This window comes from Hippoglossus stenolepis, chromosome 6 (genome assembly GCF_022539355.2).
Source record: "Hippoglossus stenolepis isolate QCI-W04-F060 chromosome 6, HSTE1.2, whole genome shotgun sequence".
In the NCBI taxonomy this organism is placed as follows: Eukaryota; Metazoa; Chordata; class Actinopteri; order Pleuronectiformes; family Pleuronectidae; genus Hippoglossus; species Hippoglossus stenolepis.
In genome coordinates this window covers 6,186,012-6,236,756 of record NC_061488.1, presented here as the reverse complement: position 1 = coordinate 6,236,756, position 50,745 = coordinate 6,186,012, and the positions used below count along the sequence as shown (strand labels likewise).

General features: G+C 41.6%; 5 protein-coding genes across 8 annotated transcripts; 4 read left to right on the top strand and 1 right to left on the bottom strand.

Annotated features, from left to right (window-relative positions):
• The first annotated feature begins 1,917 nt into the window (after positions 1–1,917).
• Positions 1,918–24,644, top strand: frmd4bb (FERM domain containing 4Bb). Of its 3 annotated transcripts, XM_035160343.2 has the most exons (24): positions 1,918–2,134; positions 11,168–11,233; positions 11,883–11,977; positions 12,067–12,159; positions 12,471–12,555; positions 13,014–13,070; positions 13,162–13,184; positions 14,252–14,335; positions 14,458–14,523; positions 14,735–14,792; positions 14,872–14,958; positions 17,107–17,183; positions 17,342–17,480; positions 17,575–17,716; positions 17,926–18,059; positions 18,252–18,368; positions 19,288–19,516; positions 19,603–19,656; positions 19,779–19,926; positions 20,119–20,286; positions 20,487–21,271; positions 22,156–22,294; positions 22,648–22,767; positions 23,750–24,644. In XM_035160343.2, exons 2-23 carry the CDS (start codon positions 11,168–11,170, stop codon positions 22,763–22,765), a joined length of 2,964 nt encoding a protein of 987 aa, XP_035016234.2. In that variant the 5' UTR covers positions 1,918–2,134; the 3' UTR covers positions 22,766–22,767; positions 23,750–24,644. The 3 variants fall into 3 exon arrangements, with proteins under 3 accessions (XP_035016234.2, XP_035016237.1, XP_035016236.2); XM_035160346.2 differs by lacking the exon at positions 20,119–20,286; XM_035160345.2 differs by lacking the exon at positions 22,648–22,767.
• A 1,122-nt stretch (positions 24,645–25,766) lies between these two features.
• lmod3 (leiomodin 3 (fetal)) lies at positions 25,767–28,333 on the top strand. Its single transcript, XM_035158845.2, has 3 exons — positions 25,767–26,258; positions 26,381–27,994; positions 28,154–28,333. The coding sequence occupies exons 1-3, from the start codon at positions 25,971–25,973 to the stop codon at positions 28,199–28,201; spliced, it is 1,950 nt and encodes a 649-aa protein (XP_035014736.1). The 5' UTR covers positions 25,767–25,970; the 3' UTR covers positions 28,202–28,333.
• Positions 28,334–28,916: 583 nt separating this feature from the next.
• Positions 28,917–33,385, bottom strand: LOC118110783 (PRA1 family protein 3). The gene is made up of 3 exons (XM_035158846.2): positions 33,108–33,385; positions 31,824–32,041; positions 28,917–30,339 (listed from the first exon to the last, which is right to left on the bottom strand). The coding sequence occupies exons 1-3, from the start codon at positions 33,287–33,289 to the stop codon at positions 30,164–30,166; spliced, it is 576 nt and encodes a 191-aa protein (XP_035014737.1). The 5' UTR covers positions 33,290–33,385; the 3' UTR covers positions 28,917–30,163.
• Positions 33,386–34,577: 1,192 nt separating this feature from the next.
• Positions 34,578–40,666, top strand: LOC118111501 (NEDD8-activating enzyme E1 catalytic subunit). Of its 2 annotated transcripts, none has more exons than XM_035160156.2 (18): positions 34,578–34,684; positions 34,779–34,817; positions 35,810–35,933; positions 36,043–36,123; positions 36,228–36,310; positions 36,725–36,805; positions 36,895–36,938; positions 37,030–37,094; positions 37,207–37,362; positions 37,893–37,995; positions 38,121–38,231; positions 38,423–38,476; positions 39,091–39,127; positions 39,215–39,296; positions 39,391–39,491; positions 39,977–40,040; positions 40,129–40,183; positions 40,272–40,666. In XM_035160156.2, exons 1-18 carry the CDS (start codon positions 34,665–34,667, stop codon positions 40,358–40,360), a joined length of 1,389 nt encoding a protein of 462 aa, XP_035016047.1. In that variant the 5' UTR covers positions 34,578–34,664; the 3' UTR covers positions 40,361–40,666. The 2 variants fall into 2 exon arrangements, with proteins under 2 accessions (XP_035016047.1, XP_035016049.1); XM_035160158.2 differs by having other exon boundaries at positions 34,590–34,684; positions 34,779–34,841.
• Positions 40,667–42,322: 1,656 nt separating this feature from the next.
• Positions 42,323–50,420, top strand: LOC118111131 (chemokine-like protein TAFA-4). The gene is made up of 5 exons (XM_035159481.2): positions 42,323–42,650; positions 43,713–43,832; positions 45,038–45,193; positions 45,432–45,556; positions 47,308–50,420. Exons 2-5 carry the CDS (start codon positions 43,718–43,720, stop codon positions 47,317–47,319), a joined length of 408 nt encoding a protein of 135 aa, XP_035015372.1. The 5' UTR covers positions 42,323–42,650; positions 43,713–43,717; the 3' UTR covers positions 47,320–50,420.
• The last annotated feature ends 325 nt before the right edge of the window (positions 50,421–50,745 follow it).

Here is a 50,745-nt window from a genome sequence, read left to right as displayed (position 1 = left end):
TTTTGTTTACAAGAGCGTTGTCCTGTAAGGAGGAGACTCACTGGACAGATGGTTACGGGGGATCTTAATGAGATATTTATTCATGTCTGATGTCAGAAAATACAAGACTTTGTGGGGGGTGTGTGGGGTGTGGTGGGAGGGCCTCTTTCCGCTGATTGACAAGAGCATTCATTGTAGACCGTGTGAGGACATACAGTAGCAGCAGTGCAGACTATGATAACAAAAGGCAGAATCTCGGTTTATCTCAATGTTAAATTAACTCTGGGTTTATTTGTGTAATTGAATTTGACGTCTCCTGTTTCTTTGCGTCAGTCTGTTTCGGAAAAATTGAGTAAAAGAGTAAAGTCAGCGATGAATATTTCAGGAGCAGCGACACTCCTGAGTATCACCTGTGAAACACACACCGCTAATCTGGTTACTGTGTCTTTTGATTTGAACACCAAACGGGTATTTAAATTTGCTAAACATATATTTGCCCGCCAGCAATGTGTTAGCTTGAAATTATGTTGAATAAGCTGAAGGGCTTCAGTGTATGTTGTTCTACAGGTTGAGCTGTAAAGTCAGTGAAATATGTTGGTTTTGGCCAAAATGAAATACAGATATTTGAAGTGTCCTGTGACAGTTGAGTCCGACATGTTAAATACATCCGGCACAACAGCTCAGTTTGATGAGATATGCATCGTGTGTGGGAAAGAAAACCTTTGTGCAAATACAACACATCCGAACAAGCTCAACATACATAAAACCTGTTTCTCTTACAGGACGGCAATGGGATGTAAGAATTTGTTAAGATACCATAGAAACACAGTCTATTTCCCTCTGATACCAAACAGCTTAAAACTAAGATATTTGTTTATGCAAACATAAAATTGTTTATGTCAAAAAAGTGTTGTCTAACTTTGTTTCTGTGGATCTTCCAAAGAGTTGAGATTTATTATTATTATTTAAATGTATAATTTGTTACATTGTTGTATTTCACTTGTTCTTATGTACTGTTTCTAACTTCATTGTTATGCAAGCTTACCCTGAATTTATTAATATTATCCAGTGGTCAAGTTGATTATTTTCACATTTTACTTACTGGGATTTATTCCTTCTTATTTTCCATTAATAATAATAGCAATACTACTACTACTACTACTACTACTACTACTATTACTAGTACTACTACTACTACTACTACTACTACTACTACTACTAATAATAATAATAATAATAATAATAATAATAATAACAACAACAACAACAACAATAATAATAATAATAATAATAATAATAATAATAATAATAATAATAATAATAATAATAATAATACAAGTATTAGCATTGTGTGTACGTTGTGTTTGGTGTAATTTTAATGACATTGCAAAAAAAAGAAATCTGCCATAGCCTATTTAGCATTTTACTTTAATATGGGTCCCGGAAATGTGGCTGTTGTCATGGTGACAACTAATGAGAAATCTAAATACTATAACCTGATGTCATGTGATACAATGAGACTTCCATAAATTAAATATAGTGCTCATGAATGTTTTAAAAATATTTGGAGATGAATAAAAACAATATTGCATCCACAGATCACGATGTCTTTGCTTATAGCCAAATAAAATTACCTTATAAAACAATGTGTAGACACTATGTAATTAAAGATTGGTTTATAATTCTCGCTGCTGACACTTGAACAATTGGCACAACAACAATTTTTAAAGGAAAGTGAAGGATGCGGAACACAATCAGCCTTCAGGCACCACACTTGATTATTATGGGGTTTGAGTGTGAGGCTCGCCGGCCGGCAGCTGCTGGATGAGAGGGAGGGAGACAGGGAGGAGGCAGGGAGGGAGGGAGGGAGGGAGGAGGCAGGGAGAAGGGAGGGAGGGAGGGAGGGGATGCGGGGCTTGTTCACATAATAGCCGGCGGGTGAAGGCGTGGTGAGTGTGGCTGAATACGAGGCGAGTGAGTGTGTGTGTGTGTGTGTGTGTGTGTGTGAGTGAGAGAGAGAACCGGAGGATGAACATGGACAGCGGCTGCACGGCGGCTCCCCTCCCTGGCTAAAAGCAGTCGGGGAGAGAAAGCTGGAGCTCCACCTCATCACTGCCTTGAAGAAGGGATTGTTAAAGAATAAAGCAGAGCCAAGGTAAGAAGATAGATGATTAGGTGTGTGTGTGTATATGTGTGTGTATGTGTGTGTGTGTGTGTGTATGGGTGTGTGTGATGGAGCAGCTTCCACCCGCCTCACTGAGGAGCTGCGAGGAGACAAAGTAAAACCGCATGAGATCCGGAGACATCAGTGAGAAAATATCCCAGCAGCACGGGTTCGTCTCTCCGCGGCCACTCTCCTGCTTCTCCCACCGCAAAACACCAGCACCGTGGCTCCATCTGACACATCTGGAGCAGTCAGTGGGTTCAGGTGGAAACACCCATGGGCTGCACGGCGGCGGTCTGCTGCTGCTGCTGCTGCTGCTGTAGCTCACTCATTGTTCTCCCTGCACAGAGCCAACTGGCCCTGAGGTGGACAAGTCTCATTGCAGGAGGCACATGCTGATTGGGGAGGATTAAAGGAAAATGTGGAAATTATATTGTTTGATTGTGTGTTTGTGTTTAAAAAAAAAAAAAAAGTCAAATCCTGCTAAGCTGGGGACTGTGTGTGAATCTTGCTGTGATGCATTGATTGACTGGATGAATCATCGTTTTGACCCTTTCTCAGCACTGATGTGAATCATCCCCGTCCAAGACATTATTCATTTATCTCTGGACATGCTTATGGCTTTTTTATACATTATTTCCATTTCCTATAATTGTACGAGGTTGGTGACATTTGGGGACACAGGCTTAGCATATTTAATCAAGATTAACAAGGACTAGTTGCATATGTTGATTGGGACCAACTGGTGACATTTGGTGACCACAGCCGAGTACATTTAATCAAGACTATATATATCTGACATATCATTATCATTAGTATTATGATATATTGCTGTTTCCTTACTATATCTTTCACTTTGTAAAGCACTTTGGTCGACCAAGATGTGTGATATGTATATATACCAAGATATGTGCTTTATAAATAAAGTTGACATTGACAAGGACTAGTTAAGGCCTTAATATCCTCTTTGGTGCCTCCTCATCAACTCACATACATGCAGTGTTGTGTTCTGAACAAGGATGAGCTGTGTAAAGATTGACATTGACCTGCTGTCATCTGGTGAGTTGAGGGAAGAGACGTCTTGATGTATTTAAAGCACCAGACGTGGTAAACAGGAACTGTTGTTGCAGCGGTTTGCGTCTGGATGACACACACGTGCCCACTGTGAAACTTTGTCGCTCTTCCTCTTTGGAGCGGAGGATGTCCTGTGTCATCCATCAACACAGTCCACTCGTGACAAACTCTTTAAAGGTTGATTTAAGTCACATTTCTAGGTTTTAACGGGCTTAAACAGAATCAGAAAATAAAAACATAATTCGGTTTATATATGATTATCCTGAACACCCTGACTTGTTTGTCAGAGAGTCGGAGAAGTCAGAGATGCTCCTCTGTCTGTTTGAGTAATGTCTCAGGGCTCAGCTGGCAACCGTCCACTGAGGAATCAAAGCTTCCTGAGACTTTGGGAGAAATGTGCTGAAGACAGGGAGGGAACTGGCTATTTCTGGACAGTAATCTTGTATTCACACACTTACCACAGAGGGAATAAATCTGATAAATGTAATAAGGTGAAGGCTTCGAGCTGAGCAGCCTCACGTTAGCTGGCAGGTGGATTTGAGGCGAGAACTTTGTCCTACACGTCTGCGTTTTGTCCTGAAAATGAAAACCGGTTTCAGTCCACCAGCTGATCCTTGTTAAAATGATGCTTCATGTGAGGGTTAAGACAAATGAGTATGATCTGATTGGGTCTGAGTCAGCGTGGTCACGGTACCATGATTTCCACGCAGGCTGCAGACACTGCAGATTCTTGGGATTCTTCGCTCACATCGTGTAATTTGGTCATGTTCCACTTTCTGTTCACGTCCACGCCTCGGTGCCTCGTCCCTGAGCTCTGCAGAGAGTCACTCCAGGTAATTTTTTTGTAATGAAACTCTGCAGTTTGTGATTTCAGGACTGTCAGTGGGGAGAAACCTATGAACTGGTGGCAAAGTTCTCAAAATTGGAAGAGTTCACTTCTCACATACTAAAGTCTGTCTGTTTGAAAATGAGCCATTTAAATTTAGCTCTGCTGCTGCTGTTTGGTCTTTTAAACTATTTATAACCAAGTATCGTGTTTTTTAAGAAGAGAAAAGGTGGCGAGTTTACCTCTGGATCAATCCGTCTACTGAGACTGATCCAGAACACACATGAATCGAGGAGTTAACATGAGAATACAAACACGAACTTCTACTTTTAGATCACTCAGTTTAATTTGACATCTTTGGAAGGAAGCCGATGTAACACTGACAGTCATCTCTGATACAGCGGAAGATATGTGAACAGCGGAAGATATGTGAACCAGTACTGCTCAGATTACATGAAATACAGCACAGATATATTCAGTCATGATTTCTGGACAATTGTTGACCCTCTAATTTTAACTGTAGCATCACCAAATGTCTTTTTATGCTAGAAATATCAAATTATAATGGATGAATTGTGAAGAAATGTTCTATGTGAACGTTTATTTCATATTTTATTTTCTCCCTGTGTCTCCAAATTTAGAGTAGGTATGAATATGAGTGTGAATGGTTGCTAGTCTCTATATGTTAGATACCCTGGTGGCACAGTGTCAGCTGATGATCGGTATAGAAAATAATAACAACACATTATTATGATTCTTGCTGAGCACATATATATATATTTGTAAAACGATTTAGAAACGGGCTGTGACGACTCCTCGAGTGCTATCGTCAGGATAAACTTTGCACTTGTTGCACTGGTAAAACTTAAGCAACTGCAAAATCCTCAATACGGTGTTTGTTAATTTTGCATTGTCATGTGGCAAGAACATTAAGTTTTCTCTCGGGCGTTTTTAAATATTTAATCTCCTATATTAGACGAGTAAAAGTAAGAAATATGACCCATTGAAGCTTATTAAAATGTACTGAAAGTGTAGATATGATTGATTTTATTCAGGGATGTAGGGATTGAACGATTGTTCTGTCTGTTAACCGGGACGTCCACTGAGATGTCTCAACAACTATAACAATAGAATACTTATATCATAGAGTATAGAGATTATTCTTTAATAGAGAAACCTAATGTTAGCGTTTGGGCCATTTGAACATTTTGAATTTCTCCCAGAAAGTAAATACTCTTCGGCAGCGATGAAAATCTAACCACTGGACCTTCATTCGATTTTTATACCTTATCTTCTTTTTTCATTACACTCCCTCAAGGTCGGTTCTTACGACAGCAGCTGAACCTCCGAGCGTCAGTGTCCGTGCAGCTCTGGAGGAAACATGAGGCGGTAAATAGAGCTAAGGCTCCTCACTTGAATATGCATGGCCATTCTACCGCCATAGCATTACCATATTAGAGACCAGCACGAGCAGATTTGACCACTACTGTCACTGTGGCCGCTCATGAAATATTGTGGTTTATGTTGCCACTTGTAGGACGGCCAAGAAAATATGTCACATTGTCTTGCTACAGACGTTTCTTCTCGCGGTGGGCATATGAGTTTGTTCTGCACGATGACATCATGCCCATGAATCAACCCCCCCCCGTGATGCAGCCTGCCCTTCTTATATTGAACATCTACGGCGTGAGGAAAACAAAATTAATATTTCTCCCTGGTGCTAAATTGTCCGTAATATCCCGAGCTCCTTTGTGTGCGTATCACAAACAGCCAGACTGGTTTGACAGATACCTCATGACCGCTGACAACATGAGTCATGATGTGATATCAGATGAGGAGATAATCCTGTGCTGCGTCCCTCAGACCACCGCCTCGAACCACCTGGCTTCTCAGTGCCTGGACTTCTCTCCCCTCTGGCTCTAATGTGGGCCTAGGATCTTTGGACAGGATTGGTTTTAATAAGACCAAAACGAGGATTTATCAGTTGATCGATCGACCGATTATTTCACGAGGAAAATGATCTATTTGAGTCAATCTGTCAAGTCTTCTCAAGTTGTTTGTTAGCCTGAAGCAGAGATGAGGAGTAAACTGCAGAGGTCTGGTGTCCCTCTTCTCTCTTCTCTCTGCAGCCTCTGATCTTTTTCTATTTTCAAACCTACAGCCTGAAATGACGCTGCCTTAAGTGACATCACTATAGGCAGGTAATCAGACCTCATGCTGCTTCATCTGCATCAGAAGACTTTACACAACTCTTTACCCCCGGGCTGTATGAGTAAAATTTGATTGATTGATACTTGATTGATTTCCACATGTACAATATAAATGCGTAACATCATTGGAGTTTGCCTTTCATCCTTCACCTCTCTGTTGTTACCAGTGAGATTGAGGTGACAAAGGTCACATACAGATCAGGTTCAGCTGTAAAACAGGATCTGATGATTGTGCATCGTCACAGAGGAAGATTTCATGTTCTGAAAACACAGAACTTTCCCTTTAGCTTCCCTTTAGAGCCACAATGTACTGGATGTCACTTCCTGTCAGGTCGCATGTTTATAGCCACTTGAACTCACAGGAACATTTTATTTAGATTTCTCTGGGCTCCAAGTCTTTGTCTTTACATTGATAGATTCTTTATTTATACCATGAGGGAAATTGTCAAGCTGCAGACAAAGGAAAACAATAGAATCAAAATTATAACAGCTGCTGCTGCAGAATTACAGACTTGCAGAGGGAGAAATATACAATATAAGCATTGAGGACAACTTTTAACAATTAAAAATAACAATATTAATCAGGAATATGGTGCAGTTTAAGAAAGGTTGGGGTACAACATGAACGTACTGTGTCTCTGCAGTGTGTCGTGGGGTGGATGGGATGGATTCTCCATGATGGAGAGCAGTTTGTTCAGTGACCTCCGGCTCCACACAGACTCTCCAGATCTATGATGATGGTCCTGGACCCTGTGAAAGAGTTTATTGATGCTGCTGGGATCTCTGGCACAGCCGCTGCTCCTCCAGTAGACCACAGCTCATTAGATCTCCAGCATTTTAATGCATCTAACCAAAGATCTGAGTGTCCTCATCAACCAAGTGTGAGGAAATCCACTAGATAATGACAATCTGCACATCTTCTCTCGAAAATGTGAATTAAAATATGTTTAACTTAACGTTTTGCTTGGGAAGATCTTTAATTCATGATAATTTCCGTGTTTTTACAATTGCGGTGTCTTCAAAGCAGCATGTGAGCACACAGAGCAGACACTGACGTGTGCGTGATACCAGCCTCCATCAATAATGCATGAAAACGGGAAACTGAGATAAGACGGGCTGCAGTCTGGACATGACATTTAACCAGTGTGACGTATTAAACACTGACACTGACAGTTTAGGAGACAGAGAAATGCTCATTGTACATTCTTAAAAGCTGGATATGGAATTGTTTTTCATCGATGTCTGCTCATCATCAGGAGGAATAATCTTTGTTTCTTTGTGGAGGTCACAGCCGCACCCTCCCCAACACTCTACTGGGGTAATTCGCATATAACAAGCTGTCTATGAGCCGACCTCAGGCTCCAGACTGGTTCCAAACCTGCACCCTGTGGCGTAGTTCTCATCCAGCGCCTGTCCAGTCTCTGGAGAAACCAACACAAAGACCGACAGCTCTTTCTTCTCCCGTCTTTCTCACATGAAGAAGGTTCGATGCTCGTCTTGACCCCAGAGGGTACAGAGCCGGCCCTTCACTGAGGATGAGTAGATTGGGTTTGGTTGACTAGGCAGCGCTGTTTGCTCCACTAGCTCGGACACATGCATCATGAGATGCCCAATGAAGGTTTAAATTGTGACCGGTGTGCTTTTGTAATCATTAACTTCACCAACCGAGATTGTATGTCTGTTAGTTTGTAGGATTATTCATAAACAACTGGACAGATTAGCTCAGAACATAGTGTCAGGATGTGGCCAGGGAAGAAGCCTTTAAATGTTGGTGTAGATCCGGATCAGGAGGCCTTACATTGCACTATGTTTGCTAGTTTGAACTCCACGAGAAGCCACGCTGCTGATTTGCTTCTCCTCTGGAAGAGAACGTCTTATCCGCCCTCCAACAGATTCAAAGTGAATGGGAGACACAGGTTCGCCACTGCTACGTTAACGTATGTGTGACCGTGACCTTACATGGAAAAAATTGTATCCCTATAACTGATTAGCTCAGCTTGGAATAGCATAAAGAGTCGAAACAACCCAAAGCTGGTTCTGTCCAGTGAAAATTGATTTCCCAGAGAATAATCCATGAACCCTGATTTGAAAAACCCAGGCATGTTTTCAGGGAACTGATATTTATGTGCGAAATCGAGATCTAGTGAATTTAAATGTGGTTTCATGAGGCGAATGTTGGGCCTTGGTGGAGGTATTCCTCTATACTGAGCTGCGTAGTTGAGTATACACCAGTTTTATATCCCAGTCTGTTCAGGTCTAAGCTCTTCTTTTTTTTATGTCTGTACATTTGATGAGTGTGTCACTGCTGAGAAACTGCAGGGTTAGTCAGGGTTGCCGTGCGTCTCAGTCAGATATAAATAGCAGTTCTTGTAGAAGCTTATAGCTCCCAGGTGATTAATGGTGGAGATTCCCCTTAAAATCACGGCTCCTTCTTCCAATCATCTCATTTATGAGCCCGAGTCGTCCCAGCTGAATTAGACACTCGTCTGCTGAGCTAATAGCTGCTTCTGAAAATTCCTCAGTGGTGCGTGTTTGTTCAAGTGGCCATTTTCTCCTTATGAACTACTTCCTCGTAGAAGAATAATAATCCCTGCGCCATCTAGTGGCCGGCCCCCTTACTGCACATGTCAGGCTGGAGCAACAGACACACAATTGTGTGCAGTTAAATTTAATTCAAGCGCAAAATCAATGTAATAATCCACTTGTTAAGAGTGGTCACTCTCCACATTAATTGGATTCATTGAATGTGCACTTTTAATTTAGATCATGGAGGGAAATTTATGTCTCCGGCGATAACAAAGAAACATTATTCAGGGGCTGTAACTAAGTGCTCATTAAAACAATACAGATGGTGTCATTTAAAGCAGTAACCTGGGTTTGTTTGTGTCTATTAGGTGTGGATCTGGATCAGGGGGTATAGATGCAGGGATTTTAGTTTCACCTTCTGTTAAATAACGAGATATGGAGTTTTTCTACATTTTTCGCCAATTCCCCTAGAGAATATTCATGGATCTTAATGAAAAACAAACCAGACACATTTAGGGAATTGATATGTATGAGCGTGTGCAGCTTGATTGAATTTACAGGGACTGTTGGGCTTTGGCTGAAGCTTGCGCTCTACTGAAAGTCAATCTAGTTGTTTATTTGTGCAACGTGAGAGAAGAGTGAATGAGAATTGCAAATGTAATGTGTAAATTAAAGCATCTTTGTCACTTTAGTGGGACTCAGTTCAAATTTACAGGAAAAGGAAGCAAGAGACACCTGATATCCCCATTCAAACTCGATCAGCCACAGAATAAAATGAGCTGCAGGCAAAATAAACTGTATCAACATACTCAACTGCCTTATATTAATCATTCATACTTCTGGTCTGACCTGTGTTGTTCATATTAATAAGCTGTAAACCCTAAACTGTGGTCAGGAGTCTGACCCAGCCAGCCCTCATTAAGTCAACTGCTGATTTCTCTCAAACTGACCACACTCTGTAAGCCGTCCCTGCGAAGGCCCGGCCGCTCGGCTCAATAACTCGGACAGAAGTCGCCGGTTAATCCCGAATGTCTGTTGCTGCTCAGTCAGAGCGAGCAAACCTCGTGTTCCGGATCGAAGAGGAGACTCGTGTCAAAGGATGAAGTCTGGTCAGGGATGCGTCCACACCTGCACTCTCCCTGGAGAGATGTACCAGGTACAGCAGCTTCACTACGAGCGTTACAAGCTGTGATCAGCCCCATTCTGTCAGATGAGGAGGCTGTTGGATCTATCCTCTGTGCTTCTTTAAAAAGTCTGTGTGCAGGTTTTTGTTGTAAAAGTGGTTAACCTCAATCTGTCATTTCTACCAGCTATTTGATTTATCTAGTAAGTGGTGGTCTCGGTGTCTCCGGGCAGGTCAGCCTGACTCTTTCTCTCTACGAAGGGCATTGTGGTTGAAACGATCGTGCACAAGCAAACAAATATGATTTCCCCCCCCGATGCAGAGTTTAATCTGAGATGAGGTTTTGCTTTCCTGCTATAAACAGTCGCATGGATGGAACTTGATTCGTGCTGTGACAGTTTTATTGTTTTGGGTGAAACGCCGGAAAGAATGGAGATTTTGCAGTGGTGGTAGAAGTACTCAGATAAAAAAATACAAGTGGACATTCTTTTGAATACACGTAAAACTGTCTTTTACAAGTACAGCAAGTTCATAGTAGTATGAGTAAAATGTAATTTGATCAAAGTTCTCATGCATAAAAATACCCCCTGTGTAAGTTCTGTTATTGTATATTAAACAGTTTTACTATTATATTTGCATTAATGTCTGGATGTGAAGCTTATTTGACCTATTTGCATATTATATTTATATACTGTTGAATAGTTTAATTTGTTGAAATCCGTCATATTATATATACTATACTATATTTTGTGTTAAAATCTTAATCTGCAGTAAATAACTGAAGTAACTAGTATATAGTTATATGAAATGGAAATACAGTATACAAGTACCTCAAAAAGTACATTGTTTCATTCCACAACAGGCAATTTGTTTACTTGGTTGCTGAAAGACTGAAAGAGTAAAACTTTAGTGTGAAAGGTTCGAAGTTGAAGAAATCCTTCCTTTGGTCGGTTGCCATGGCAACAAATCCCAAGACAAAGGTTTTATTGTCATTAACAACGTCAGTGTTTTTTTTTCTTCTACTTCTTCTTGAAAAGGGTCACTGTACTCGCCACCGAGGCCTGGGATCAGTTTGCTGATAGTAAATATGGCGGTTTTGCCTCAACTCTCTTTCTTCTGCTCTATATTCTATGGTTAAAACACCAACATGGCTGAAGCAGCAAAAACATGACTGACACACGAGATCCTCATGTTCCCTTGTGATGATGAACAGTTTGTAATCAGTGTCACGAGCCCTGAACCTCCTCGTCTCTCTCCTCCTGCAGATGACTGAGGGCAGACTTTGTCAAGTGCAGCTGCTGGATGACAGGAAGCTTGAGCTGCTGGTTCAGGTACGAATGCTCCTGATTCATCCATTCACACACACATTCATACAGTGCATCTATGTGCAGCACTTTCTCTCTCGTACATCACTGCTGTCAGGGGCAATTTGGGGATCGGCATGCGGAATGGGGTGGACGGGGATCAAACCGCCGACCGTCTGGCTTTTGGACGATCCGCTCTACCTCTTTAGCAACAGCTGCCCACAATGTAAAAGGACAGACCAACCGATATTGATTTTTGGGGGTCAAGGCACCTGTTTACTAAGGAGTTTATTATATTAACTTTTAAAGGATTTAATATGTCAGTGTTATGTTCACAGCTGGATTCCAAGTGGCCCCCAAAAATGTTATCTGTATGTAATGACTTGTATTTCAGTGAGAATGTATTAAAAATGATGAAGGAGGGTTGAAGGAATTTTCCTTCTATTACATTCCCTCAGAACAAGTGATCATACATGAGCAGCCTTGTTTAAACACTGAGCTTCCTCTCTCCCATCCTGCCCTCCAGGCAACCTCTCTGTCCAACAGAGGAAACAACAGAAGAAAGAAAACATTTTCTCAAGCATCCGCTAGACATTAATCAAGGAAATTGTCTGAGTCATTTCACCTAATATTTGAGATTAAAGTCAGCTTAACTCTAAATCCCCCTCCCCTCCAGCCTAAGCTGCTGTCCTACGAGCTCCTCGACTTGGTGACCTCCCACTTCAACCTCAAAGAGAAGGAATTCTTTGGACTCGCATTTTCCGATGACAAGTATGTAAATCGTTCCATTTATCTCTCCCAGCGGCCTGAATATTTGCCGATGTCCCCTTTCTGATGCCTGCGTGTGTTTGCTGTTGCAGTGGTCAGCGTAAGTGGCTGCAGATGGACCGCAGGGTTCATGAACACGACTTCTCCAAGAAGCCCGGGCCCATCACCCTCAACTTCCTGGTCAGGTAGGAACTCGTCTCCTCATGCAAAGCACAAGCTCTCCGGCAGGGGGCGCTATACTTTGTGGACACAGAGTTTTGGCTGTCTACAATGTCCACAGTAGTTTTACTGTGAATGTCTTAAATATGTATGAATGTCTCCAACTTTCTTTTGGTCCTCAGACTTTTCCCCCCTCTCACCTACACCTCACACTGCGAACACACACTCAGCAGAGATGAATGCAAATGTAGGATTTATTGAGCAGCAACAGCAAAATGACAAGTTTTCTCAGTTTAACAAAATTTGTTGTGCGTGCGTGTGCTGTCATCCGTCACAGGTTCTACGTAGAAAACATAACGCTGCTTAAGGACATCATAACGGTGGAGTTATTCTTCCTGAACGCAAAATCTGCTGTCTACAATGTAAGTGTTTTTCTCTCGTTGGTTTTGTGGTTTGAAGCGATGATCGTGCTATAGTTTGTCTGTCTGTGTGTGTGTGTGTGTGTGTGTGTGTGTGTGTGTGTGTGTGTGTGTGTGTGTGTGTGTGTGTGTGTGTGTGTGTGTGTGTGTGTGTGTGTGTGTGTGTGTGTGTGTGTTTTCCCAGCACCAGCTCCCTGATGATTCACTGTCTCTGGACCCTCGCAGCACCTCAGCTCAGTGCACAGTGGCTGCAGGGCACAGATTTCTCACTCTGCTGGCTGGAATGTAAAACAGACAGTCTGAGAAAGTAGAAAAAACACAAGGGTTGATTTGAAGAGGTTATTGTAGGGCAACGCAGAGGCGCTTCTTTGTTCGGATGTAGGAAGCTTCGTCCTCATGCACCACGTGTTCTGCATCCTATTTATTTATTTATTATCCCGTTGATCTCTTGTGTTTCTCAGGGGATCATCGAAGTGGAAAGTGAAAACGTCTTCAAATTAGCCGCAAATGCTTTGCAGGTCAGTGCTTTTAATAGATGCATATACCGTCCATACATTAATGGGATGTGTCTGAAAGCATGTGATCTAATCAGGTATTTTCTATCACTAGGAGGCGAAGGGAGACTACACAAGGTAAGGGCACATTATCAGCTTGGTAAGAAGTATTTAACGGCAGCAGGACAAGTTAATAGTGCGCTCTTAGCAACGGCGCTCGATAGATCACTTGTTTCGGTGCAGACAACAAAAATCAATAGCAGTGTTATGTGGGGCTTACCACGGAGTGCAGAGAAGCTTGCACCAGGCAACTAATGAATCTCACAGTGCTGACAGAAGCCGGAGCAGAGACACCTTCGCAGGGCAGCTCAGACGCCTTTTGATTTTATATATACTTGTAGTGTTCTGACTAAATACTGCAGGTCTTTGTGCAGGACACCACCTGACTGTGACCAGCTGCTGAAAGAAGATGGTTTATGAATATAAGCATCTTTGTCCCTCTGAGTAAAGTCTTTATAGTCACAGTAGATTCTAAGACCATTAGAGAATGTCCTTTGTATGTTTCAAAGCTACATGGGGGAGTTTATAAACAATTAATAGCTACACGTTTTAAGTATTAATTACGTATACACAAAGCAAAATACATTTTTTAATATTTCCTTACCAGAAGTGTATTCCTTGCATTGTGGATGAAGGCTTTGAAACAGCATCTAGATATTGGAAAATATAATGCACACAAAACCATGAGGGTAGAAACATCCATCATGTGTAAGATACTTACTCCAACCTGAAGTCTAAATGAAATAAAAGTACTACCATAAGTATTAAGGGCAAAATGTACTTGAAGTGTTGAAATGTAAAAGTACTCCTTGGCCCCTTTGCTGTTTCATTTTATTTCATATGTTATTATAGGTTTGATATTACTAATGCATATAAGTCTTGCAAATAACTTTTTTATTGAGGTATTTGTAGTGTAGTGATTGGTAGTTTCGTCATGTTTTATAAACTGGTGAACCTGATCGAGTTATTTCACCTTGTAGATTAATTCTCTGAAGTACCAAGTCCAAGATTTACTTCAGAAATGTTGGCTTCAGGTGTAAAATAGGAGATTATTGAAATACTCAAGTAAAGTTTAGTATAGCAGTTGAGAAGTGCATTAATTAAGTAATTTTACATTAATCGTAATCTTTATCTTTCTGTTTCAGTGATGAAAACACTCGAGCTGACTTGAAGAAACTTCCAACTCTTCCCACCAAAGTACTAAAGGAACATCCATCTCTTGCATACTGGTACGCTTAGAGGAAAATACTTAATTCTTAAAAACATGGTGATTATGGCACAGAATGAGTTGATCTGAAGATGTACAGCTGTTCAAAGTGTAAGCAGCCGTCTTCTTTATGTGCCGTTGCAGTGAGGATCGAGTGATTGAATATTATAAACAGCGGAAAGGGGTCTCCAGAGGACAGGCCATTGTGCAGTGAGTATTAAAAAAAAGAAGAAGTGAAGTTCATTAATCTTCCTCTCACCTCCATTAGTGCTTCCCACACTCCGGCATCCGCTTTCTTATCATCTGATAGAAATCAATAGCTCCTCCTCAGCTGCAGTCCCATGAATCTCACTGATCACTTTCCCACTGCTCTCCTCACATTTCCAAGGTGTTACTCATGCAGAAAATGCTTTTGTTCTAGGTATCTGACATTAGTGGAGTCACTGCCCACGTACGGCGTGCACTATTATGAAGTTAAGGTAGGTCTCTGGCTGGGATTAACGGGAATTACACCTGAAACTGAGTCAGCCGTGTTTAAGGTGTGCTCTCCCTTCACAGGATAAACAAGGGATCCCCTGGTGGCTGGGACTCAGCTATAAAGGCATCGGCCAGTACGACCTGCAGGACAGATTAAAACCTCGAAAGGTAAACGTTTCCTCCAGCTCCGTGTCTCTAAGATGGCTGCTGCTTCTCGACTGTGGACATGATAGCACCGGCAGCGATTGGCTCTATTGCACATGAATCATCAGTTCTTATGAAAGGAGACATATGAGGCCTTTTATGTTTTTTCTTTCCTCAAGTGTGTTTTATAGTTTTTTTGTGTGTGTATGTAAAAGGTCGGTAATGTTAAAAAGAGAGAGCTCCTCTTATCCTCACCCGCACAGAAAACACTCAAGCTCCCAAAGCCCCTGAAATGCCTCTTCAGTCGTCCAGCTAATACTTTTTAAACATGTATTTACAAACTACCTTAACCCAGACAGATAAATAAATGTAAGAGAGAAATAATAAAACAGTAAATACATACGTTATGTGTACAACATAAATGTCAAGAAGATAAAAGTAAGAGGGGGAACAATTTCTTATGGCTCATTGAAAATATTGTAACATTTTTACAGTCAAATTTCAGGCTAAGATATAGATTTACACAATATATGATCCTTCAATCGAGTCCAAAAAGTAATTGAATGGATTCGATGGTAAAATAAGTGAGTCAAAGATTTAAATATCTAAAAATGTGAAGGGATATAGATTAGTTGGATAAATGTGTAAAGGTTTTTTGGTCATACAGAATTTATACGGTAACAACCAGGCCGATACTTCCGCACCATCATTATGTCACGTGACATCACGATGCCCCATATTTTCCTAATGTACACCAGCCTGTCTAGCATCTGATAATAATAATAATAAGGTAAAGCGAGAGCAGAGACACGCTGTAATCGGTTGACCAATCACAACAGAGTGGGGCAGCTGACCAATGAGAGCAGACTTGGCTTTATGAGGAGGGGGGCCTTAAAGAGACAGGAGCTAAATCCAAGGGGTTTCAGACAGAGGCTGAAATGAGGAGCTGCAGCAACGGGCAGTAAGAGGGAAGATGTGAGATGTGTTTGTGCCGGCAGTTCAACCTGTTGAGTTTTTATTATAGAGTGTGAACCTGTATTTCTTGTTCCACTGCTGTTGTTTTAGCCTGTGAATCTAATTGGAGAAACACCCATGTGAGTGATGCTTTAGCTACGCCATCCGGTCTGTTACTACAATATGTGCGTGATTACAAAAAAGAGGTGAAAGTTCCGCACACATTCACATTCACTTACTGGCATTGTCTTCCTGTTCAATCCTGGCAATCGGTCGAGGTGGTGTAATCCATTTTTGTCTGCGGCACGTCGAGGATTGTGCAAGCAGCCAGCTGTGTTCAGGCAGAGTGTGTGTGTGTGTGTGTGTGTGTGTGGAGGAGGGAGGGAGCTGATGATGTCAAAGGGAGAGGGGGCTGGATCTGGGTGTTATCCTGTGTGTTCTAACTGAGAATACCTGAGGAGACAAGTCAGGAGCTGACAGTGGACGGAACAAAGTACGTGTTTGTGTTGACAACCGAGCCACCGAGGATTTAAATACTTACATTTGTGGGACTTGTGATCATCATACTGGTAAGACTGGATACTACACTCGTCTGGTCAACTTTACTGCAGTTTTTTTTGTGTGTGTGTGTGTTGTTTTAAGTTTTATTTTAAAACTCATTGAACAATCGTTTCCTCAAACTCGCTGCTCAACGTGAAATCCTCTGCATCCACATGTTTCTTTCAACCGTCCAACTCTGTGTCTCATTCGGATCTTGTCCAGACACACAGAGTGAGTCACTCACCCAAACAGCTTGTTCATACAGTATGTGGCTGCTGTGAGGGGTGGACGTGATGAGCCATGGAAACGGTTGTGTGCGGTGATGAGTCTTTGTGTAATGTCCCCTTGTGGTGTTCTCCTCTCTTAAACACCTGCATTATTGCAGACTTGGCAAGTCAGACTGTAATGACAGTGCATGGCACAGTCTGGTTTTCTTTAATGACAGTGGCGGAGACAAGGCCAGTCAAAACACCTGCACTACTCTTTATATTTTATAATGGTTTATTTGACTTTGAGTCGGGATGATCGATGAACATTTTACCAGGACTGAGGGAACAAGTGGACAGATTTCATTAGTCCTGGTATTGCCTCACCTCTTATCTCTGTGTATATCATGTTGTGAAAAGCCCTAAATCTATTTATCTAATCTGAAATTAATTTAGTTGTTTCTATCTTCAGCTTTACCAGTGGAAGCAGCTGGAAAACTTGTACTTCCGAGAGAAAAAGTTTGCTGTGGAAGTTAATGATCCACACAGGTGAGTTGCAGGAGATTCTCCTCAGTGTATTAGTACAAGTTGCTCATTCTGCCACTCTTACTTTTACTGATCCATATTTTCATCTCACTGTAGCTTTTTTATTATTTATGATCAAACCTCCAGCTCAGATTTCTTTTGTGCCGTGTTCTTTGCAACAGGAGAGCGGTAACCAAGCGCACCTTCGGGCAGACGGGCCTCATCATCCACACGTGGTATGCCAGCCACTCTCTGATCAAAACCATCTGGGTCATGGCTATTAGCCAGCACCAGTTCTACCTGGATAGAAAGCAAAGTAAAGTAAGTGTCCGTCATCAGCCAGTGCCTGGTGCATTTAATTCTGACTTATCTATCGTAGAATCTTTGTTTGAAGTGGTGCACTTTATTATTTTAGGGAAAATTAGTAACAGCAAGGAGTTTGGAAGAAATTGCCATGGATCTCACGGACCACGGAGGACCAAAGATAAACAGACTGGCAGACGCAGGCCTGAAGAATAACCTAATAACAGCCAGCAATGGGAGCCTGGTCTCTACAGGTGGGTTATAATTATTACAGTTCAGGCAGCAAGTGCATATTAAGCTCATGTTTCTATAACAAAAAATCATCAAAGTTACAATGATTAAGCTGTAAAATATACAAAATGAGCTGCTCGTGGAATATAAAGCTCCTCAGTCATATCACTTTATTACATACACTGCATCTTTGGAAATGAGGATATAAACGGTCAGATGATTCTTATCACAGGATCCGGAGACTCTGAGATGAGTGAGGAGCAGAAGAAAGAGAAGCTGTCTGAGCTGAGAAAAAAAGAGCAGGACATCCAAGACATCTTGGCCAAGAAAACAAAGGAACTGAAAAAGATTTGTCTGCGAGAGGCGGTGAGAAATTATCATTTTTAACACTTCTCCTGCACCGTGTCTATATCTTGCAAGGCAGCTGCATTCAATCTGCTGAACTCCCTTTATTAAACTGTGTTGCTGTGTGACCGGGAGATTAATGGATTCTGCTGTTACTCTCAGTTCATTAAAGTGTCGAGGTGACTTGTTGTTTCGGGTGTTTTTTTTCTGCAGGAGCTCACTGGCAAGCTGCCGCGGGAGTATCCCCTCTCCTCAGGTGAGAGGCCGCCGCAGGTCAGACGGCGAGTTGGCACCGCTTTCAAGTTGGATGACCTGTTCCCCTACAACGAGGTTCGTGTTTAACGCTGCACTTAAATCAAATGCAGCAGCAAATTTATGCCGGATCTTCTTCTAGTTCTGTGTAATATAGCAGATTTTTTAAAGGGTGATTCTAAAGGTATTAACATTTATTTTTATTGTGAAGAAAACCCCACAGAAAGGTAATAAACATAAAGTAGTTCAGAGTAAAGCCCAACCAATATCTTTATGACAAAGTGATGTAGTTGAGGTTATTTTACAGTGTAACCATAAATGTTATTATGAATAACCATAATTAAAAAGAAAACACAAATACAACCAACTATATGCAACTTGAATTAAGAAAATATAACCTCAAATAATAATAAATAATAATGCACATCCTTTCTGCATAGTTTATTCTGTTTAAAAAAAATATTCATCGCATATCTGTGAACATTTATGATAATACCGATATGTCTCACATCAACTTTTATTGGCCAACCTATAAATTGGTCAGGCTCTAGTTCATAGCTGTTTTCTGCTGTGAGTGACAACCTTCCACTGAGTTTATCCTATTTTTTGGTAGCGCACTAAATCCCCAACAAATATGCTTGTTATTCCTGTTGAGGAAATGTTTGCTAAAAGTGCTTAAAATTAAACTTCTTATTCCCGAGCAGAGGAAGAATGGCCTTTGGACTGAGAACCAGTAGTATAGTGGAATTTGTCCTTTGAGGAGAAATATATATATATGTGTGCTCAGCTACCAATTTACAGAGTTTGACAGTTTTATCATCTGCAACTTATATAAGAATAACTTCCATAAGGTCCACCTGACACAAGACACAATTAGATCCATTTTGGAACACATTTCAAAGTAATAGGGAAGTCAAATGTCTCTTCCTGAATAAATTTGATTTAAAATGGAATAATTGTTAGTTACTGGTGTCTGTGCTGCTCATGCTCTGTGCAGGATCCTTTCCTGAGGAACCTGGAGAGCAGATTCGCGCTGCAGCAGAAGATTGTGGAGGCAGCGAAAAAACTTGCAAATGAGTCGGAGTTGTGCAAAACAGTGAAGAAGAAGAGGAGAAGAAACTGTCTGGACGCCATGCACAGGCTCCAGCAGATAGAGGACGAGATGAACCAGTACAGGATCAAGAAGGGGAAGAAGCCCACGCAGCGGGCCTCCGTCATCATTGCAGGTATGGTGCAAAGCTGACGTGCGCGACTGCATTAATCACGAAGCTGTATACGAAATCATCACTGAGTTATTTTCCTCTTTCACCAGATGAACTCATCCGTTCCGACTGCAGCTCCCTGTCGAGTCTCCCACTGGATGATGGTGAGTCAGACATCACACGTTGGCTTTAAAATCATTTTAGTAATAATAACGAGTAAAATAACCGATATAAAAAAAAAGCAAGTGCCACTGTTTTCTTTACCCTGTGATGCTTTTGTGTGAAGATGACTCAGACAGCGTCAATCCGAGGCCGCGGTCACGGTCGGTCCAAGGCTCCCCTCAGCTCAGTCCGATGCGCTCGCTGGGGGCGGATTATGATCTGGATCGACAGGGATGTCCGAGGGAAAATCACAACAGCAAGAACCACAGCAGGTGCGGAAACAGATGTGGCTCCCCAGTCTGTTTGTTGTTGTTGTTATTGTTTCAGTGAGGTGTAACTTGTCTCTGCAGCATTTGATTTTATTTGCAGCCCATGATGTACCCGTCATGTTTGCATCCTCGTTCCTTCCCTCGGATCTCACCCCTTATCATTTTTTATCCTCTCCTGAAACCACACCCTTTTAGATCAGCTTATGAAGGCCAGTCGGGTTCCCACTACTACCAGAATCCAAGAGAGGTCTCCTCCACCCACAGTAGTCCCTATAAAACCCTTCCCAGACCTCCCAGAGATCCACGCAGCATGCCTCCCACCCCGGTTATGACCCGCAATGCCTACAGCAGCAGCCAGCTCAGGTGTGATTTCCTCTCCCCAGCACTGCCAAACCCAATTTCTTTCCTCCTCCTCCTCACTGCAACCCAATCCCTGCTTCTACCCAACCTTCTACCCAAGCTCTCTTACGAACCCCTGCTCTGTTTTGTACTGACACATACAGAAATATAATCCTATAGCACTGAATTCCTTTGTTTGAGAAACAGTTGTGTTCCTTCTCCAGGTCGGAGGGGTCTCCTCATTGCTTCAGGCACCGCAGCGGGAGTCTGGAGTCGCAGCCCCGACTAAGAAAAGACACCGACTCTGAGAAGCCGGTGTTCATCTTGTCACACGCCCACCGCAGCAACAGCACAGAGGTGTTGGAGGACTGCTCCTCCTACACCAGTCAGTCCAGCCTGGACTACTCCGGGGCGGCCAACTCCCACTACAGTACACTGGACTCCCGCACCTCCACCATGCATCGTCTCCACAGGAAGGTGGAGGTGTACGGAAACACCGGGAGCATGCCCAACTTGGTGCAGCAGCATTCTGGTTGCAGTTACTCATGTGACACCTCAACACACTATGCACCGAGTCCCTACTACGTCACTGACTACGCCTGCTCGGACATTGAGCCGTACTCTAACGGTGCCTACGTGTATGAGAACGAAGTCGAAGGCCACTACAACGTCAACCCTTCCTACCAAACGAATGGGTATCACGGACATGACAGATTCAGGCATTACAGCAGTGACCGGGCAGATGGTCTCTCCCAGAATCCCTATGCGACAATGAGGCCGCCGCGGAACAGAGAGGGCCCCAGGAATGAGCTCCTGGCCAAGAACATGCAGAAGGCCCTGGTAGCGGAGCATCTGAAAGGCTGGTACCATCGCAGCAGGGTCCCCAGGGAGGGAGGGAGAGGGACACTCACCGGATACGATTTTGACAGCGGCTCTCAGCTCAGTCTGGGCTACCAGACCATGCCAGCGGGCTTCAGCCACTCCAGCAGAACCACGTCCTTCTCCTCAGGTGAGACCATGTCCTTGAATTGTTTTTGTCTTTTTCATTAAGCTGTTGTAAGCTGTTGTCTATTACATGATAGAAAATAGCCAGTGATGTACATGCATCCTGTCAAGGGAGGCTTTTTTATTTCCATATTTTGTTTGTTTGGGTTATATTAGTCCAACTTGCTGCTACATGCGTTAACGTGCCTTAAAAAGCTGCTAAAACACAAAATAGAATTTTATTTATGCACGTTACAGTGAAAAGTTTTCACATCTTGCATCCAGAACATTTAAAATGTGCCAGGATATCTCAAAGATAAATATCAAAAGACCTTTGATAAATCCAGAAATGTATTTAACAACACTATTGTGTCAGAATTTTTTAACCAACAGGATTAAAAATACATTTTCTCTAAGGCATAAAATAAGAAAATACACATTTGCATGTATTTCCTGCATTTGAAAACAAGTCCATCTTCACACCTGAAGCTCCCATTAAAGGATTTATTTGCCAGTGATGTTTTGTGCACCAAGGTGTTTCCTCTGACCCCTGATAGAGAAACAGAGTCGCCATCTTAAATACCCACAATCCATTTTGAACAAATCATGTGATGTATCTGCAATACACAATATATAGGTATCATAGTAGCTATATTAATACACATACATAGAAACATTTTGTATTTCCTACACCAATATAGAGTAACACAAATATAAAGAAATGCTGAAATAAATCCTTATTTTGGTTTAAATTGAGCCAGGACTCACTTTATGTAAAATATAATGTTGCAGTATCATGTGAGGGTGAATTGTTTTGCAGTAGTGACGTGAAGCGGGACGCGGTGTTTCCAATAACAACAATGACACTCTAACATTAACTGGGTGTGTTTGCTTTTGTCTTGTTTGCAGTGTCCTCAGCGGAGAGCGCGGGCAACTGGCGCAATCAGCTGGCAGTGGGCATGACGGAGTACGACTCACCCGTCACACCTCAGTACCCTCAGCCCGGAGCCCACCCCTCGCCGTACAACCGCAGTCCGGCACACAGCAGGTGAGCGCTGCAGTCCACCAAACCTCATGGGTGCGAGAGGAAGTGAGCAAAGTCACAGATAACTGGGGGGTGGGGGGGGGGTTGTTCTTTCAGTTTAATTTCAAGTGGAAGTTCAGAGGATGCTGATCAGTTGCAGGTACAGAAGTCGGTGTCACTTGTGTCTGCTGCAGTTCAAGGCTTTGGATTTTTGTGCTGCTCCGCCTCTGCATGAAAGATCACGTTGTGTTTCTTTTGCACTCGCAAGAACATTTTTTTCTTTCAGTGCGAGCTCATAAAATAATAAAACCCTAAAGATCTCCTCTCTTTCTTCTCTCCTTCATGCCCTGACGTGTGATTAATGCTCATGTGTGCAGACTTTCTCCCGAAAGCAAAGTGTCTGACACAGTGCCTAAAAATTCAGAGACAGTTGAAGTGGTTGGCGCTGAGGCCACTAGTACAGATGAACCATCAGACAACCATTCTAGCAGTTAAGGGTGAGACACAGCGGGCTGTTACGTGTCGTGTTGCCAGTCATCTCCACTTTCCATCCTCATTTGTGTTTTTTCCTTTATAGACTGTTCAACTAAACCATTCACCTTTTCATAGTGTGAAGTGTTTTTTTTTTTATTCCGACACAGCATGATTGTATTTTGTCCAAAACGTGTCAGTCCTTATCTTTTACTCATCTTGTACCTGACGCACCAACCAAGCAAAGACATACCTGAAGTGTGTATCACTTGATTAATGAGATTTATTCAACCTGAGGATGTCTGTGAAGGCTCTCAGGCATAGACTGTAGCTTCAAGGTTCAGTGTGTAGAATTAAGTAGAATGCTGTGTTCAGCACCCATAAACATATTGTGTTTCTGATGCTATTTGGGGCCAGAGCCTGTGATTGTGGAGATTCACATTCTTGACCAATCACAAGTCAGTGTCAGCTGTCAATCATGACCCCATTTTTTTTATAGCATCAGGTTAAATAAGTACCTAAAATGATATAGACCATTTTATGAGATAAATGTATTTCATGTGGTCTTTGATTTTTTAATCTGGCCCATATGCTAACATTGAGGAGGCAGGGTTTATGACCTATACTGCAGCCAGCCACCAGGGGGTCATCAAGATGATTTGGCTTCACTTTTGGGGACCTGTTCTCAGTCATCCCAGGTTTTTTTAACCAAAGGAAAGTTTAATCGTGGCAATCTATCTATTAGTTGTTGAAAAACTTCTCTCTGGACCAAAGTGACGGTTCAACAATTCAAGACTGACATCACTAAAGCTTCGGCGCAAGTTAAAAAGAGGGAATTTCCCATTTTACCCATTAAGTTGTTTGTACACCCTCACAAAGTCATGTCGACTATGATTTTACTGCATTTCCATTCCCCAGTTTGATCACATGATTCAACCACGTGCTCCATGTTCTCAAACTGTTGAACTACGATATATTTGACATATGCTTGTTTCACTTCCTGTTCAGATTTCACCTGGATGGAGGCTACATGAGCATCCGCTGAAGAGGACCAAATCAAACTTTGGCACACGTGAACCCAGGGCCAGCAGCACATGAAGGGGGATGAAGTTGGAACGCAGGATGCACACACAAACTTTTCTGGCTGCCGCAACTCTCGTCTTGGGGGGGTGTTCCATCCGTGGCAGCCTGTGTGTGTGCGCCTGTCCTCATGTTTAAAGTAACCTCTGAACACAGGGATGAGACTCTTGAATGACTTTCCCATGTGCCTTGGATTGGATGAATTGTACAGGTAGATGAGAAATGTGTAGAGAAACTTTAAGATGTTGCACAGACGCACTGGATTCAAACGCTATTGTGTATCAAAGATGGGAAAAAAAAGAGGCAACATGTGTTTTTACTGAACCCAACCCCGTGTATTTTAACAGGAACTAGCTACTGTCTCATACAAAAACAGTAGGTTATAGAATAAAAATGATTTTCACCACTTCAGACAGCGTCTCGGTGAAATATGATGAAATTCTGATCCAAATTGAAAACAAAGCTTGAGCAGTTTTTTGATCTTCATTAGAGCTGAACTGTGTATTGGATAAATTCCCATTTCTTCCTTTCTTTTAACATTGAATGAGAACGTATCATGTCAATATTGTTTATATAGAACCATTTGTTCACGTTGGTGCCGTAGTGTTTTAAGATGCATGGTGAGAACATAGATCTTTTGATAAGAACTTCTTTTTTTATGATAACAGAAGACCACTGCCGTGAACACCATGTCCATGACTCCTTATCCTCCTTTTCTCACATATTTGTACAGTCACCGTGTGTAGTGATATGTCGTTAGATGTTGTCATTAAATATTTTCCACTGGGAACACAGATGTGAATAAATACATGTATGACACAGAGACGGCTGCTGTCACTTTCTTTCAGGGGCTCGTGAGGGGGGGAGTAAACAAGCAGCTCAGGTTCTGTTATTAAGTGAGTGAGTAAACCTTTAAAGAAATAGCTGGAAGGTTTGGGAAATTGATCTGGGGCTTTCTAGCAAATGAAGCCTGATTGATCGAGTTGGATGAGAAGATCAATAGAAGTCTATCTGGTGACAGCTAGTTGGTTAGTTTAACTTAGCAAACAGGGAACTGCAAGTTATTGGAGTGTTGCCCAATTTGCTCCATCAGGAAATTAAACGCCAGCTGAATAATTTTTTGGGACACAAATTAGATTTAACAAGTAAACAAGAACAGCGAGAGACATCCTCCGAGGCTCAACAGTCCCCTTATGAAACCACATTTTCACCAGATCCCGCTGTTTTCCATCAGTCCCCTAAACATGCCTGGGTTTTATTTTTCATTAAGATCAATGAATTATTCAAAATTCTGCATCCGCCCCCTGATCTGGATCCACACCAAAATGTAATGGGTTCTTTCTTTTCCCCGTACATCAACCTTCCACCAAGTTTCATGCTAATCTGCCCTGTGCTTTTATAATCCTCCAAACTAAAAAACACACAAAACGCAAATGAGAACATAACTTCCTCGGCGTAGTTAGTGAACTTAGAAGATTTGTTATCACTGGACAGAGTTCGGTTTGGGTTGTTTCCAGTCTTTATGCTATAAGCTAAGCTAATCAGGTATGAAACATAAAAACAGTAAAAACCTTTCCTTTAAATTTCTATTATTTCTTGTATAAATAAAACTTCCAGGGTGTCATTTATAAAAAAAAGCTCTCACACTGTATCAAATTTACTTTTGAGCTGTCTGAAGTCAGACGGAAGCAGCATCTTATTCTCTCCAGCTGAGATAATCCATTTCCTTTAAGAAAAACTATCCTCTAGCTCATGTGTTTGTTGCCGTGCAGCACATCAGAGTCCCCTGTCTTCTAGAAAGCTCTGTGTGCACTGACGACTCCCCCTCCCGCCAGGCCCATGAAAATGCTCCACCTGCTGCTGTCAATCCTGCACTTTCCTCTGCCTGAAGCAACTGTCATCCCAAAGGGACTGAAAGAAGAATGTTAGCATGTGTTTCCCCTGCTTGCAACTTAAATATCTTCCATGCAGTTCACAGGGTTTAATTTTAGACTCTGCATGAGGCGGGCAGCAAACCCTTTCTAGCCGGAGTCAAAGCCAGAGCCTTCCCACTTTGCTCTGCCCTGAGTCATCGATCCGACAGAAGCTATCCTTCCTTTTGATATCAGGAGAAGCACACAAATAAGACAACAAACTACAGAGCGCAAACATGTCCAACGGCAGGGAGCCCGATGAACTCAACGAGGAAGACATCGACGAGGATGAACTCCTCGCTATGCTTTCGCCCGAGGAGCTTCAGGAGCTTCAGAGTGAGATGGATGTTATTATTGCCCCAGACGAGAGAGTGCCGGTCGGACAGAGGCAGAAGGACCAGACAGAAAAGCCTCCGACTGGGACGTTCGACCACAGATCCCTGGTTGATTACCTGTACTGGGAGAAAGAGTCCAAACGCATGCTCGATGAGGAAAGAGTCCCCGCTACTCTGCTGCCCAGTGAGGTAAGAGGCCAATGTATATCTATCTCTATCTATCTATCTATCTATCTATTGTTCTATCTATCGTTCTATCTATCTATTGAAATGGTTCCAATCTAGTTGTTCTGATTTATTGTTTTCATCAGAAAACTTTGAGGGAAGAAGCTGAAAGCAAAGAAAAAGAAGAAAACACAGACACGGTGAACTATGAAGAGTATGAAGTGATAGAGGAAGTCATTGAAGAAGAAGCTGAAGGTTCTGAAAACGGAGAGGAAATCATTGAGGAGATAATCGAGGAAATTGTTGAAGTAGTTGATGAGACCGACGAGAAGGACGAAGAGGAGGAGGTGAAGGAGGAGAGGGAGGTGCAGCCACCGGTGAATAATGAAGAACATGAAAATACAGACAAACATGTGGATCCTCAAGATAACATTGTGGAAACAGTAAAGGAAAACAATTCAGATGGTGATCAGCCTTCTCCAGATGCAACGGACAAGATGGAGAGCTTAGCCCCAGAACCCAGCACATCACCCCTCGAAGAGAAAGAGGAAATAAAAACGACAGACTCTTTGCTTCCCAAAGATGCTCCAGAGGCGCCGCAGATAAATGAAACCAGTGATAAGCTCCCGCCGAAAGAAGAGAGAAAAATTAACAAATTAAATATCCCGAAGCTGTCTCTGAATAACATAAAAATGACATCAAGACCTTCAGGAAATGAGACGAACTTGGAGTCGACGCTTGACAAGATCCGCAACAACAACCCCTCAATCAACGAGGTAAACCTCAACAATATAGAAAACATTCCCAAAGACATGCTCTTGGAATACGTCAACGGCTTGAAGAAGAACAAACATGTAAAAACTTTCAGTATAGCCAACACTGGTGTCGATGAAAACATAGCTTACAATCTGGCCAACATGTTACGAGAGAATCGCAGCATCACGACTCTGAATATCGAGTCCAACTTCGTCACGGGGAAGGGAATCGTAGCCATCATCCGCTGCCTCCAATTCAACGAGACTCTCACGGAGCTGCGATTTCACAACCAGAGGCACATGCTGGGTCACCACTCCGAGATGGAGATCTCCCGTCTGCTCAAGGCCAACAACACCCTCCTGAAGATGGGCTATCACTTTGAGCAGCCGGGGCCCAGGATGGTGGTGACCAACCTCTTGACCAGGAACCTGGACCGTCAGAGGCAGCAGAGGAAGGAGGAGCAGAAGCAGCTGCAGCTGAAGGAGAAGAGGGAGCTGATGCAGATGTATGAGAACAGTCTGAACCTGCCTCCTGGTTTACTTCAGATGCTCGGGTACATACCGCCCATAGAACTCTTGCAGGAGCACGGGCTCGTCCCACCCTCGGCAGATATCAGCGCTTGGCCTCAAACACGCCCTGAGCCAGAGCCAGAACCCCAGAAGCAGCTCAATCATAAAGGCATTCCCGAACAACCCAGCGCTGAACCAGCAAACCCTTTAAGGGACGTGCAGCTGAAGAGGACGCCCAAGAAACGCGACCCTTTTCTGGACCAGGACCCGAGGGATAACAGGAGAGAAGTGAACCCTGGTTTCCTACTGAGGAAGACTCCCAGGGTGAAGGAGGCGGACAGCGAAGAGGTGACAGATGAAAGACCCAACCTGACTAATGTGATTAAGACCTTGAAGCCTATCCCTCGCAGACGGCTGCCACCCAAAGTTGACGTCACACCACGCGATCAGCTCCTGGGCGCGATCAAAAAGAGCAACGTGGCCTTTCTCAAAGCTGTGAGTGTCTGAAAGTCCGTACTCTGAGATCAGAGGAGAGAATTTATCATTCACATCAGTGTAAATATGTCAGATGTTAACTGCTTCACTGCTGTCAGTGTTCCAGTATTAATGATATGATAATACACACACTGACTTTATCTTGTTCCTTTGTTACAGGTGCCGCTCCCCAAAGCCCTGGAATCAAGTGAAACAAGTCTCCTCTGAGGTTATGACTTTAACTGTACGTCTTCACCATATTGTTTATTTAAAATAGTTTTAGTAGAAGTTACACCATACACACTCAGATGAATTATGTTAATCAAGACACACAAGAATAAATGACTGATTTTTGTTCCACTGTTGTGTTGTTTCTTCACTAAATGTTGCAACAATTATTACTTACTATAATTAATTCATATTATAATCAAGTGAGTAGGTTTGTTTAAATTGATTAAATGTCAGATTCTTCAACGTGGAGCAAACCTGATCATGTGTTGCCCTTTCAATATAAAATATATATTTTACTCTTCGCACAGGGAGTCGTTTCCTCTTCTTCCTCACTTTTCCTATCATAACTAAACAGCGCTGTGTGGCACTGGTGTCAAATTAAACACATTCCCAGTGAATTGTTGCTGTTAGTTTGCAGTGCAGATATGACAAAGGACAAATTACTCGTGTTTTTCATAAAGGGCAATATTTGAAGAAAGGCCATCAGTCCTAACGAATCAATGCCACATGGATCGTTTGCCAATTTTAATTTTCAAGTGACACCGTGTACAACACTTTCTGTTAGTGTCTTTTATTCACTGACATAAGCTTCTAATTTGTTTTCGTGTTTGCCTACAATTCACTAATTTGTTTTGAATGTGACCCAAATAAACAAGAATAACCACACACACAAAACAAAGATAAAAATCAATATACTCACACTGACACTTGATTGAAAAACAACTGCAACATAAACCAGGTTCTCTTTAATGTTTTTACACGGGACAGCTGTGTGTATGGCCAGTTCTGTGAGTTCATCATCACTTTTCAACAATGAAAAAGTCACATAGAAACAGAGATAATATGCCGTGTGTATAATATAGCATTCAAGAACAATCTGAACTGCCACGTGTGAGGTCAGCATGCACAAACTGTAGTCAAGGCGTGAAAAAGCAACAGGGAACGACTGCTTTTACTATCAGGAAGAAGCAGTTTAAGATAAACATATTACAGATTACAAATTTATTAGCTTATATTTATTTTTTTGTACAAGGAAAGGCAATTTTGGAGAAATAGCATAATATGTATCTAGTCCAGAATGGTGGTAAATCAATGTTTTATTTTAACTTAATCTGTATTTTTGCCACATTGCCAAAGTTATATATAGATATATACTCTGTAATCTGCAGCCACTTTATACATTTCTGCATGCTATAGTATGAAAATAAAGATACATCAAAAAAACAACAACAGACATTGTAATAACATGACATAATATTCAAACAATAAAGCCGAACTTGCCATTCATTTTTTTCCTTTCTTTAATTATTGCATAGCTGTGGTCAGAGGGGGATACACCAGCCTGTACGGTCAGGAACGCTTTTTATCGACAGTAATATTTTAAACTCCAGGATTTATTAGTCAGCCAATACCATTAACTCTAGAAGCGCACTGGTTTCAGATCACTATTCATACAGCTCCTGGAGAGTCGAGATATGAGTTATTGCTCTTCAGTAAGCAGATAACAGGTTCGTGGGTGCTGGAGAGAAAATGTAACATGCTCGTTTTGAGGTAGCAAACTGAAAGGGTCTGACTTCTTTTTTTAGAATAAATATAATTGCAATGTGTTGAAACATTCAGGTTTTACTCAAAGTGCGTTGTCAACAAGGGAATTTGTCGTTTTGGGGAATATTTTTGGAATACTCTTTGACACAGAAGTGCTCAAATCTTTGGCGCCCATTGCCTCTCAACATCCAGTGCACAGGGGGTGATTGTGCAAATCTGCCTAAGCATCTATTACAGTTTAAACTCAAGCAAACCTATATGAGAAAAAGATAAATGGATAAAAAGTATGGGAATGCAAACTCCGGGATATAGAGGGGGGAGGATAAAAACTTGATACGTGGGATAATGCTGAGGAAATGTTAATCCATTGTGTATATGACATTTAATTCCCTTGGCACACTCTGGACTAGAGCCTCACTCCTTCAGTTTGCTCTCAAGAAAATCCTGAATCTTGTTCATTTTCACCTCCTGCTGATCCAGGAGGTCCATGATGATGCCCATGGGGGTTTTCTTCAGCCCGACGCCCTCAATCTTGTTCTCCAGTCTGTTCTTCATGTTGCGCAGTCTCAGAGAGGCGTGGATCAGGATCACTACCGAAAACAAGCTGTTGTTATTATTTATATTCACGTGTAAAAATAAAAATACATATATACATGATTTTCTCGGGGAAAACATCTTTGGAAAATAAAAAAACAAAACGTGATACTGCAGCAACCCCGGGACTTGACGGCAGGTGTGAGGGGGACAGACATATCTTTTATTTCAACATGTCAGGCAGACGCTGACTGCATGACATCAGGCAGTAATTGTGGTTCTGTCCGGATCAACAACACATAGCAACCCATCAACACAAACAGCAGTGGGCAGGCTTCTTGGGATGTGATCAAACTCCCTCGTCCATGTGCCACAACGTTGGAGCAGCTATATTTGCTCCGACGACCCAAACCGTCAATTATCTAAACCGCTCTGCTGAACTCATGACTCCAAATCCAAAGCTGTATCTCCCGTCTCCAGATCAGAACCTAACCCCTGCTGTGCTGACATTATTTCCCAGTCTGGGTCATGAGTGAAAGCAGATCAGTGATACTGCTCGTACTGTTCAATCCCTAAAGTGAGTCAGACTGAGAGTGTTCGGAAAAACTTGTTCACCCACAGGAGAAACCTCAGCCATGAGGCCCTGCGTGACTCACCACCCCCAGTTACAGTTTTCGTCTTGTAGCGTTAGCCAACACATGTGTGCAATCTGCTGTAGGGACGGAAAGTTACAATTTAAACAAAAGCAGTAAATCGCTACAGAAAATGTAGTTATATATAAAATACAGCATCTGTCTCCGTGTTCTCTGCAAGTCAAATAACCAGTGATACTCAGGGAACTTGTCTGATGAGGCTAAGTTAGAAGATCTTTTGCATTTTGATGTGAAAATCACAGGGATGCAAAAGATACAGAGAAGAAATAAACTTGGATTTGGTTGAATTTTTTAACAGAATGCTGAAAGAAAGATGATTGACAAGGACTAACTAATAAGTATAAAACAAACTGGGTGGCACTGAGCCTGCACATATTTTGAGCCTGCACGAGTTTTATTTTTTCCACCAAAACAGCCTGCCCATTAACATTTGGCATGAAACGTCCAATTCCTTCAAGTAGGAATTTATTTGCTCTCTTGCTTCTTAGTTTTCGGTTTCTCCACTTATTTTACTGAAATATTTCATTTCATGGTCGGTTTTTATTGCGTTGTAAATTGTTTGGTTGCCACTTTTTAATGTGTTTGAATGTTTTAGACAGTTTAATGAAATTTGACATCCAGCATCTGCTTCATCTAACATATGAAATGTGATATTTTGATAAACCTTGTATTATTTCAATTATTGTTGTTGTTAATTACTGAGTTAAATAAGAAACCTGGATTTTAATATCTCAATGTTCGAAGTATAATTGACATCATAATAACTTACGGCCTTGATCCTCTTCTGTAGAACCTTAACAGAATCTGATTAAACACTTTGGTGACTGTGACATCTGACAGGCCCCCGTGGTGATAAGAAAATTAATATTAAATGTGCCGAGACTTACACAGCAGGGGGAAGGTGATTCCGAAGATGAACACCATGACACCACCACACAGCGACAGCACAAAGTAGCTGGTGACCATGACCCCGATGACAAACAGGGTGGGGTTCTTCCTTTTGAAGTTCTTGATGGTGGCCTTGTTCTCTCCTGCCCACACCGAGCCCCCGAACACCAGGCCCACCACGGCTCCTCCCAGGAACATGCCGAACGGGTTCAGGAACCTGAGCAGTGAAGCACAAACATGACATGTGGAACCTCAAACAGGATGCGAGCTCTTTCTATTTAACAGCACAACCTGCTGGTGGTAAGAACAATGACTTACTTCCTGGCCAGAGCTGAATACCTGCAATAAGGCCTGTACTCGTCAGAACTGTAATTTCCTATTGATCTAAGAATTATCGAGCCACAACCAGCTAACAACAGTGATATGTGATCATTAAGAAGCTAATGCAGTAACAATGATCCCATCCTACATATGTAACATGAAACAGTTCAGAACGCAGCAGCTGTGGCTTCTCACTGGTCTTACTGGTCTCACTGGCTTCTCTCCATTGGCTCTCCTCCCGTTTGAGAATTGATTTTAGGATTTTATTACTGATCACTTTTTAAAGCATGCCGGGCGTCTGGCTCCGGGCTACATCACAGAATTGTTGACCCCTTGTGTGCCTGCCCGCAGCCTCAGATCCATCAGGGCCCGGAGGCTTTGGAACGGCCTACCTGAGGAGAGTCAGTGACTTCTTCTAAAATCACTTCTTAAAACCCATTTTTATAGACTGTCAATGTGTTTTTTATTGTCATATTACTGCTCTTATGTGACACAGCTATATATTTATTCATTTCATTGTTTCCCACCACCTAAACGTGTTGTCCTGCCTCCTTGTCCCACATTGCGTCCTGCTGATTGTTATTTCTCTTATATTTACTTTTCCTGCTTTGATTTCGAGGCACTTTGTAAACACTAAAAAGTGCCTTGTAAATAAACTTTATTATTATTATTAGTAGTAAATTCTAAATAAAGGGGACTGAGGATGTGGGTGATGTGAGTCAGAAGCAGTGTTTACATGACTATTCGTGAATATTACAAAAGAAAGAACATGTTTACAGGCCTGTCAAAGTAAATGTCAGAAAGGCAGAGACTTCATGGCATCATAGCCTGAATGTTGGCACAACAATGGCTGCACACATACCATGCATGGGTGTGTGTCTGTGTGTGTGTCTGTGTGTGTGTGTAGGGCTGATGAAGCATACAGAGCCACAGATGCTAGCTGTGTTAGCACACTCACTCACCCGACGATGATGAAGACCACCAGGGCCACAGCGAAATAATTGGTCTGGTAGTACAGCAGGTTGCTGATGACTCGGTTGTTCCACTTGGTCAAATCCCCGAAGTCCGGTTTGGCGAACCGGTCCGTGCCGGGGCAGAAGTCGTCCCACGGTCGGAGGGGAGCTAGCTCCATCTTGGCAGCCATGGTTTCAGCGTGTGATGAAGAGACACACGAACACAAACATACCCGCACACACTGAGGAGAGGTGTTTGCACGGAACAGCTGACTGGCTCCGGAAGCGGAGGGGGGGGAGCAGAGGTATCGCTCGAGATCTCGCGAGATCACACGTGCTTAAAGCATCTACAACAGGTTGAGAACAATCATGTAATCATATGTAAGGAAAAAGATTTTACAGGAAAAAGACGTGAGGGATCTTATGGAAAATATATAGTTATACACAGTCATTTTGGCATCAATTAGAAATAAATGCATTTTTAAAAAAGGCCTGCGTTTGGAGAATGTGCAGCAGACAAACTTTTGCGTGATCCATTTTCCATTAGACCACTTACATAATTATTCTTCATCATCATTACTCACCTTAACCGTTCATAATCTGTATTTATATTTATCTGCTGCTTTATTCATCTGCTGCGACCTGCTCCTGTGCATATATTCTTCAATCACCTTAAAGGTTCAGTGTGTAGAATATAGTGACATCTAGTGGTGAAGTTGCATGTTGCAGCTGAATACCCCTCACCTCACCCTAACCCTTACAAACATGAAAGAGAACCTGTGGTAGCGTTCAGGTTGGTATAAAAACTCAAATGGTCTTTAGTTTGTCCAGTCTGGGCTACTGTAAAAAACATGGCGGCCTCCATAGAGAGGATCAATATAAATATAAAGTATTTAAATATAAAAGGCTCATTCTAGGGTAAAGTAAACAACAATTTGTACAATTTAGACGAAACACACTAGTGAAAACATCACTGGGATTAGTTTATATTCAGTTTCTGCCAGTAGATCCCTTTCACTTAAATGGTACACACTGAACCTTTAACTCTATGACCTCAATGACCTCCGACCACTTTAATCATTCAGTATTTATCTACGTTCCTACAATCGTCATAATCCTGTTCACTGTCCTTTTACAGTCATATTCACTACTCTTACTTTATAACTTGAGTAGACTGCACTGGTTTTAAACCATCCGTGGACATTGCACTGAAGTCATCGTTGTTTTCTTTTCTTGTTTTTACTTTTCGTCTTGACATGCTCTCTGTGCCTCAGAATGGCCCTCTGGAGACAAATACACTTGTTTTGAATTTGAACATATACACACATGTAAAAAAATGCAAACAAATGCATTTGTGGAAAACTGTTATCATTTATTCATTTTATTTTTTACACCATTTGAATACACTGTTTTATTTTCATGTAACACATTTCACATGTTGGATTATTTGGTGTGTCTCTTTAAATACTTCCCCTGCACCTCCACCACTTCCGGGTGTCGCGAGCTCCGCAGCTTTGACGCTCGTGAACGCGCCAGTCACAATCGAGGACATGGGACCGTGAAAGAATGGCGGATGCCGACGAGCCGTAAGTGTGAATGGAGGAGAAAACCCCACTGATTGTTACCTGAGTCTGACCGTCACGGTCCAGCGTCCTCACGTGTTGTCCTCTGTCCTTCCAGGGAGAAGAAAAGAAGGCGAATAGAGGACCTGACTGAGAAGTTAGTGACGAATGCGAAATGAAGGTCCGGGCAGCAGAGAGCAGCTTCTGCTGGGCCAGGAGACACCAACACACACCATTCAGACCATTACCCGCTTGAATAAACCAGTCAGATGTTTGGGCTAATGTTTAATTTACACTGGGAAGCCGACCACACAACACTGGGACCCTGCTCCGCTGCAAATACTGCAGCAACCTGCACATTGTGCCTGTGCACTAATGCTACACCACACATGAGTGCACAGCAGGGTCTGAGTTGTTGTTTTCAATTGAATATCCCACAATGCAATGCACGAGTGACATTGATAATAATAATAATAATCTTTATGTAAGATAAGATAACACTTTATTGATACACACACACTGGGGGAATTCAGTTGTTACACTAGCAGACAGGTCAGAATGAGGTAGACAAGAGAATACAAGTATATACAAAAATGCAGAGTATGTACATGATATACATCTTTTACTGTAGTGGTTTGTGTAGAAAGGTTTTAAAGTAATGTGCAGTGGCACAGGATGGTTGCACGAGCAAGTAGAAAAACAGTGTGCACATAAATACAAGGACATATTGTGTTGTGCAAAAAGTTATTCTCTGAGAAATAGTGCAAATAGTGGGAGTAGAGTGACATTAGAAATAAATACAGTGCAGTATACAATGAAGGACTTTATCAAAACACGGTTACAAAGTTGTAGGTGCAGGACGAGACGTTCACTGTCCAGTTTTGAAAGATTAATGCATAGCCCTCCATTGACGGCTAAATAACGACCCCCCCCCCAGTAAGTCCAGGTGATTGCGACCAACTTACAGTTCTGCAGATTGCTGGGTTATCATGAATTATAGGAACATATTAAAGATTAATTGGCCAGTTTTAGTGGTTTTCTCTCGTTCAGGAAATTTCTACCTGGAAAAATGAGGAAATAAACAGGGAGAAATGCCCTTGTGTAAGTTATAGTACAAGTTGAGTGTGTCTTGGTGCGTTGTGTGTCCAGAATGGCTGTAGATGGCGGACACAGGGACAGTGGTTGTGACTGGGACGGCCGGTGGAATCATGTGAGGAAGTTTTTGGAGCGACCCGGCCCGTTCACTCATCCCGACTTTGAGCCGAGCACTGAGGTGACACAGAAATACCTTCATGAAGCAGAAAGCATGCCGTTCATATATCAGACTGAATCTACGTGTAGTGATGAAGTTCTTTAAACATGCCGATGCTTCTTTTTGTCAGTCTCTGCAGTTTTTGTTGGAGACCTGTAAGATTCTGGTCATTGGCGCAGGAGGACTCGGATGTGAACTTCTAAAAAATCTGGTAGGAAGTAACTTTGATCCACTTCACATATCAATGTACTCACTTGACTGTAACCTGAGAAAATCTATTGTGTTAGTCCTCACATTGTCTTGCTGTGTTTTAAGGCTCTGTCTGGGTTCCGCCTTATCCACGTGGTTGACATGGATACCATCGATGTGTCCAACCTCAACAGGCAGTTTCTTTTCAGGTGGGCTCCACCTCGGTTTTTACTTCTCCTTACAATCGTTTAATATTTGACAAGTTTAGCATATGAATAAAACATTTTGTTCCTAATACGGGGGGATTTGTGAGGTAGTCATTAATATCTTAAATATGATATTAAAGCCTTATAGTCCTCAGTAACCACGTCATTTAAATCTATGACATTAATTAAACTACGAGGGAAGTATTCAGTCCCCTAAACAAAAGTAGCAAGATTCTAATATTTTCCTGTAGATTGTGGTAGTAAATATCATGAAATCAAATTCTTAGATGACTAACAAGTGCCTAAACTTACATGTACTTTCTTTGCCTCTTGGTGAATGAGGCACTGGATTAATCCCTGTGATCAAACCTCTTGTCTCGTCTGCTCTGTAATTACCTGCTTTATACTTTGATTCAGGCCCAAAGATGTCGGACGACCGAAGGCAGAAGTGGCTGCTGACTTCATCAACAGACGTATCCCTGGATGTAAAGTCATCCCGTATCCTTTTCAACAGCAGTTTCCACAGCAACACAGACGTAGTTAAACCATCTTGATCATGATTTTCATTCCTTATCAATAACACGCAGCCACTTTAAAAAGATCCAAGACTTTGATGATTCTTTCTACAGGGGTAAGTGCGTTTCTCTTGCATGCATTAGCAGAGTTCACCTAAATAAACACTTCATAGGTTTAAAAAAAAAAAACTGCTCTTGACTTTGCAGAGTTCCACATCATTGTCTGTGGACTGGACTCCATCATCGCCAGACGCTGGATGAACGGGATGCTGGTAGGAAAGAGAAATTAGATTTTATTTTCACTGTTTGTTTTTACTTGATTTACTTTTGTGTTTCAGAAGACAAGCTGTGTTGAGTTATTATTTTATTGCTGCCTTTTATTAGATCTCCCTCCTGAGTTATGACGACGGGGTCTTGGATCCCAGCTCCATCATTCCGCTAATAGATGGAGGAACAGAGGGCTTTAAAGGAAACGCCCGTGTCATCCTGCCCGGCATGACCGCGTGCATCGACTGCACGCTGGAGCTCTACCCGCCACAGGTCGAGTCTACTTACACTAATACTGTCTCTGTAAAGAGTCATTTCAATACAACAAAGGGAGGAATGATAATTTATCAACCTTACAAAAGCGTTTGCAGCTCAGCGTGTGTTTTTGGGAGAGGGAAAGAATTTGGTGGTGCAGAGGAGGTGATGTTTTACATTCTCACCTACAGCAACAGCAGTTTCTCGCGGGGGGGGGGAATAAATGACTTGGGGCATAATGCAAAAATAGCTACCAGAATAACAAGGCACGGAAAAAGAACACCATCAACAGAAACTTGCAGAAAATAAGAGAGAAAGAATTGTTGCATACAGGTGCTTTCTTGGAAGAAGCAGTACCAGGATAGCAGTGACTGTTAAAGGAAGGATAATTTAGTTTTCTCTCTCACACACACACACACACACACAAGAAAATAATGAGGAAAAATGGATTTAAAATGAAGTTGGGATTTTGACGTGAGCATGTTTCCTCTCCCAGTGCTGTCAGATGCTTTTCTGTTTGACCTTAATTTATATTTTACAATCCACAGATTAATTTCCCCATGTGCACCATTGCGTCGATGCCAAGGCTTCCAGAACATTGCATCGAATATGCCAGGATCTTACAGTGGCCGAAAGAAAACCCGTTTGGAGGTGAGCTCCAATATTCTCTCTTTTTTTCCTTTTCTGCCGTACCACACAGGTATAAGTCGTGCAGCCTTGAACCTGTGATCGTTATGAAATTACAGTCTAACAAGCCACGTCCTCTCCTTCTTTAGATATCAGCTTGGATGGAGACAACCCAGAACACATCCAGTGGGTGTTTGAAAGAGCCCAGGAAAGATCTGCAGAGTTTTCCATCACAGGAGTGACTTACAGACTCACTCAAGGTGAACACAGTGATGAAACTAAATATTTATATATATATATATATATATATATATATTCAAAGCTAATGCGCCACATCAGTCTTTTTTTGAAGTGGAACGGATACATTTCTCACCGTAATTGACAGCTCTGGTTCTCAAGTAGCTCTAATACTGTGATGGTGTCTAATCAGTGTCTGTTTCTTGTGTCACAGGAGTTGTGAAGAGGATCATTCCTGCAGTGGCATCAACCAACGCTGTTATCGCTGGTATGAAACTTTTTTTGTGGCAGTAGCTGTTGCTAGGAAGAGATGTCCCCAGTTTTGTTTTATTGGAGCAGCTATATATTACATATATTCAACATTCCTTTTGTTATATGATGTTGTTTAAGTAATAAGGTTATTTTACTTTTGTGTTGTATTTTAAATGTTGCTTTATGTGTATATTGTTCACTTAAAACTGATGCAAAAGAACTTATGCTGCTGCTGTATAATGTCAGTTAATTGCACTGTCCACATGTATTTTAAGGGGTGATATTGACATGTTGGATTCAAATACATTTACACTTCTGGTTTTAAACACATAATAGAAAAGAATGCAGTTGGCTGAGCCGCCTGTAGTTACTGTTGTGACATTGGTAAAGTGGCACAATTAGTGTTTACACCAATAATGAATCAGATTTACCATAACTATAAAAAAACATTGTGTCAGATTTTATACATAAGAAAACAAAGTTTGCCTCTCAATGAAGCACAACATTTTTGATCCAAAATATAGTTTTTTATATATTTAATAGAAAACTTAACAAGATTCTCAATTATGACTTATTGTACAATTACACAGTTCATTCAACTGGACGTCATTTTGCTTCTGTTCTCCACAGCTTCCTGCGCCACTGAAGTTTTTAAAATCGCTACAAGGTCGGTAGCAAAGAAACACATCCTGATTATCTCATCTCAATTATCTGTTGATTATTTTTTAAATAAACGCAAGATTTTATCTTTCAGCGCCTATATTCCTTTAAATAATTACATGGTCTTTAATGACGTGGATGGACTGTACACCTACACGTTTGAAGCTGAGCGAAAGGTTTGTTCTGCTCATATTGAAACGTATGAAACGTTTGTGTCATTTCTCCGTACAGAGAAGAAACAGTTTACTCTGCATCCTCTTTGGTTTGCAGGAAAATTGCTCAGCATGCAGCCAGGTGCCTCAAGATCTCCAATTCCCTCCTTCTGCCAAGTTGCAGGAGGTTTTAGAGTACCTGACAGAGAACGCCTCCCTGTGAGTATTCAGAGAAACACTTTTCAATGCTTCAAGAGAAACGTTCTGCCACAGTTTTAAAATGAACTAAAACATTTTTACAGAGATCTCCAACTTGGTGTTTTGGTCCATTGCACCACTGTATAGCCGTGCGCAGTGATGTTTGCCACATGCTTGCTCGCACGAACGTCCATAATGTTTTTCCTGTGCACCCAGACAGTCAGATCCGCAAGTGGCATGTTTCTCACGCGACAACTGTTTTACTCTTTAGTCTCTGTACCCGTCACAATTAATTCTGTTGGGAAACGCTTCAAAGAAAGTGAAAAGTTCCTGGATTCACCCATTTATGCAGATCTGCTCCAAAATGTAATGGGTTCTTACTTGGACCATTTCCCACTCCTCCACAAAATGTCATTGAAATCCATCCAAAACAAACAAACACTGATGAAAACACAACCTCCTCGGTGGAGATAATCATGTTAGGATTGTGTTTAAATGTTTTCCAGACAAATGAAATCCCCGGCTATCACTACGACTCTGGAAGGGAAAAATAAGACACTGTATTTGCAGGTAATCTTCATCTTTCTGAATGATTCGTGGTGTTTGGTCACTTTTTATCACCACCTATAATAACACTATGCTTCCTTTTTAATTCCAGTCTGTTAAATCCATCGAGGAGCGAACCAGGCCAAACCTCTGCAAGACTTTGAAAGGTAATAAGAAGAGATGCTCCAGTCGGATCAAACGCGACCTTTCGACCTGCTGAGATTCACAGATCAGTATTTCTTTCCTCTGACACAGAGCTGGGCTTGTCGGACGGACAGGAACTAGCCGTGGCAGACGTCACCACACCACAGACGGTTCTCTTCAAGCTCAATTTCACCACCTGAGCACAACGCGCAGCACTGACATCGAATGGGCCGAAAGCATCTGAGGCGGGTGTGACGTCTCGAGGTCACCGTGATGTGGCGGCAGCACCTTTTGATATGATTATGATGTAAATGAGTCCAGTCTTACATGTGGAACGGGATCGGTTGTTGGGAGAAATGTTTTTTTGTATTTGTTATGTTGTTTACTCCTTTGTGTATTTGACCCGTGCTGACTAATATTCTTGCTATTTACCTGCAAGTCAAGTGATGCGATTACTGATGTGCGCTCTGCTCTAATAAAGTTTTATTATAATGGTTGTAAACAAAGCCTATTTCACCAGAAGTATTAGTTGTTTTCTCCACTCAGATAAGATAAGGCAGTTCTTTTCATTCATTCATTAAACATGTTCAAACAAAACATATGAATAAGAAAACTACTGAAGACAAATAAACCAAAACATAAATCCCAGTGACATAAATTCAAGAAGGATAAAATAATCCTTTATTAGTAATTGATTGATTAATTTCACAGCAGCAAAGGAGGTAGTAAAAATAATAAACCTGCATTATAAACACAAGAAAATAGAAATAGTATATAAAATGTTAACAGAATATATAAAGTGTAAACCGGATATAGTTATTGTGCAAACAGAAAACGAGTATTGCACAGTGGTGGTAATTCTTATAGTTTGGAAGGTCGGACCGGTGACACCTCTCCTTCAGTGTGTGAGTGGTTTTCCAGCAGAGACGACCTCCACCAGGTCAGGGGGGGCGTTCAGAGACTGAGCTGTCCTTCCTAATGAGGCTGTCCCGTCTCCTCCTGTCAGCAGGAGAGATGCTGCTGCTGCTGCTCCAAAGAAAATGGCTGATGCCACCACAGAGTCATAAAAAGCCCCCCCCCCCTGCATCTAAAAGACCTCAGTGTCTCCACAGATGGAGTTTGCAGTGGCTCTTCCTGTAAAGTGCAGTGTGGCCTGTTATCTAGAAGCGACAGAGCTGCTCCACTGTTTGTCTGAAAGCACTTTAAACTGTATAACACCCAAAACACAAGAGGTTTTTTAAACATCTTTGAAGAAATAGAAGTTAAGATTACAGTTACACATTGATATAAACGATAAAGCATTAATTATTTATTGAAGTAACAATTGTCTTATTTGACGATCCCAGGATTAGAAACTCAAAGAAAATATACACAATTGTACATTTTGATTAAAAAGGAAAATACACCAAGGGACTGTTACCGTTCTTACAGTGGAAACTTTTAAAAGCCTTTATTAGTCTGGTTTGTGCAGAGAAAAGATAAAAAAAGAATGCACCTAAGGGACCTTGCACATTGAAGTAGAAGTAAAGTAAAGAAAGAGCAATACATATTCCTATGGATATATATATATACATATACATATACATATACATATACATATACATATAAATATAAACTTTACTGGAGCAGAGATGTGCTCTATAGGCAGATGCAAATTTACATTTAAATAAATAAATAGCAGAAAGTATTACAAATAAAAAGAGAGTGGAAAAATATAGAAGGAGAGAAGAAGAATTCTCGCATTAGTCAAAATTAAATGTATCTACAGTCTTTTTAGAACCGGAAGTGACACTGTATGATCGTTATTATTATTGTTAGTATTATTATTATTATTATAACATATAGTGAATGATCCAGCAGAAAAACACTCATCCTCACAAATCAAGTTTAAAACCAAACTCAGTAATAAGAAGGGACAACCGTCTACTTTTCTATTTACCTTTCAACACAGTAACAACAAGAGCAAACAGTGTAATTCTGCGTCAACAGATCCAACCGGAGAACTTGTCTTTCTCCTCCAGCTGCAGCTGATCCTCTGACTGACAGGACGTCACTTCTCTCTCTGTCTAAGCTTCTTATGGCGCTAATGAAAGTGGCCGCTCGCTGACCAGCAGACAGATGGTTTCTGCCTCGATTAAGTTTTAATTTCCTCCGACGGGAGGAGCTGACATGTACTCTCTCCTCAGAGTGTGTGAGTGTGTGTGTGTCTGTGTGAGTGTCTGTGTGAGTGTGTGTTCACAGAGCAACACATCACGTCCTGCAGGAGAAATCCCATCATCACCTGCACTGGCTCCAGGAAGAGACGCTGCTCACCTGCTCCACAGATTCACTGTCGTCGCGGTTGAGTCTTGAACTGACGCAGGAAAGTTGGAGGTGAAGAATCGGATGTGAACCTGTGACTCCTCGGTGAGATGATGGTGTGAGTGATGTCAGCACTGACACTGACGGAGGCTTCGGCTGAGGATCATCATGTAGAATCAATAACCTGAGGTAGGAACATATGGATTTCACTCATTGCCTTTATTTCTACTCCAGTTTAGGCAAAATTAACAACAACAACAACAACAACAATCATAATAATAATGATAATAAACTTCATTGGTATATAACCTTTCAAAATATAAGTTTACAAATTGCGTTACAGACATAGAAACAGAAAATACATGGAGTATGATCCAATCTTAAATTTTTTATGTTATTATTTGTTTATTCTCCAATTAAATGTGTGATACATTTGACTTTTTACCACTTTTAGAGATGCTGATTAAGTAAATAGGTTCATAGCAGGTGCTGGTATAGTGTTTTATCACTTAATGGATGATTAGTTTATGATTAACGAGGAATAGGCCAAATGCTTTTATCACTGAATGCAAATGTGAATAAAACATAGAAAATCATTGACTTTACTAGTTAATCAATTCAAAATGTAGTAGATGTGGTGATAGTCCATTAAAAGTCAGTTTTTAAGTAAAGATGCCAAACATCTCTGTAGAAATTCACAGATTCAATTGGTTATTTTGACGTTTTGACGCTCAAAGCCGACCTATATTTTGCTGTTTTGTTTTCGCTCAATGATTATTTGCTAATTGATTACAAATTTAATTGATAATAAAAAAAATAGCAGTGTGTTGCATCTGGGGTTGTTTTTGTCGTGCGTTTGTTTTTCGCTGTATATAATGTGACAATTCCACGTCCCAGTTTCTTCCGTGACTCACGTACAGAGAGCGACTTGTTTTGCAGGGAGAGTTTAGCTTCGGATGCACGGTTGTTTACAGCTGCAGGGATAATATGACTCAAGAATGAGGGTAAGGACTCTCATCTGCCTCCAAATGTGCCTCTGATCAGGCTTTTATTGGCATTTCTTTGATTTGTTGTGGCTTAGCTCGCTGATGTGAGAAGCGTAATTGAGCAAATAGATGCAGTGATCTCAGGCAGGGGCATGTAATAATGTAATAATGCACAGTATTTTACCTTAAGGTCACACGCCCCAAAGGGAACATCATTAACCCAATTCTGTGAAAGTGTGTGTAAAGCTCCTTCCTTTGTGTGCAGGCAACATGAAGCTGAGCTCACCGGCTCGGCCTTTCCACTGGGGTCTCCTGCTCCTCTGGATAGTGAGCCTCTGCAGCCGGGGACAGTCCACTGGCAACCAAAGCTCCGGAGGACAGACAGGTAGGTGTCAGACCAACCAGACCAATCACACGTCCTGAGGGGCTCATTACGGCTGCTGGTCACCAGCCTGCTCACCTGGGGCCGAGCTGAAGTAACAAGAACCTGACACTCATGTGTTCCTTACTGGAGACAGAAAACAGCATGGATGATAGAGGTTTAATGTATTATAGTTATTGGATCTGATGAGCATGCACACGGATGGATAGATAGATAGATAGATAGATAGATAGATAGATAGATAGATAGATAGATAGATAGATAGATAGATAGATAGATAGATAGATAGATAGATAGATCTAAAGTAAAATATCATCAACAAAATTGTGATAATGATAATGTTAATGATAATATCATGACATTATGTTTTTCATTGTCTTTAACATTGCGAGTTTGGGCATTTTTCTATATTTTCCTTTATTTCCTTTGATTCAGTTAAATGAATTCAAAATAAATGTATTCAGTTATTTTCACCACCACCACAACAGAACCCTCAAATGGATAAATCCAATATGAAACCTCTGATTTGTCTTTTCTGTTTTTTTATAATTAAATGTGAAATGTCTTGGCCTCCGCTTTGGTTGTTTTCTGATTTTAAACTCCACTTTACGAATTAACCTTCCAGTCCTGCAGGTGTTGTTGTTCATGCAACCAGACATCTCCGTTTTAAATTAGCAATAAACATGCATGGGTCTCTGTTTTTTGTTTTAAACTCCTGCTCTGCTGCACACGTTCAATTGGAGGAGTCAGTGTGAATCATCCGAGGTTTAATCATCACTGCATTTCTTTTTATTTGCTTTTCCGTGAAATGATGCAGAAGCAGACGTGGTATTTTCTCTTCATGCTGTTAAATCTGCTCAGTGCTGTTCATTGCCCACATGAAACTGTAAATTAGGAAATTGATGCTAATAATATGGTTTAAAATGTGATTTTCTTTTTCTTCTTAACTGTGACATGAGTGCTAATGTTTTTAAAATCCACTGGGTGGTGCTGTAGCTTTATAAAAATCCAAAGCAGGGCTGTAGTGTACATGCTCTACTTACTTTGTCATATGTGTGACGAAAGATTAGTGTATGTACTTAATTCTTTCCTTTCGAATAGTGTCAGTGAATCATTGTGATTTCACTGCAGTGCTGAAGTCCTCTATACTTACATGCAAAAGTCAGCATGAAAAATTGTCACCTTTCCCTCCACATTTCCTTGTTCAGGGTCATTGCAGGAGAGGACGGGGACATGTGAAGTGGTGGCTGCTCATCGTTGCTGCAATAAGAACAAGATTGAGGAACGCTCTCAAACAGTCAAGTGCTCGTGCTTCCCAGGACAGGTGGCGGGGACAACAAGGGCTCTGCCCTCTTGTGTTGATGGTAATATTACCCGCACCCTCTTCTCCCTCACTTACCCAGAAATCCTCTGACATGACATGAATATCTTATTGCTCAAAGTGGAGTCAGGTTAGTCAGATTCTCCCAGAATCCAGTGAAGGAGTGTGACATGTGATTGAGATGTTTTTTTTATTATTATTATTCCTAACAACTCAAGTTTTTTTTGAAGTCTTTTCATCTAAAAAAAAGTGACCTTCAGCTGAGGTGTATTTTACTCCAGCCTCCGTTGTGCGTCAGAAGTGGTGGTGTAAAATGGAGCCGTGTCTGGAGGGGGAGGAGTGCCGAGTTCTCCCTGACCTCACCGGCTGGTCGTGCATCTCCGGGAACAAAGTGAAGACCACAAAGGTGAGGACAAGGCCTGAGTTAGTGTGAGTCGCATGCGGCAGCCGCCCTGTGCAGAAGCCATAACACAAAATGGCTTTAGTTGAAGACACGGTATTTATAGATGCTTTAACGCAGCCCTATGATAAATCTCTTATAAGCAAACTGCGGCTGACAGACTTGTGGACGCTCATCATAATGCGTTATTTTAGTAAGCTCTTCTTTGATGCCCAAAGATTCCACGATCAACCCTAATAATCATCGCTCCCGTCGGCCATATCAGCCGTCCTGCTCTCCACGAGGAACAGTGGGCTCAGGAAACCTAATTCTATAATCTGTTGAATGACGGGGCCACGAGCACAAACATGAAATATGCTGTAAACTAATGCTGAAAACTAAAACCCATGTAATTAAATCTGACGGCCAAAGGAAACGCCACTGCACTTAGAAGTACACTTTCTCCTGAGATGCCTTTTTTTTTCTTGGACTGTTTTATATGTTTGATTCCCGAGGGGGAAACAGTGGAATATAGGGAAGTGAGCAGCGGCAGCATGTGGCCGCTGATCAATGGCTACCAGTGGTCATGTGGCTCATCAGATTAAACTACAACAGAAGAAGAGAGTAGACTCGACTTTTTTTACCGTTGCTATGCTTGTACTGTACATATACAGTTCATAATAGAATATTTCACTGGCTCTACTTGTCCGAGGCTGAAAATCAGCATCCACACCAGCTAATGATCCGCTTAGAGAATGCAAATCAAGAAGCAGCATTGTTAACCTAGAGCTATAGTTAGTTATAGATATTAGTCGGTACTGAAATGGAATCAGCACCAGAATAGTCACACGGCAGCTATTCAGCTATTTAAACTCAAGTGAAAAGCCAAACAGCTCTGAAGTGGCTAATTTCCTCCACGTTGACCAGGCAGGTTTATGTAAAATGAAAAAAAACTGTACAAGACGTGTTCTAAATGAATCAAATCTAAATCACATAATTATTATCTTGGATTACTGTTATTAGTCGTAAGCTAGTTAGATGGACAGGCTAAAAACGTCGTGCATTAAATAACACGTGTTTATTTCATTCACTTTTACTCTGATTGGACATTAGAGTTGTGTGGGAGGAGCTCTTCAAGTATTTTCCATAGAAAATGGAACGTGACACACAGTCGGAGCACTTGATGGTTGGTTCAACAAGAACTCTCCTGGTCTTGAATCCAAATTATCAAAAATTTACATCACAAAATATCTGGTCTTTGATAAAACGTTCAGGTCACTACTCTCAACCTGCATTTTGGCAACAGCCATTCATCACGCTTCAAATTGTGTCACATGAGCTGCTACTGGCGGGTGAGAGCTAGAGATGAAGCGTTGATAAAACTGAAAGGAGAAAATCTGCTGCTTAAATCGTTTAACCTTAAAAATTCTGTGTCAGGTTTGATATAATATATGATATTAATTCGATATAACATTTCACTGACTTCTTCTCCATAGCAGCAGTACCTGGGGCTAATGGGTATTGTAGTTAGCTTCCAACCTGGTGAAACACTTTATCCATGAGATTCACATGTTTCTGTGTTTTTTAAAATGAAATGAAATTTTAATTAATTATCTGATTTAAAGAAAATCATTTAAAAGGGATTTCAAAATGAGATAAAACACTTTAAATGATCGACTCAAACAGGAAACAATAAATTTGATCAAATGCCTGAACATTTTCTTGTATCTATATATATCTATGAAATGTATTGACAGTTTGTTCCCTATTGTTTTCAGGTGGCGCGGTAGCAAGACAGAGGATCCATCTAATTGGTGCGAGCCCGTCCCGGCCTGCAGCCGTCACCTCACTAACTCTGGACGCCGAGGACAGCGAACGCCTCGTCAGATAGAGCAAAGAACAATATAGATTTAATTAGATATCTGCTGGCTGAGTTTTACATTGCAGGAACTCATTATTTTTAATTTCCTTTGGCTTGAACACAATGTTAGTCGAGGTTAATCCCATGGAGGGGACAATCTATTAGCAATTAACTTAAGATAAAAAAGATGCAGAGTCATGTCCCATGCAGGCCACACACACACGGCTCCTATATGCAGCCGTCTGTATCAGTGCTTCGGTGCTTGATATGCAGCGCGCATTGTGACGCACTCAATCAAAGTTTGGATGGGCCTGCTGGCAGACACTTAAAAAGAGATTTTGTGGATTTTCACCAGGCACAATGTGAATCCAGTCGGTGGCTTGTGACTCTCCCCGATCAAAGCGGAGGCACACAAACACTGAGAAATTTATGATTATGTAGCATTTGTAGACAATGCTGTCCCGCAGACGTACTCCGAGTTTTGTAAAGAGGTCAGATCCCTTGGACTAGCTCCTACCACAGAGAGGCAGTCTCACAAACAAACACACACACACACACACACACACACACACACCACACACATACACAAAGGCTGCTTTTCCAACTCCGCTGGTTGGACAGGCCACCACCTGCAACGCTGTGATGGCATGCACACAAGCATGAAGCCCTGATGCAAAACAAGAACTGTTTGAAATGCTAATCATGAGGAGAAAGGGGGAGAGAGGAGAGACGAGCAGCTTCTCCACTGCTGAGAGTATTTACATCATGCTTTTTGTTTGTCTCTCTAAACTGAGTGCTCCTGTGGAGGGGACTTCTCTTGTAGTAATGAAGGGAAACAGTGGAGATTCTCTGCCTTGAAGCGAACGGCGGCTACTAACAGAAACAGAATGTTGTTTATATTATTATATATGTGATATTATTGTTATTACCTCCTCTGTGCTCTTCATATGACTGATATTCCTTCTGGACCCACCTTTACTGCCTCTTTTTTAAGCGCTAAATTCCAGCCAAACATTTTTTTGTTTTCACCCCTTGCACTGAAGAAATATTTTATAATATAAAACACAGCAAGCAAAAAATCATCCCATCCGAGACGTCGGATTTGAATGGACGTCCCCCCCCCCCACTGTGCCGATTGAAAGCAGCCGAAAACGAAGCAGTTTGCTCAGCGTTCACCTAACGTCATCATGCATTAAGCCTGTTTTTGCAGTGACAAGACGAAGTGACTGAGCTTTCACGCAGTCCGAGGCAAATTAATGCGCGGGTTTTGCTTTGTAAACATTCCCGTTCTAATTATTATTTCATGCTCAGGGTGCTGTGAATGTTAGATTCTTGTAAAAAGGCATTTTCAGATGTGCGGGACCTTTTTTTTAGTTGAAAAGCTCCATCTCTCACTGAGATCAATGGTGTCATCCAGAGCAATACGCCTCTGGTGACTTATTTTGTAGATTCACTGGAAGATTATGACACGGTTAATCATTCGCTGTGATTCTGAGCTTCACAACCAGCAGCGTCCACCTCGTACCTGTGTGCTTTTATAAACCATTCCGACGACAGTATTTTCAATAGAACTCATGTGACACCAGCCCCTCGATTAAAGTGCAGTGATGGTGTTTCAGGACTAAAAGACCTTGGGTGTATTAAATGAGTGGACACACAACTAGAAGCTCTTTCACCCAACAAGACTGAACGCTATGTGATGGCCTCAAAATGAAATACACAGGTAGTGCCAGTACTTTGTATTGGCAATAGATATATCGTGTTAGATTGTATTACAATGAACAGGGGAGATTTTAGGGGAGATATTCAATGTAACTCCAACTTTTAACCATTCAAACTATTTTCAAGCTGGAATACTAAACCTGCTCTGGTTCCAGCGTCTCAGTTCTCAGTCTGATAATGTCTGGCAACACATACACAAAACTAGAAGGGCACTCAATGGAGCGCTTACCTCTGCCAAAGCCCCGACAGTCCCCTTATGAAACCACATTTAAATTCACTGGATGCAGATTTGTATTTGGATCTGCACCAATTTGTGCACACTCATAAATATCGGTCCCCTTAAACTTGTCTGATTCTTTTTCATCAAGATTCATGACGCCATATCTCGCAATGTATAACGACTCCATCAGCCCCCCCCCACCGATCCAGATCCGCACCAGAGTTCAGTGGGTTCTTTCCTGACCCACATCGCATCCTATCGCCAAGTTTGGTTGTGATCCGTCCAGTAGTTTTTGTGCAATCCTGCTAATTGACAGACAGACAAACAAGAAATCATTGCAGCTGCAGCTCCCAATTTTTAATTTAACAGTTTGTCACTCTTGATTTTTTTTTAAATGTTGGAAGCTTGAGTGCAGAGAAAAATCTTTTTTTTATGATGTAAACCAACTCTGGGAGTAAAAGAACAAACAATTCAAGCCTATTCTTCAGCTCTGCAGTTAAATGGGCTGTGATTGGTAAAGATGCTTGTTCTGGTTTCACCTTCCAGACCTGAAAAGTTTACACAGAAGAGATAAACTCAGGAGCTAAGCCCAGTAGAAGTATTATCCTAGATTCTTGCTCACTCTCCCATCTTTGCGTTAATATATTGCACAGATTTGCAAACCTAACTGAAGTTAAAGGTCCAAAGATTCTCTGATTGTTCTTGAAATCTGAGCAGAACCTGGACATTGAGCTTCGGAACAATCAGCAACTCGTTAAAGCTCCATTTCCTCACTGCTGCTGCAGAGAAGATGAATCCACCGGGAGTGTAAGTGGATGTTTGACTTTCACATCATTTCCCTCCTCATACTCTCGTCTTTTCTTGAACATATAGAGTTTTAAATGTTTTATTCTTGTATCCGAGGTAGTACTTTACTGTCTACTGTGTATTGTCTGTTACAATAAGTCGGCTTTTCAAACTTCTGACTCTGACATGATGTGATTTTCCAACTCTGACCTCTGACGTAAATAGAAACACACGATTGTGAAGTAAGAGGGTTCTGTTGTCCAAAACTAAGTTTTTTGAATAAAACTTTAAAATAACATGAATTATTTTACACCCGTGTGGTTTATGCCAACAGCGACAGTGAGCATTGTGGGATTTGTGCCTATGTTTCCCAAAATAGCAGCAGAGCTCCCAACTTTCATTTTCTGATTTATTTGCCAAAGAGGCTTGTGTGACATTCATTAGGTGATTTCCACAAACTCGTGCAGGATCTCACAAAGGTGTGAGGGACCTGTGGAGAGCTGCTTGATTATCTTTTATCTGTGAAGAAACATATAAGCCGCTGAAAAGAGCTATAGTTCTGTGCTTTTGTACAAATTGAGCAGGAACCCTCCGAGCATCTGTTATAATAAATGGCTGTCGCGCCGG

Excerpts from the sequence above, each read along its gene's own strand:
- LOC118111131 (XM_035159481.2), top strand. The coding sequence starts at position 43,718 with ATGAAGCTGAGCTCACCGGCTCGGCCTTTCCACTGGGGTCTCCTGCTC. Across the intron at positions 43,833-45,037 it reads AAGCTCCGGAGGACAGACAG|GGTCATTGCAGGAGAGGACG; the intron begins GTAGGTGTCAGA and ends TTCCTTGTTCAG. Across the intron at positions 45,194-45,431 it reads TCTGCCCTCTTGTGTTGATG|CCTCCGTTGTGCGTCAGAAG; the intron begins GTAATATTACCC and ends ATTTTACTCCAG.
- LOC118111501 (XM_035160156.2), top strand. The coding sequence starts at position 34,665 with ATGGCGGATGCCGACGAGCC. Across the intron at positions 37,095-37,206 it reads GCTGGATGAACGGGATGCTG|ATCTCCCTCCTGAGTTATGA; the intron begins GTAGGAAAGAGA and ends GCCTTTTATTAG. Across the intron at positions 37,363-37,892 it reads TGGAGCTCTACCCGCCACAG|ATTAATTTCCCCATGTGCAC; the intron begins GTCGAGTCTACT and ends TACAATCCACAG.
- LOC118110783 (XM_035158846.2), bottom strand. The coding sequence starts at position 33,289 with ATGGCTGCCAAGATGGAGCTAGCTCCCCTCCGACCGTGGGACGACTTC. Across the intron at positions 32,042-33,107 it reads GTGGTCTTCATCATCGTCGG|GTTCCTGAACCCGTTCGGCA; the intron begins GTGAGTGAGTGT and ends TTCACTGCTCAG. Across the intron at positions 30,340-31,823 it reads AATCACCTTCCCCCTGCTGT|TGATCCTGATCCACGCCTCT; the intron begins GTAAGTCTCGGC and ends TGTTTTCGGTAG.
- lmod3 (XM_035158845.2), top strand. The coding sequence starts at position 25,971 with ATGTCCAACGGCAGGGAGCCCGATGAACTCAACGAGGAAGACATCGAC. Across the intron at positions 26,259-26,380 it reads CTACTCTGCTGCCCAGTGAG|AAAACTTTGAGGGAAGAAGC; the intron begins GTAAGAGGCCAA and ends TGTTTTCATCAG. Across the intron at positions 27,995-28,153 it reads ACGTGGCCTTTCTCAAAGCT|GTGCCGCTCCCCAAAGCCCT; the intron begins GTGAGTGTCTGA and ends CCTTTGTTACAG.
- frmd4bb (XM_035160343.2), top strand. The coding sequence starts at position 11,168 with ATGACTGAGGGCAGACTTTGTCAAGTGCAGCTGCTGGATGACAGGAAG. Across the intron at positions 13,071-13,161 it reads TAGCCGCAAATGCTTTGCAG|GAGGCGAAGGGAGACTACAC; the intron begins GTCAGTGCTTTT and ends TTCTATCACTAG. Across the intron at positions 14,959-17,106 it reads ACAGATTAAAACCTCGAAAG|CTTTACCAGTGGAAGCAGCT; the intron begins GTAAACGTTTCC and ends TTCTATCTTCAG.